Genomic DNA, 72089 nt, shown 5'->3' on the forward strand with positions numbered 1-72089 from the left:
TCCAGACTTCAGTTATATTACAAAGCTGTAGTCATCAAAACAGTACTGACCTAAAAATAGACACAGAGATGAATGGAACAGAATTAAAGACACAGAAATAAACCAACAGTTATATGGTCAATTACTCTTTGACAAAGAAGGAAAGAATGTCCAGTGGGAAAAAGGCTGCCTCTTCAACAAATTGTATTGGGAAAACTGGCCAGCTACATGCAAAAGAATGGTGGACCACTTTCTTCCACCATACCCAGAAAGAAACTCAACATGAATAAAGACCTAAATGTGAGACCTGAAACCATAAAAATCCTTGAAAAGAGCATTGGCAGTAATGTCTCTGAAATTGGCCATAAGAAAATTTTACTACATATGTCTCCTGAGGCAAGGGAAATAAAAGCAAAAATAAACTTTTGGGACTATATCAAAATATAGAGATTCTGCACATTGAAGGCAAGAATCGTCAAAATTAAAAGGCAACCTATGGTATGAGAGAAGGTATTTGCAGATGACACATCCAACAAAGGGTTACTATCCAAACTATGTAAAGAATGTATACAACTCAACACCCCCCCCCCAAAAAAAATGCAATAAAAAAAAATGGACAGAAGACATCAACAGAAATTTCTCCAAAGAAGATATACAGATGGCTAACAGACACATGAAAAAAAATGCATTGTCATTTCCTAGCAGGGAAATGCAAATCAATAATACAATGAGATATCACCTCAGACCTATCAGAATGGCTAAAATAAAAAACCTATCAGAATGGCTAAAATAAAAAACAAAAGACACAGCAAGTGTTGGTGTGGCTGTAGTAAAAAAGGATCTCTTGTGCACTGTTTGTAGGAATTCTTTAAATGTTCGGTAGAATTTCGCTGGGAGGCCATCTGATTCTCAACTCTTGTTTGTTGGGAAATTTTTGATTACTGCTTCGATTTCTTTGTTGGTTGTGAGCTGTTCAGGTTTTCTCTTTCTTCCTGTTTTAGTTTCAGTAGTTTATACCTTTCTAGGAATGCATCCATTTCTTCCAGATTGCCTAATCTGTTGACATATATTTGCTCATAATATGTTCTTATAATTGTTTGTATTTCTGCGGTGTTGATTTTGATCTTTCCTCTTTCATTCATTCTTTTGTTTATCTTGGTCCTTTCTCTTTTCTATTAGTCTGGCTAGGGGGTTATCAATCTTATTAATTCTTTCAAAGAAGACAGTTCTTAGTTTTGCTGTGGCTCTGTTCTACTGTTCTTTTGGTTTCTATTTCATTGATTTCTGTTCTAATCTTTATTAATTCTCTTCTGCTCAGTTTTGGTTTTATTTGCTTCTTTCACAGCTCCTTTAGGTGTAAAGTTAGGGTGTGTATTTGAGACCTTTCTTGTTCCTTGAGAAAGGCTTGTATTGCTATATATACTTCCCTCTTAGGACTGCCTTCACTGCATCCCAATGATTTTGAACAGTTGTGTTTTTATTTTCATTTGTTTCCATGAATTTTTAAAACTCTTCTTTAATTTTCTGGTTGATCCATTCATTTGTTGGTAGGATGCTCTTTAACCTCCATGTATTTGAGTTCTTTCCAAATTTGGTCTTTTGATTGAATTCAAGTTTGAAACAATTGTGCTCTGAAAATATGCAGGGGATAATCCCAATCTTTTGGTATTGGTTGAAACGTGATTTGTGACCCAGTATGTGATCTATTCTGGAGAAAGTTCCATGAGTACTTGAGAAGATGTTCACTGTGGGTTCATTTTGTTCAATTGTTGCTTTAGGATGGAATGCTCTGAATATATCTGTGAAGTCCATTCTGGTCTAGTGTGTCATTCAAAGCGTTTGTTTCCTTTTTGATCTGCTTAGATGATTTGTCCATTGCAGTGAGTGGGGTGTTAAAGTCCCCTACTAGTATTATATTATTATCAATGTGTTTCTTTAATTTTGTTATTAATTGGTTTCTATAATTGGCTGCCCCATTTTGTGGGCATAAATATTTACATTTGTTAGATCTTCTTGTTGGATAGATCCTTTAAAGAAGATATAGTGTCCTTCCTCATCTCTTATTACAGTTTTTGGTTTAAAATCTAATTTGTCTGATATAAGGATTGCTACCCAGATTTCTTTTGGTGTCCATTAGCATGATAAATGAATTAGAAAGTTTTCCTTCCTCTTTTTTTTTTTAAGATTTATTTATTTATTTATTTATTTATTTATTTATTTTAGAGTGAGAGAGCATGAGCAAGGTGGGGGAGGGGCAGAGGGAGAGAGAATCCTGAAGCAGATACCCTGCTCTTTGCAGAGCCTGATGCAGGACTTGATCCCAGGACCCTGATTTTGGCCTGAGCCAAAATCAAAAGTCAGCCACTTAACTGACTGAACCACCCTGGTGCCCCCTTCCTCTTCTATTTTTGGAATAATTGGAATAGAATAGGCATTAACTCTTCTTTAAATGTTTGGTAGAAAACATCAGTGAAGCCATCAGTTCCTGGACTTCTTGCTCATTGGGACTTCTTTGAATATTGATGCAATCCACTTCCTGGTAATCTGTCCATTCAAATTTTCTATTTCTTTCTGGTTCAGTTTTAGTAGGTTATATATTTCTGGGAATGTATTGATTTCTTCTAGGTTGTACAATTTGTTGGCATATATCTTTTTTTTCATAATATTCTCTTACAATTGTTTGATTTCAGTGGTGTTGGTTGTTATTTTTTTTCTTTCATTTGTAATTTTATTTATTTGAGTCCTTTTTCTTTTTTCCTTTTGATGAGATTGGCTAGAGGTTTATGAATTTTGTTTATCATTTCAATGAACCAGCTCCTGGTTTTATGTATATGTTCCACTGTTTTTTGTTTGTTTGTTTGTTTTGTTTGTTTGTTGTTTTGTTCTAGTTTCTATCATTTATTTCTGCTCTAATCGTCATTATTTCCTTCCTTTCACTGGTATTGGGTTTTGCTGTTCTTTCTATAGCTCTTTCTTTGAGATTCATCTTGCTTCTTGAGGTAGGACCACATTGCTCTAAACTTCCCACTTAGAACCACTTTTGCTTCATACCAAAGACTTTTGACCATTGTGTTTTCATTTTCATTTGTTTCCATGTACTTTGGGTTTCTTCTCTGATTTCTTGCTTAATCCATTCATTCTTTAGTAGCATGTTAATTAACATTCATATATTTGTGTTCTTTCCAGATATTATCTTGTGGTTGTTTTCTAGTTTCATAGTGTTGTGGTCAGAAAAGATGCATGGTATGACATTGATTTTTTTTTTTTAATTTGTTGAGACTTGTTTTGTGGCTTAATGTGTGATCTATTCTTGAGAATGTTCCATGTGCATCTGATAATGACATGCATTCTGCTGTTCTAGAATTAAATTTCCTAAATATATGTGTTAAATCTATGTGATCCAATGTGTCATTCAAAGCTATTGTCTGTGTTTGCAGAGATAAACTCTAAATGGATGAAAGACCTCAATGAGAGATAGGAATCCATCAAAATCCTAGAAGAGAACATAGGCAGTAACCTCTTCAACATTGGCCACAGAAACTTCTTTCAAGACACGTCTCCAAAGGTAAATCAAACAAAAGCAAAAACGAACTTTTGGGACTTCATCAAGATAAAAAGCTTTTGCACTGCAAAGGAAACAGTCAACCAAACAAAAAGGCAACCCACAGATTGGGAGAAGGTATTTGCAAATGACATTACAGATAAAGGGCTGGTATCCAAGATCTGTAAAGAACTTCTCAAACTCAACATCCAAAAAAACCAAATAATCCAGTCAAAAAATGGGCAGAAGACATGAACAGATACTTATCCAAAGAAGACATACAAATGGCTAACAAACACATGAAAAAAATGTTCAACATCATTAGCCATCAGGGAAATTAAAATCAAAACCACATTCAGATACCACCTTACACCAGTTAGAATGGCAAAAATTGACAAGGCAAGAAACAACAAATGTTGGAGAGGTTGTGGAGAAAGGGGAACCCTCTTCCACTGTTGGTAGGAATGCAAGTTGGTACAGCCACTTTGGAAAACAGTGTGGAGATTCCTTGAAAAGTTAAAAATAGAGCTACCCTATAACCCAGCAATTGCACTACTGGGTATTTGCCCCAAAGGTACAGAAGTAGTTTAAAGAAGGGACACATGCATGCCAAGTTCATGGCAGCAAGGTCCGCAATAGCCAAACTGTGGAAAGAGCCCAGATGCCCTTCAACAGATGAATGGATAAAGAAAATGTGGTCCATATATACAATGGAATATTACTTAGCCATCAGACAGGATGAATACCCAACATTTGCATCAACATGGATGGGACTGGAGGAGATAATGCTAAGTGAAATAAGTCAAGCAGAGAAAGCCAATTATCATATGGTTTCACTTATTTGCGGAACATAAGGAATAACACGAAAGACGTTAGGAGAAGGAAGGGAAAAATGAAGGGGAGAATCAGAGGGGAACCATGAGAGACTGTGGACTCTGGGAAACAAACTGAGGGTTTTAGAGGGGAGGGGGTCAGGGGATGGGTTAGCCTGGTGATGGGTATTAAGCAGGGCACATATTGCATGGAGTACTGGGTGTTATATGCAAACAATGAATCATGGAACACTAATAAAAAACTAACGATGTACTGTATGGTGACTATCCATAATATTTTCCTACAATTCTTTGTATTTTTGTGGGATTGTTTTTTTCCTCTTTGCTTTCTGATTTTGCTCATGTAAGTCCTCTCTCTCTCTCTTTTTTTTTTTTTTGAGTCTGGCTAAATGTTTAGCAATTTTGTTGACCTTTTCAGAGAACTAGATCCTGTTTGAATATCTCTTCCATTTTTCTGTTATTTTTTTAAGGTTTCTATTTCATTTATTTCTCTTATAACTTTACTTATTTCCTTCCACTCTTTTTGTGTTTAGTTTTCTTTTAATTTTAAATCTTCTTTGGGTGAAAGTTTAGCTTATTTGTTTGGGATTTTTCTTGGCACTTGAGGCAGGACTGTATTGCTTTAACTTTTCCCTTAGAACAGATTTTGCTGCATCCCAAGGATTTTGGACAGTTTTGTTTTTAGTTTCATTTGTCTCCATGTAATTTTTGATTTTCTGGTTTTTTTGATTGACCCATCTGTAGTTTATCAGCATGTCATTTAACCTCCATTTATTTATGTTCTCTCCAGATTTTTTTCTGTGGTTGGTTTCTTTTTTTTTTAATTTATTTTATTATGTTATGTTAATCGCCATACATTACATCATTAGTTTTTGATGTAGTGTTCCATGAGTCATTGTTTTCATATAACACCTAGTTCTCCATTCAATACGTGCCCTCTTTAATACCTATCACAAGGCTAACCCATCACCCCAACCTCCTCCACTCAAGAACCCTAGTTTGTTTCTCAGAGTCCATAGTCTCTCATGGTTCATCTCCTCCTCCGATTTCCCCCCTTAATTTCTCCATTGCTACTATCTTCCTTTTTTTTTTTTTAACATATACTGTATTATTTGATTCAGAGGTACAGTTCTATGATTCAACAGTCTTACACAAATCACAGTGCTCACCATGGCACATACACTCTCCAATGTCTATCACCCAGACACCCCATCCCTCCCAACCACACCACTCACACAACCCTCAGTTTGTTTCCTGAGATTAAGAATTCCTCATACCAGTGAGATCATATGATACATATCTTTCTCTGATTGACTTATTTTGCTTAGCATAATACCCTCTAGTTCCATCCAAGTCATTGCAAAAGGCAAGATTTCATTCCTTTCAATGGCTGCATAATATTCCATTTATATACATACCACATCTTCTTTATCCATTCATCTGTTGATGGACAGCTGGGCTATTTCAATAGTTTGGCTATTGTGGACATTGCTGCTATAAATATTGGGGAGCAGGTGCCTCTTCAGATCACTACATTTGTATCTTTGGGGTAAATACCCAGTATGCAACTGCTGAGTTACAGAGTAGCTCTATTTTCACATTTTGAGGAACCTCCATAGTGTTTTCCAGAGTGGCTGCACCAGCTTGCATTCCCACCAACAGTGTACGAGGGTTCCCCTTTCTCTGCATCCTCACCAACATCTATCGTTTCCTGATTTCTTAATTTTAGCCATTCTGACTGGTTTGAGGTGGTATCTCATTGAGGTTTTGATTTGGAATTCCCTGATGCTGATCGAAGTTGAGCACTTTTTCATGTGTCTGTTGGCATTTGGATGTCTTCCTTGCAGAAATGTCTGTTCATGTTTTCTGCCCATTTCTTGATGGGATTATTTGTTATTTGGGTGTTGAGTTTGATGAGTTCTTTATAGATTTTGGATACTAGCCCATTGTCTGCTATGTCACTAGCAAAAATCTTCTCCCATTCTTTTTTTTTTTTAAGATTTTATTTATTTGACAGAGAGAGACAATGAGAGAGAAAACACAAGAAGGGGGAGTGGGAGAGGGACAAGCAGGCTTCTTGCTGAGCAGAGAGCACGATGCGGGGCTTGATCCCAGGACCCACGGATCATGACCTGAGCCAAAGGCAGATGATTAATGACTGAGTCACCGAGGTGTCCCAACTTCTCCTATTCTGTCAGTTGTCTTTTGGCTACGTTGACTGTTTCCTTTGCTATGTAAAAGTTTTTGATCTTGAAGAACTCCCAAGGGTTCATTTTTGCCCTTGCTTCCCTTGCCTTTGGCGATGTTTCTTGGAAGAAGTTGCTGTGGCTGAGGTCGAAGAGGTTGCTGCCTGTGTTCTCCTTTAGGATTTTGATGGACTTCTGTCTCATATTAAGTCTTTTATCCATTTTGAGTCTATTTTTGTGTGTAGTGTAAGGAAATGGTCCAGTTTCATTCTTCTGTATGTGGCTGTCCAATTTTCCCAATACCATTTGTTGAAAAGATTGTGTTTGTTCCATTGGACATTCCTTCCTGTTTTGTCAAAGGTGAGTTGACCATAGAGTTGAAGGTCCATTACTGGGCTCTCTATTCCGTTCCATTGATCTATGTGTCTGCTTTTGTGCCAGTACCATACTGTTTTGATGACTCCAGCTTTGTAATAGAGCTTGAAGTCCAGAGTTGGGATGCCACCAGCTTTGCTTTTCTTTTTCAACATTCCTCTGGCGATTCAGGGTCTTTTCGGTCCACACAAATTTTAGGATTATTTGTTCCATTTCTTTGAATAAAGTGGATGGTATTTTGATAGGGATTGCATTGAATATGTAGATTGCTCTAGGTAGCATTGACATCATCACAATATTTGTTCTTCCAATCCATGAGCATGGAACGTTTTTCCATTTCTTTGTGTCTTCTTCAATTTCTTTCATGAGTATTTTATAGTTTTCTGAGTACAGATTCTTTGCCTCTTTGGAGAGATTTATTCCTAAGTATCTTATGGTTTGGGGTGCAATTGTAAATGGGATCGACACCTTCATTTCTCTTTTTTCAGGCTTGTTGTTGGTTAATGGGAATGCCACTGACTTCTGTGCATTGATTTTATATCCTGCCACTTGACTGAATTCCTGTATGAGTTCTAGCAGTTTTGGGGTGGAGTCTTTTGGGTTTTCCACATAAAGTATCATATCATCTGCAAAGAGTGAGAGTTTGACTTCTTCTTTGCCAATTCGGATGCCTTTTATTTCTTTTTGTTGTCTGATTTTTGTGGCTAGGACTTCTAGTACTATGTTGAATAGCAGTGGTGATAGTGGACATCCGTGCCACATTCCTGACCTTAGGGGGGGAGCTCTCAGTTTTTCAACATTGAGAAGGATATTCACTGGGGTTTTTCCATAGATGTCATTTATGATACTGAGGTATGTACCCTCTATCCTTATACTCTGAAGAGTTTTGATCAAGAAAGGATGCTGTACTTTGTCAAATGCTTTTTCTGCATCTATTGAGAGGATCATATGGTTCTTGTTCTTTCTTTTATTAAAGTATTGTATCACATTGATTGATTTGCAGATATTGAACCAACCTTGCAGCCCAGGGATAAATCCCACTTGGTCATGGTGAATAATCCTTTTAATGTACTGTTGGATCCTATTGGCTAGTATTTTAGTGAGAATTTTTGCATCCGTATTCATCAAGGATATTGGTCTGTAATTCTTTTTGATGGGGTTTTTGTGTGGTTTGTGGACTAGGGTAATGGTGGCCTCATAAAACAAGTTTGGAAGTTTTCCTTCCATTTCTATTTTTTGGAACAGTTTCAGAAGAATAGGTATTAATTCTTCTTGAAATGTTTGGTAGAATTCCCCTGGGAAGCCATCTGGCCCTGGGCTTTTGTTTTTTGGGAGATTTTTGATGACTTCTTCAATTTCCTTAGTGGTTATAGGTCTGTTCAGGTTTTCTATTTCTTCCTGGTTCAGTTTTGGTAGTTGATATATCTCTAGGAATGCATCCATTTCTTCCAGATTATCTAATTTGTTGGCATAGAGTTGCTCATAATATGTTCTTATAATTGTTTGTATTTCTTTGGTGTTGGTTGTGATCTCTCCTCTTTCATTCATGATTTTATTTATTTGGGTCCTTTCTCTTTTCTTTTTGATATGTCTGGCCAGGGGCTTATCAATCTTATTAATTCTTTCATGGAATCATCTCCTAGTTTCGTTGATCTGTTCTACTGTTCTTTTGGTTCCTATTTCATTGATTTTTGTTCTGATCTTTATTATTTCGCTTCTCCTGCTAGCTTTAGGCTTTGTTTGCTGTTCTTTCTCCAGCTCCCTTTGGTGTAAGGTTAAGTTGTGTATTTGAGACCTTTCTTGTTTCTTGTATTGCTATTTACTTTCCCCTTATGACTGCCTTTGCTGCATCCCAAAGATTTTGAACAGTTGTGTTTTCATTTTCATTGTTTTCCATGAATTTTTTCTAATTCTTTTTTAATTTCCTGGTTGACCCATTCATTCTTTAGTAGGATGCTCTTCAACCTCCATGTATTTGAGTTCTTTCTGATTTTCCTCTTGTGATTGAGTTCTAGTTTCAAAGCATTTGGTCCAAAAATATGCAGGGAATGATCCCAATCTTTTGGAACCAGTTGAGACCTGATTTGTGACCTAGGATGTAACCTATTCTGGAGAATGTTCCATGGGCACTAGATAAGAATGTGTATTCCGTTGCTTTGGAATGGAATGTTCTGAATATATCTGCAAAGTCCATTTGGTCCACTGTGTCATTTAATGCCCTTATTTCCTTGTTGAAATTTTGCTTAGATGATCTGTCCATTTAAGTGAGGGGGGTGTTAAAGTCCCCTACTATTATTGTATTGTTGTTGATGTGTTTCTTTGCTTTTGTTATTAATTGCCTTATATAATTGGCTGCTCCCATGTTAGGGGCATAGATATTTATAATTGTTAGATCTTTTTGGATAGAGCCATTAAGAAGGATATAGTGTCCTTCCTCATCTCTTATTATAGTCTTTGGTTTAAAATCTAATTTGTCTGATATAAGGATTGCCACCCCAGCTTTCTTTTGGTGTCCATTAGCATGGTAAATGGTTTTCCACCCCCTCGCTTTCAATCTGGAGGTGTCTTTGGGTCTAAAATGAGTCTCTTGCAGACAGCATATCAATGGTTCTTGTTTTTTATCCAATCTGATACCTTATCTTTTGATTGGAGCATTTAGCCCATTTACATTCTGGGTAACTATTGAAAGATATGAATTTAGTGCCATTGTATTGCCTGTAAGGGGACTGTTACTGTATATTGTCTGTGTTCCTTTCTAGTCTATGTTACTTTTAGGCTCTCCCTTTGCTTAGAGAACCCCTTTCAATATTTATTGTAAGGCTGGTTTTGTGTTTGCAAATTCATTTAGTTTTTGTTTGTCCTAGAATATTGTTATCACTCCTTCTATTTTCAAAGATTGCCTAGCTGGATATAGTATTCTTGGCTGCATATTTTTCTCATTTAGTGCTCTGTATATATCATGCCAGTCCTTTCTGGTCTGCCGAGTCTCTGTGGATAGGTGTGTTGCCAATCTAATGTTTCTACCATTGTAGGTTACAGATCTCTTGTCCTGAGCTGCTTTCAGGATTTTCTCTTTGTCTCTGAGACTCTTAAGTTTTATTATTAGATGCCCTGCTGTTGACCTATTTTTATTTAATTTGAGGGGGGTCCTCTGTGCCTCCTGGATTTTGATGCCTCTTTCCTTCCCCAATTTAGGGACGTTCTCTGCTAATATTTGCTCAAATATACCTTCTTCACCATTCTCTCTTTCTTCTTCTTCTGGGATCCCAATTATTCTAATGTTGTTTCATCTTATGGTATCACTTATCTCTCGAATTCTGCCGTCATGATCCAGTTGTTGTTTATCTCTCTTTTTCTCAGCTTCTTTATTTTCCATCATTTGGTCTTCTAGATCACTAATTCTCTCTTCTGCCTCATTTTTCGTAGCACTTAGAGCCTCCATTTTTATTGTATCTCAGTAATAGACTTTTTGATTTCAACTTGATTAGATTTAAGTTCTTTTATTTCTCCAGAAAAGGTTTCTCTAATATCTTCCATGCTTTTTGGAGCCCAGCTAGTATCTTTATAATCATCATTTTGGGGCGCCTGGGTGGCTCAGTTGGTTAAGCGACTGCCTTCGCCTCAGGTCATGATCCTGGAGTCCTGGGATCGAGTCCCACATCAGGCTCCCTGCTCAGCAAGGAGTCTGCTTCTCCCTCTGACCCTCTTCCCTCTCATGCTCTCTGTCTCTCATTGTCTCTCTCGCAAATAAATAAATCTTAAAAAATAATAATAATAATTGTCATTTTGAACTCTAGTTTGGACATTCTACAAATGTCCGTATTGATAAGGTCCCTGGCAGTTGGTACTGCCTCTTCTTCTTTTTTTTTGAGGTGATTTTTTCCGTCTTGTCATTTTGTCCAGGGGAGAATAGATGAATGAGAGAACAAAATGCTAACAGGGTTAAAACGACCCTAGAAAAATATTCACTAAACAAATCAGAAGAAACCTGAAACCACAGAAAAGAAAGGGAAAGAAAGAAAAAAAAAGAAAAAGAAAAAAAAAAAGAATATGATCAAATATGATCAAGCTGGGGAATAGGTCAGTACCACACACTAGATTTTGGGCATATTTTGGTCTATTAGAAGAAACTGCCTCCTAAAACTAAAGAAAGGAAAACTTGTATATGTACAAAAATAAGGGTAACTACAATGAAGGGATGGAATATGATTGTAAGGATTTAAATTTTGAAAGATTTTATAAAATGAATTGATGAGATAAGAAGTTGGTTGAAATAAGAAAGAAGAGAAATTAAAAAAAATGAAGTGAGAGAATGTGATTACGCAGGAGACTAGAACAAATCCATACACTAGAGATTTAGCATATATTTTGGTCTGTTAGAAGAAACTGTAACCCAAAATTTTAAAGAGAGAACAACTTATATATATTCCAAAAATAAGGTTAGCTACAATGAAGGGATAGAATATGACTCTAAAAATGAAAAATAAAGATTTTTGAAAAAGGATTGATATGATTTTGGTTGAAAAAGGGAAAAAGTAGAATAAAAAATGGAAAAAGAAAAAAAAGAAAATTTAAAAAATTAACTTTGAAAGACTGAATATCATGGGGAAAATAGCCATAATTCTATGTGCTGTATTCTCCTAGTGCTGGAGTTCTGCCGTTCTCATTGATTGGTAAACTTGGTCTCGGTTGGCTGTTTTTGCTGATCTGGGGGAGGGGCCTGTTGCAGTAGTTCTTAAAAGTCTTTGCCAGAGGCGGAATTTCCCCACCATTGCCAGGGCCCAGGCTAAGTAATCTGCTTGCGTTTGCTGTCAGTAGCTTTTTTCCCCTGCAAACTTTCTGTACAGCTTTGGAGGATGAGAATGAAAATGTTGGCCTCAGAATCTCCACCCCAGAGGAGCCGAGAACTCGTGGCCCCACTCCTCAGTGAGTGCCCAGAGAAAAGCAGTCAATCACTCCCGTCTCTCTTTCTCTGGCCACACTCCGTGCTCACCTGGCCTGTGACCGAGGGTTTCTCTCTCTGGCACACGACCCCAATTTTAGTCTCTAAACCCAGCAGATTTCCTGCAGTGCACTCCCATGCCACTTCTTCTGGTGGAGGAAGGGCAGTCTCCCCAGATCTGCTGCTTGTTGGGTCTCTGCTGGAAGAGCAGTGGCCCGACTGTTGCACAGATCATAGATTATGGCATCCCCAATTGAGAGTCCACACCTTGGCTCCGTCTTTGCAGCCAGCTTCCCTGCTCCAATACTTGGGAGCTCTGCCACACTCAAGCACCCCCGGTCTTTCTGGGACCCCGAGGGTCCTGAGACCACACAGTCCCAGTGAGGGTTCCACCCCCTGCTTAGCCACTGGAGTGATGTCCCTCATCACAGCAGACTTCTAAAAGTTCTGATTTTGTGCTCCAGTGCTCTATCACTTCCTGGTAGCTGGCTGATGGAAGCACTGTCCCCCCATGGCCTATCTTCCCAAATATCACTCAGTTTCATTTCTCCACACATCCTACCTTCCAGAAAGTGGTCCCTTTTCTGTTCAGAGAGTTGCTGCTATTCTTTCCTTGATCTCTTGTTGAGTTCGTAGGTGTTCAGAATGGTTTGATAGATACCTTGCTGAATTCCTGGGACCAGACGAAATTTAGGTCTCCTACTCCTCTGCCATCTTGCACCTTCCCTTTCTGTGGTTCATTTCTACTTTCATAACTTTGTGGTTAGAAAAAATGTGTGGTATTCATTTAATCTTTTTTAATTTGTTGAGACCTGTTTTGTGGCCTAGCATATAATCTATTCTGTATAATGTCCATGTGAACTTAAAAAGAATGTGTATTCTACTTTTTGAGGATGGGATGTTCTTAATATATCTCTTAGATGCATCTGGTCCAATGTATTATTAAAAGCTACCATATCTTCATTGATTTTCTGATTGGATGATATTTCCATTGATATAATTGGGATGTTTTTGTTACCTACTATTTTTCTATTACTCTTGATTACTTCATTTATGTCTGTTAATACCTGCTGTATGTATTTTATTGCCTATATGTTGAGTACATAATATTTACAGTTGTTATATCTTCTTGTTGGATTGACTCCTTTATTATTACAGGGTGTCCTTTGTGTCTTGTTAGTCTGTGTTTCAAAGTCCATTTTGTCGGATATATGTATTGGTACCGCAGCATTCATTTAATATTTTTTCAAGTTTTTATTTAAATTCTAGTTGATTAACATACAGGGTAATATATTTTCAGGTGTATAATTTAGTGATTCATCATGTATACAACACCCAGTGCTCATTACTGCTAGAGCCCTCCTTATCCCATCACCCATTTAATCCATCCCCCTTCTCACTTCCCCTCCAGTAATCCTCAGTGTGTTCTTTATAGTTAAGAGTATGTATGAAGAACTTATCAAATTCAACACACAAAAAACAAATAATCCAGTCAAGAAACGGGCAGAAGACATGAACAGACATTTCTCCAAAGAAGACATACAAATGGACAACAGACACAAGAAGAAATGCTCAACATCACTTGGCATTAGGGAAATACAAATCAAAACCACAGTGAGATACCACCTCACATCAGTCAGAATGGATAAAATTCAAAAGTCAGGAAATGACAGATGTTGGGGGTGATGAGAGACAGGGGAACCCTCTTACACTGTTGGTAGAAATGCAAACTGGTACAGCCACTCTGGAAAACAGTATGGAGGTTCCTCAAAGTTACAAATGGATTTACCCTATAACCCAGCAATTGCACTACTAGGTATTTATCCAAAGGATACAAACATAGTAATTTTAAGGGGTATGTGCACTCAGATGTTTATAGCAGCAATGTCCACAATAGCTCAGATATGGAAAGAGACCAGACATTCATTGACAGATGAATGGATAAAGAAGAAGTGGCATATATGTATATGTCTGTGTGTGTGTGTGTGTATAATGGAATATTACTCAGCCATCAAAAAGAATGAACTCTTACCATTTGCAATGACATGGATTGAACTAGAGGGTATTATGCTAAGTGAAATAAGTCAGTCAGAGAAAGACAAATACAATATGATTTCACTCATGTGGAATTTAAGAAAGAAAGTAGATGCACATAGGGGAAGGGAGAAAAAATAAAGGAAAACATAAGATGAAATAAAAGAGAGAATCAGGGCGCCTGGGTGGCTCAGTCGGTTGGGCGACTGCCTTCGGCTCGGGTCGTGATCCTGGAGTCCCGGGATCGAGTCCCGCATCGGGCTCCCTGCTCGGCCGGGAGCCTGCTTCTCCCTCTGACCCTCCCCCCTCTCATGTGCTCTCTCTCTCTCATTCTCTCTGTCTCAAATAAATAAATAAAATTAAAAAATATATATATATATAAAAAAAAAGAGAGAATCAAACTGTAAGAGACTCTTAACTATAGGAAACAAACTGAGGGTTGCTGAAGGGAGGTGGGGGTGGGTAGGTAACTGGGTGATGGGTATTAAGGAGGGCACTTGATGTAACAAACCCTGGGTGTTATATGCAACTGATGAATCACTAAACTCTACCTCTGAAACTAATAACACACTATATGTTAATTGATTTTAAATAAAAAAGATAAACAAAAAAATTCTTATATTAATAAGAAAAATCTGTTTCCTGGTTTGTCTGTCTCTTTCTTTTTTCATGCGTTCATATGATTCTTTTCTTAAATTCCACATATGAGTAAAATCATATGGTATTTCTCTTTCTCTTACATGATTTTATTCTTTCTGATGTCTGAGTAATATTCCATTACATATCCATTCATCTGTCAGAGGACATCTTGGCTCTTTCCATAATTTGGCTATTGTGGACATTGTTGCTATGAACATTGGGGTGCAGGTGCCCCTTCTTTTCACTACATCTGTATCTTTGGGGTAAATACCCAGTAGTGCAATTGCTACATCATAGGGTAGCTCTATATTTAACGTTCTGAGTAACCTCCATACTGTTTTCCAGAGTGGCTGTGCTAGCTTGCATTCCCACCAACAGTGTTGGAGGGTTCCCCTTTCTCCACATCCTCACTGACATTTGTTCCCTGTTTTGTTAATTTTAGCCATTCTTCCTGGTGTAAGATGGTATCTCATTTTGTTTTTTATTTGTATTTCCCTGATGGCAAGTGATGTGGAACATTTTTTCACGTGTCTGTTAGTCATTTGTATGTCTTCTTTGGAGAAATGTCTGTTCATGTCTTCTACCCATTTCTTGACTGGATTATTTGTTTTTTGGGGTGTTGAGTTTGAGAAGTTCCTTATAGATCTTGGATACAAGCCTTTATCTGAAATTTCACTTGCAAATATTTTCCCTCATTCTGTAGGTTGCCTCTTAGTCTTGTTGATTGTTTCCTTTGCTGTGCAGAAGCTTTTTATCTTGAGGAAGTCCCAAAAGTGCATTTTTTCTTTCGTTTCCCTTGCCTTTAGAGACGTATCTTGCAAAAAGTTGGTTTGTCCAAGGTCTAATAGGTCATTGCCTGTGTTATCCTCTAGGATTTTAATGGTTTCCTTCCTCACATTTAGATCTTCCATACATTTTGAGTTTGCCTTTGTGTGTAGGATAAGAGAATGGTCCAGTTTCATTGTTTTGCATGTGGCTGTCCAATTTTCCCAGCACCATTTACTGAAGAGACTTTTTTCCATTGGATATTTTTTCCTGCTTTGTTGAACGAATGGCTAAATATGTGGTTCATATATACGATGGAATATTACTCAGCCATCAGAAAGGATGAATAGCTACCAAGTACACTTACATGGATGGAACTGGTGGACATTATGTTAAGTGAAATAAGTCAATCAGAGAAACACAACTATCATATGGTTTCACTCATATGTGGAACATAAGTAGTGCAGAAGACAACATGGGTATTGAGAAAACTGAATGGGAAGAAATTAGATGGGACACAAACCATATGAGACTCTTGATTCTGAGAAACAAACTGAAGGATGAGGAAAGGGAGGTGGGTGGGGGGATGGGGTAACTGGGTGATAGGCATTAAAGAAGGCATGTGGTATGATGAGCTCTAGGTGTTATACTCAACTAATGAATCATTGAACATTATGTCAAAAACCAATGATGTACTATACCTTGGCTATTTGAATTAAAAAAAAAATAATGGAAATAAAGTCTTCAGCATTCTTTAATTTAACAAGATTAGAAAGCCAATTCCAGGAACCCAGAAACATACAAACTACCAAAACTGAAACAGGAAGAAATAGAAAATTTGAATAGACCCATTACTAGCAAAGAGATTGAATCACTAATCAAAATCTCCCAACAAACAAAAATCCTGGGCCAGATGACTGCCCAGGGGACTTTTATCAGACATTTAAAGAAGAGTTAATACCTATTCTTTTGAAACTCTTCCAAGAAATAGAAATGGAAGGAAAACTCCGAATTCCTTTTTGAGTCCAGCATTACCTTGATTCCAAAATAAGACAAAGACCACACTACAAAGGAGAAGTACAGGTCAGTATTCCTGATGAACAAGCATGGAAGAGTTCTCAACAAGATACTAGCAAATAGAATCTAACAGTACAGCAAAAGTATTATTCACCACAACCAAGTTGGATTTATTCCTGGGTTTCAGGGTTGGTTCAGTACTTGCAAATCAATGTGATACACCACATTAATAAGAAAAAGGATAAGAACTATATGATCCTCTCCGGTAATGCGAGGGGGGGGGTAATTTGACAAAATACAGTATCCATTCTTGATAAAAACCCTTAACAAAGTAGGGATAAACATACTTCAACATCATAAAGGACATATATGAAAGATCCACAGCTAATATCATCCTCACTGGGGAAAAACTGAGAGCTTTTCATCTATGGTCAGGACAAAACAGTAATATCCATTCTCATCATTGCTATTTAACATAATACTGGAAGTCTTATGGGCGCCTGGATGGCTCAGTTCGTTAAGCATCTGCCTTTAGGTCAGGTTGTAATCCCAGGGTCCTGGGATCGAGCCCCACATCAGGCTCCCTGCTCAGCAGGGAGTCTGCTTCTCCCTCTCCCTCTGCCTCTCCCCTGCTTGTGATCTCGCTCTCTCTCTCAAATAAATAAATAAATAAATAAAATATTTTAAAAATACTGGAAGTCTTAGCCTCAGCATTCAATAAAAAAATGAAATAAAAGTCATCCAAATTGGCAAGGAAGTCAAACCTTCACTATTTGCGGACATGATACTCTATGTAGAACACCTGAAAGATCCAACCAAAAAGTTGCTAGAACTAATACATTCATCCAGCAAAGTCACAGGATATAAAATCAATGTACAGAAATATGTTGCATTTGTCCACAAATAATGAAGCAGCAGAAAAAGAAATAAAGGAATTGATCCCATTTACAATTGCACCAAAACCAATAAGATATCTAGGAATAAACCTAACCAAAGATGTAAGCAATCTGTACTCTGAAAACTATAGAACATCTAAGTAAGAAATTGAAGAAGACACAAAGAAATGGAAAAATGGCCCATGCTCATGGATTGGAAGAACACACATTGTTTAAATGTCTATACTCCCCAAAACAATGTAAACATTCAACACACTCCTTATCAAAACATCACCATCATTTTTTCACAGAGTTAGAACAAACAGTCCTAAAATTTGAATGGAACTACTAAAGACCCTGAAGAGCCAAAGCATCCTCTAAAAGAAAAACAGAACTGGAGCCATCACAATTCTGGACTTCAATCTCTATTATAAAGCTATAGTCATCAAGAAAGCATGGTTACTGGCACAAAAACAGACACAGATCAATGGAACAGGATAGAAAACCACCACTATATGGTAAACTACTCTTTGACAAAACAGGAAAGAGTATCTAATGAAAAAAAAAAAAAAGACAGCATGTTCAATAAATGGTGTTTGGAAAACTGGACAGAAACATGCAAAAGAATGAAACTGGACCACTTTCCTACACCATATGCAAAAATAATTTGAAAATGGATGGAGGACAATTTGAGGTAGGAAACCATCAAAATCCAGAGGAGAACACAGGAAGTAACATCTTTCACTTTGGTTATAGCAACTTCTTACTAGACACATCACTCTAGGAAAGGGAAACAAAAGCAAAAATGAATATTGGGACTTCAACAAGATGAAAAACTTCTGCATAGTGAAGGAAACAATTAACAAAACTAAAAGGCAGCCTATGGGATGGGAGAAGATATTTGCAAATGACATATCTGATAAAGTGCTGGTATCCAAAATATATAAAGAACCTATCAAACTCAACACCCCCAAAAAACCAAATATTTCAGTGAAGAAATGCCAGAACACATAAATAGACATTTTTCCAAGGAAGACACATAATTGGGTAACAGACACATGAAAAGATGTTCAACATCACTTACCATCAGGGAAATACAAGTCAAAACCACAATGAGATACCACTGTACACCTGTCAGAATGACTAAAATTAACAACACAGGAAACAACAGATGTTGGCAAGGCTGCAGAGAAAGAGGATTCATACCAACTTACAGTGTTGGTATGAATGCAAAGTGGTGCAGCCACTCTGAAAAACAGTATTGAGGTTCCTCAGATAGGTAAAAATAAGCTACACTGTGACCTAGCAGTTGCAGTACTAGATATTTACCCAAAGATACAAAAATACAGATTCAAAGGGGCACATGCACCACAATATTTATAGTAGCATTATCAATGATAGCCAAAATATGGAAACAGCCCAAATGTCCATTGAGTGATGAATGGATAAAGAAGATGTGGTATATATATACAATGGAATATTACTCAGCTATCAAAAAGAAGGAAATGTTCCCATTTGCAGTGAAGTGGATGGAACTAGAGGGTATTATGTTAAGCAAAGTAAGTTAGAGAAAGACAAATATTCTTTGATTTCACTCATATGTGGAATTTAAGAAACAAAACAGATGAACATACGGCGAGGAAAAAAAACAGGAAAACAAACCCTGAGACTCTTAATGATAGAGAACAAAGTGAGGATTGATGGAGGGAGGTTGGTGGGTGATGGGCTAAATGGGTGATGGCTATTAAGAAGGACGCTTGTTATGATGAGCTCTGGAGGTTATATTTAAGTAATGATTCACTAAGTTCTACTCCTGAATCTAATATTACACTATATGCTAATTAAGTAGAATTTAGGTAAAAAATTAATAAAAAGTAAAATTAAAATATAAAAATAACAGACATAAAAATATTTATGCACTCAACATTAATGTAGCTAAATATATAAAGCAAAAACAGAGCTAAAAGAAGAAATAAACAGTAATACAATAATTGTTGGAGACTTTAAAATCCCACTCTCAACAATGAATAGATTACCCAGACAAACAATGAGACAGCAGATTTGAAAGCAGTGTAGAACAAATGGAGTGAACATACATGTACAGAACATTCTATCCAAGAACTGCAGCACATACATTTTTCTCAAGTGTACATGAAACATTTCCTAGAATAGAACTTGTTAAGTAACAAAACAATTCTTAGACAATTCATGAAGATTCAAATCATGTGAAGTATTTTCTCTGATCACAATGGCATAAAACTAGAAATAAAGAAGGGAGAAAATGGAAAATAAAAAATAAAACACATGGAAATTAAACAATAGTCTTTTGAACAACCAATAGATCAGAGAAGAAATAAAGGGGAAATAAAAAAGTTTCAGACAAACAAACAAAAAAAAACATATCATAGCAGAACTTAAGGGATATAACAAAACTAGTTCTAACAGAGAAGTTCATAACAATAAATTTTCATAGTAAGAAGCTAGAAAAATCCCAAATAAACATCCTAAGTCTATGATTTAAGGAATTATTAAAAAAAAATACAAAACAAAACCTGAGCCCAAAGTTAGCAAAAGAAAGAAAATAATAAAGATTAGAGGATAAATAAATAAAAGAACAGAAAAACAATAGAAAAGATTAACTAAATCAATGGTTGTTTCTTTAAAATGATAAAATTGACAAACCAGTAACTAAGTTAACCAAGTAAGAAAGAAAAAGGAACCAAAGCAATGAAATTATAAATGAAAAGGGAGACATTACAAATGATACCACAAAAATTCAGAGGATAAAGACTACTTTGAACAAGTATACTAACAAACTGGACAACCTAGAATATTTTTTAAAGATCATAGAAACATACCACTTATCAAAATTGAATAAAAATAGACAATCTGAAGAGATCAATTGCCAGTAAAGACATTAAATCAGTAATTAAAAGTATCTCAATAAAAATAAAATGCAGGATCAAATGGCTTTACTGGTAAATTTTACCAAATACTTAAGGAAGAATTGACACCAACCTTTCTCAAACTCTTCCAAAAATTAGAAGAGGAGGGAAACCTTCCTAAATTCATTTTACAAGGCCAGCATTATCCTGATATCGAACCAGAAAATAATCTTACTAGAAAAGGAAAGAGGCCAATATCCCTGATGATTATAGATGCAAAACTTCTTTAAAAATATTAGCAAACCCACTTGGAAAACAGTGTGGAGGTTCCTCAAAAAATTAAAAATAGAGCTACCCCATGACCCAACAATTGCATTCCTGGGTATTTACCCCAAAGATACAAATGTAGTAAAAAGAAGGGCCATATGCACCCCAATGTTCATAGCAGCAATGTCCGCAATAGCCAAACTGTGGAAAGAGCTGAGATGCCCTTCAACAGATGAATGGATAAAGAAGATGTGGTCCATATATACAATGGAATATTACTCAGCCATTAGAAAGGATGAATACCCAAATTTACATCCACATTGGTGGGACTGGAGGAGATTATGCTAAGTGAAATAAGTCAAGCAGAGAAAGTCATTTATCATATAGTTTCACTTATTGTGGAACATATGGAATAGCATGGAGGACCTTAGGAGAAGGAAGGGAAAAATGAAGGGGGTGGGAATCAGAGGGAGAAAGGAACCATGAGAGACTATGGACTCTGAGAAACAAACTGAGGGTTTTATAGGGGAGGGGGTGGGGGAATGGGTTAGCCTGGTGATGGGTATTAAAGAGGGCACATACTGCATGGAGCACTAGGTGTTATATGAAAACAATGGATCGTGGATCACCACATCAAAAACTAATGATGTATTGTATGGTGACTAACATAATATAATAAAATTAAAAAATAAAAACATTAGCATACCTAATTATTTTTTAAAAATATTTTATTTATTTATTTGTGAGATACAGAGAGAGAGATAGGCAGAGGCAGAGGGAGAAGCAGCAGGGAGCCCGATGTGGGACTCCATCCCAGGACCCCAGGATAAAGACCTGAGCTGAAGGCAGATGCTTAACTGACTGAGTCACCCAGGCATCCCTAGCAAACCTAATTCAGCAGCATATTTAAAAAATCATTTACTATGATCAAGTAGAATTTATCCCTGGGATGCAAGCCTGGTTCAACACATCCATATAAAATAATGCGATACATCACATTAACAGAATGGAAGGAAAAATAAGTATATTACTGCCTCAATAGACACAGAAAAAGAATTTGACAAAATTTAATATTCATTCATGATAAAAACTCTTAAGAAATTAGGCATAGAAAGAACACAGCTCCATGTAATAAAGTCATATATGACAAGGCCTCAGCTAATATAATACTCAATGGTGAAAGGGTGAAACTTTTCCTCTGAGATCAGGAACAAGAAACTGTCACAACATCTATTCTACTATAGTACTAGAAATTTTAACCGCAGAAGAAAGATAAGAAAAAAGAAATCCTACTCAATGTAGTATTGTAAGTTCTAGCCCCAGAAGCCACAAAAGAAAAAAAATATATATCAGAATTGGAGAGGAAGAAGTAAAATTGTCTTTATTTGCAGTGACATTATTTTATATATAGAAAATCCTAAAGATGCAACTTAAATTGTTAGACATAATTAATGAATTCAGTAATGTTACAGGATACAATATTAAAATAAATCAGTAGGATTTTTAGACATTCACAACAAATTTTCTGGTAAAAAGAAATTAATACCATTTACAAAAGAATCAAAAAGAGTAAAATACTTAGAAATAAAGTCAACTAAGAAGTTGCAACATCTCTACAGTGAAAACTACGACACTGATAAAAGAAATTGAAGAAGAGAGGAATAAATGGAAAGGGATCCCATGTTCAAGAAACAAACCCAAGCATACACAGCCAACTAATATTTCAACAGAGAGCCAGGTATATTCAATGGAGAAAATACCTCATCTTTAATAAATGGTGCTGAGATAATTGGATAGTCACACATAAAAGAATAAAATTGGATCCGTCTTATACCACTCAAAATATTAACTTGAAATAGATGAAAACCTTAATCATAAGACCCAAAACCATGCAAATCCTATAAGAAAACATAGAAATAAAAACTCCTTAAGTTGGGTCTGAGTAATAATTTTTTGGATGACACCTAAAGCAGAAGCAAAAACAAAACAAAACACTAAACAAGTGGGACTAAATAAAGCTACAAAGCTTCTGCACAGCAAAAGAAACCATCAACAATGTGAAAAAAAACAAAACAAAACTACAGAGTGGGGAAAAAAAATTGCACACCAAACACCTGACAAGAGGTTCACGCCTAAAATATATAAATGACTCATAGAATTCAGTAGTAAGAACAACAACAAATAACCCAATTTAAAAATGGGCAAAGATCTAAACAAATGTTTCTCCAAAGAAGATATATGAAAGCCCAAAAAAGTACATGAAAATACACTCAACATCACTAGTCATTAAGGAAATGCAAATTAAAATCACACTGAGATAGGGGCACCTGGGTGGCTCAGTCGTTAAGCGTCTGCCTTTGGCTCCGGTCATGATCTCAGGGTCCTTGGATCGAACCCCACATCGGGCTCCCTGCTCGGCAGAAAGCCTGCTTCTCCCTCTCCCACTCCCCCTGCTTGTGTTCTGTCTCTCGCTGTGTCTCTCTCTGTCAAATAAATAAAATATTTTTAAAAATCACACTGAGATATAAGCTAATACTTTTTAGAATGGCCATTATCCAAAAGACAAAAGATGACAAATGCTCACATTGATGTGGAGGTAAGAGAACCATTATGCAATGTTGGTTGGATTGTAAATTGGTACAGCCACTGTGGAAAACTGTACTGAAGATCCTCAAAAAAACTGCGTATGCCCCAGCAATTTCACACTGGGAATATATGCAAAGGAAACAAAAACACTAATATGAAAAGATATCTGCACCACCATGTTTATTAGCAGCATTATTTACAATAAACAAGATGTGTAAACGACCTAAGTGTTCATTGATGGATGAATTGATAAATGTGATATATATATAATGGAATATTTTTCAGCCATAAAAATAACAAGGATATCCTGTCATTTGCAGCAACATGGATGAAACTTGAAGGCATTATGCTGAGTGAAACAAGTTAAGAGAGAGAAAAACAAATACTATATGGTCTCACTTATATGTGGAATTTAAAAAAAACAAATAAACCAAAACAGCAAATGAATTGTAAAAGAGATCAGACTTATGGTTATCAGAAGTGAGGAGCTGAGGGAGGGCAAAGGAGGTGGATTAAGAGGTACAAACTGCCAGTTATAAGATTGTTAAAACACACACACACACACACAAGTCCAAAATGTTGTCACTTAGATCAAGTTGCAAATCTGAACCTTAATACATAATCGAATTGCAATTTCAACCTCCCCTAGAAATGTCATCTTAAACTGGTCAGCTGGGAATTTTTCAATCAGTGCTGATGAGTCTGCCACATAGGGCATCTCCATTCCTCCTCTCCAAAAATGAAGTAATCTGCATGACAAGACATCCTGTTTTTCCACTAAGGGAAAGCCATCATTCCTGAAACAATCCATTTTTTAAAATTTAAATTCAATTAGTACATCATTAGTTTTTTGTGTAGTGTTCAATGATTCATTATTTGTGTATAACACCCAGTGCAAATTACATCACATGCCATCTTTAATGCCCATAACCCACTTACCCCATCACCCCACCCATTGCCCTTTCCAGAACCCTCAGTTTGTTTCCTGGAGTCAAGAGTCTCATGGTTTGGTTCCCTCTATGACTTCTTTCCATTCAGTTTTCCCTCCCTTCCCCTATGATCCTCTGTGCTATTTCTTATGTTCCACAGGTAAGTGAAACCATATGACAATTGTCTTTCTCTGATTGACTTCACTTAGCATAATACCCTCTAGTTCCATCCATGTCAATGTAAATTGTAGGTATTCATCCTTTCTGATGGCTGAGTAATATTCCATTGTATATGTGAACCACATCTTCTTTGTCCATTTATCTGTTGAAGGACATTTTGGCTCCTTCCACAGTTTGGCTATTGTGGACATTGCTGCTATTTACATTGGGGTGCAAGTGGCCCTTCTTTTCACTACCTCTGTACCTTTGGGGTAAATACCCAGTAGTGCAACTGTTATGTCATAGGGTAGCTGTATTTTTAACTTCCTTAGGAACCTCCATACTGTTTTCCAGAGTGGCTGTACCAGCTTGCATTCCACACAACAGTGTCAGAGTGTTCTCCTTTCTTCACATCATCGCCTCCATTTGTTGTTCCCTGTCTTGTTAATTTTAGCCATTCCAACTGGTGAAGGTGGTGTCTCATTGTGGTTTTGATTTGTATTTCCCTGATGACACCATGTGATCCTCTCAATTGATGCAGAAAAAGCATTTGACAAAATACAGCATCTTTTTTTTTAAATTATTTATTTATTTGACAGAGAGAGACACAGTGAGAGAGGGATCACAAGCAGGGGGAGTGGGAGAGGGAGAAGCAAGCTTCCTGCCAAGCAGGGAGCCCAATGTGGGGCTCAATCCCAGGACCCTGGGATCATGACCTGAGCTGAAGGCAGACGCTTAACGACTGAGCCACCCAGGCGCCCCTACAGCATCCTTTCTTGATTAAAACTCTTCACAGTATAGGGATAGAGGGAACATACCTCAATATCATAAAGCCATCTATGAAAAGCCCACAGCAAATATCATTCTCAATGGGGAAAAAGTGAGATCTTTTCCCTTAAGGTCAGGAACATGACAGGGATTCCCACTCTCACCACTATTGTTCAGTATAGTACTAGAATGTAGTGAAAAGAAGGTGTCATCAGTTTGTTTCCTATAGTTAAGAGTCTCTTATGGTTTGCCTCCTTTCTGTTTTCATCTTATTTTATTTTTCCTTCCCTTCCCTTGTGTTCATGTTTTGTTTCTTAAATTCCATATATGAGTGAAATCACATGGTATTTCTCTTTCTCTGACTGACTAATTTCACTTAGCATAATACCCTCTAGTTCCATCCATGTCACTGGAAATGGCAAGATTTCATTCTTTGTGATGGCTGAGTAATATTCCATTGTATATATACACCACATCTTCTTTATCCATTCAACTCTTGATGGACATCTGGACTCTTTCCATAGTTAGGCTATTCTGGACATTGCTGCTATAAACATTGGGGTGCATGTGGCCCTTTGATAAATATTTATCCAATTGGATAAATACCTAATAGTGCAGTTGCTGGCTCATAAGGTAGCTATATTTTTAACTTTTTGAGGAACCTCCATACTGTTTTCCAGAGTGCCTGCATCACTTTGCATTCTCACCAACACTGTAAAAGGTTTCCCCTTTCTCTGTAGTAGTGCAACTGTTATGCCATAGGGTAGCTGTAGTGCCAACATCTGTTGTTTCCTGAGTTGTGACTGGTGTGAGGTGGTATCTCATTGTGGTTTTGATTTGAATTTCCCTGATGCCAAGTGATGTTGAACATTTTTTCATGTGTTTGTTAGCCTATTACATGTCTTCTTTGGAGAAATGTCTGTTCATGTCTTCTGCCCATTTCTTGACTGGATTTGTTTTTGGGTGTTGAGTTCGATAAGTTCTTTATAGGTTTTCAACACTAGCCCTTTACCTGATAAGATATTTGTAAATATTTTCTCCCATTCTATAGGTTGTCTTTTAGTTTTGTTGACTGTTTCCTTTGCTGTGTAAGCATGTTTCTAGAAATTTTAAAATGTATTAATAAATTTGCAAATACAAATGCAGATACAACAGTTCACAATTGATTACTAAGTTTTTACTGGAAATTAGGGTTTCACAAGTTAAAAAAATTAACATATGCAATAATTGAAACTCCTATTACTAATAAGTGAAACATCTCTATATGCCAGGTAAGTATGAATGGTGGAGACTCCATTTTATTGTTGATAAAAAAAAAGGAATTTTATTTTAAAATGAAGTTGCTTTAAAGAGAAAATAAAACATAGGACCATATTAGAATGTAAAAAAGAAAGTTGTAGAAGTTTTATAGAAAATAAAACTTTGAAAATAAATTTTAATGTGTAGTCAAGCTGTCTAAAATTAAAATACATTTATCTAAAATATGAGTTTTAATATAAAAATGAGCTGAAGCAAAATGAGAATTTGGTTGTTTCTCTGTTAAAAGGAATTTTTTTTTTTTAACTTTTGGTCTAATTTTGATAACAGATAGTGAAAGATTTTTTTTTTACCTTTTTTTTTTTTTTACATTTCATGATTATCTGTGATCCTATTTAGGAAAATACTTTAAAACAATTTTATTTAATTTTTTTTAGTTTTGCTTAAATAATAATTATATGTATTTTTTTAATTAAAGATTTTATTTATTTAATTGACAGAGAGAGACACAGCAAAAGAGGGAACACAAGCAGGGGGAGTGGGAGAGGAAGAAGCAGGCTTCCCATGGAGCAGGGAGCCTGATGCGGGGCTCAATCCCAGGACCTTGGGATCATGACCTGAGCCGAAGGCAGACGCTTAACAACTGAGCTACCCAGGCGCCCCTGTTTTCTTTCGTTTTGTTATTTTATTTCATTATGTTATGTTAGTCACCATACAATACATCATTAATTTTTGATGTAGTGATCCATGATTCATTATTTTTGTATAACACCTAGTGCTCCATGCAGTACGTGCCCTCCTTAATACCCATCACTGGGATAACGCATCCCCTCACCCTCCCCCTAAAACTTCAGTTTGTTTCTCAGAGTCCAATCTCTCATGGTTCATCTTTCCCTCTGATTTCCCCCACTTCATTTTTCCCTTCCTTCTCCTAATGTCCTCCATGCTATCCCTTATGTTCCACAAATAAGTGAAATCATATGATTATTGACTTTCTTTGCCTGACTTATTTCACTTAGCATAATCTCCTCAAGTCCCATCCATGTTGATGTAAATGTTGGGTATTTCTGATGGCTGCGTAATATTCCATTGTATATATGGACCACATCTTCTTTATCCATTCACCTGTTGAAGGGCATCTTGGCTTTTTCCACAGTTTGGCTATTGTGGACATTGTCCTTATGAACATTGGGGTGCACATGGCCCTTCTTTTCCCTACATCTGTGTCTTTGGGGTAAATACACAGTAGTGCAATTGCTGGGTCAAAGAGTAACTCTATTTTTAATTCTTTGAGGCACCTCCACACTGTTTTCCAAAGTGGCTGTACCAACTTGCATTCCCACCAACAGTGTAAGAGGGTTCCCCTTACTCCACAACCTCTTCAAAATTTGTTGTTTCTTGCCTTGTCAATTTTTGCCATTCTAACTGGTGTAAGCTGGTATCTCATTGTGGTTTTGATTTGAATTTCCCTGATGGTAATGATGATGAACATTTTTTCATGTGTCTGTTAGCAATTTGTATGTCTTCTTTGGGGAAGTGTCTGTTTATGTCTTCTGCCCATTTTTTGACTTGATTATTTGTTTTTTGGGTGTTGTGTTTGAGAAGTTCTTTATAGGTCTTGGATTCCAGCCCTTTATCTGTAGTGTCATTTGCAAACATCTTCTCCCATTCTGTGGGTTGCCTCTTTGTTTTGTTGACTGTTTCCTTTGCTGTGCAGAAGATTTTTTTATCCTGATGAAGTCCCAAAAGTTTATTTTTGCTTTTGTTTCACTTGCCTTTGGAGATGTATCTTGGAAGAAGTTGCTGTGGCTGATGTCAAAGAGATTACTGCCTATGTTCTCCTCTAAGATTTTGATGGATTCCTGTCTCACATTGAGGTCTTTCATCCATTTTGAGTTTATCTTTGTGTATGGTGTTAGAGAATGGTCGAGTTTCATTCTTCTGCGTGTGGCTGTCCAATTTTCCCAGCACCATTTATTGAAGAGAGTGTCTTTTTTCCATTGCATAGATTTTCCTGCTTTGTCGAAGATTATTTGACCATAGAGGTGAGGGTCCATATCTGGGTTCTCTATTCTGTTCCATTGGTCTATATGTCTGTTTTTGTGCCAGTACCATGGCTGTCTTGGTGATCACTGCTTTGTAATATAGCTTGAAATCAGGCAACGTGATGCCCCTAGCTTTGGTTTTCTTTCTCAACATTTCCTTGGTGATTCGGGGTCTTTTCTGATTCCATACAAATATCAGGATTGTTTGTTACAGCACTTTGAAAAAAATGCCATTATAATTTTGATCAGGATGGCATATGTAGTTTTTATTTGAATTCCAGGTAGTTGACATACCGTGAAATATCAGTTTCAGGTGTACAATTTAGTGATTCAACACTTATATACAATACATGGTGCTCATCACAATAAGTGTATGCCTTAAAAATATACAAAAAAAAACCCTCATCTTTTTAATTTGTTTTTAGACAGGGAGGGAGGGTGGAGGGCAGAGGGAGAGAGAGAGAGAATCCCAAGAAGGCTCCATGCCAGAAAGGGGAACCCTCCTACATTGTTGGTGGGAATGCAAGCTGGTGCAACCACTCTGGAAAACAGTTTGGAAGTTCCTTAAAAAGTTGAAAATAGAGCTACCATATGGTCCAGCAATTGCACTACTGGGTATTTACCCCAAAGTTACAAAAGTAGGGATCCAAAAGGGTACGTGCACCCTGATGTTTATAGCAGCAATGTCCACAATAGCCAAACGGTGGAAAGAGCCAAGATGTCCATCAACAGATGAATAGATAAAGAGGATGTGGTATATATATACAATGGAATATTATGCAGCCATCAATCAGAATGAGATCTTGCCATTTGCAATGATGTGGATGGAACTGGAGGGTGTTATGCTAAGCCAAATAAGTCAATCAGAGAAAGACATGTATCATATGACCTCACTGATATGAGGAATTCTTAATCTCAGGAAACAAACTGAGGGTTGCTGGATTAGGGGGTGGGGTGGGAGGGTTGGGGGGGCTGGGTGATAGACACTGGGGAGGGTATGTGCTATGGTGAGTGCTGTGAATTGTGCAAGACTGTTGAATCAAAGATCTGTACCTCTGAAACAAATAATGCAATATATGTTAAGGAAAAAAATAATGATAAGAAGATAGCAGGAGGGGAAGAATGAAGGGGGGAAATTGGAGGGGGAGATGAACCATGAGAGATGATGGACTCTGAAAAACAAACTGAGGTTTCTAGAGGGGAGGGAGGTGGGAGGATGGGTTAGCCTGGTGATGGGTATTAAAGAGGGCACGTTCTTCATGGAGCACTGGATGTTACGCACAAACAATGAATCATGGAACACTACATCTAAAACTAATGATGTATGGTGATTAACATAACAATAAAAAAATTAAAAAAAAAGAAGGCTCCATGCCAAGCACCCAGCCCAATGTGGGGTTTGATCACACATACCTGAGATCATGACATGTCCCCAAATCAAGAAGTAGTACACTCCAACCCACTGAGCCCCTCAGGCTCTCCAATCTTTTCGATATTTTTGACAAACTTCCCAAACTCAAATTCTAAATTTTTGTTTATTTTTTTTACCTTCAATATTCCAAATAATTTGTTGAACTAATTAACCTTATTTGACATGTAAAATACATGGAAAACATTGTTAAATAAATTATACTGTTTTCTCTATATTGTATTTGTAAGACTGTGACACACATGGATAAAGTCCATTGTCCTTATGCAAGAAATTCCTCATCATTGTCAGACTTTTGCCATCTTGATGTCCTTTTAACATGACAACAGTCTGCTTTTGAATCAGAAATAAAGGTGGGCAAACAATGACTGTAAACTAAGAAACACTTGGGACAATGGGAATCAAGACGGCCACAAGTTCTTCCTAGATCCCTGGAAAACCCCATATTTTTATGTTGTTGTTGTTACTGTTGTTGTTTTACATTCCTTGACCTACAATAGTGCATTTAAGATGACTCAGATTATGAATAGACATTGCTGTAGAGACTTCTACGAAATTGCAGAAACCGTCAACCAGCCATGTCTGACCTGTTTGGTTCATAATCCTGGAAAAAAATGTTTGATTGTTCCTAGAGACTTCACACTTCCTTCTTGGCCCTTTAATTACCTGTAGCTGGACTTCATTTTACTGCCACTTTGTATGGGTTTTCAATATGTTCTTGTTGTTATATATTTTCCAGATGGGATAGACTTTCCTTCCTGGAAAGCAGATGGCCTCACAGTTAAAAAAAAAAAAAAGTTTAAAATTGTGTTTCCCACTTGAATTGAACTTTCCCCTATATCCAATGATTGAGCCACCCACTTGACTGGACAAATCACAGGAGCATTAACAAAAACCGAAGAAATTCTTGAAATTCTGCCAGTATTCAACATTCTGATTTCTTGCTGCCTTATGCAAGTATAATCTGCTTCTGTAAGTCTCTAATACGTTATGATCAAGCCTGTCACCAACAGGTTAAAGAAGCCTTTCTTAATTCTATTCAAAGGAATCTGACAGTCATAGTCAAGAGCTTGGTGACTGGTATTCTCAAACATCATCAGAGGAAGATAGTCTTGTGACCCATTGAAAAGCACCTTACCAAATAATCCAGTCCACAGACATTGCTGCAAATCTAAAAGATCCTTGAGATCTCTAAATTAAGTTAATGAGGATGAGAAGTAACTTATATCAGCATTGACTGCTGCCACCAAAGATGATGAATCAAGACTTCAAATTCAAATGAACATTAAACTCCTTTTCCTTTTTTCCTTTCCTTTACTCTGGCATTGACTTGGAAAGATAATACCTTCATCTCTATCTCCAGGTCTTTGTTAAGGGGGAAGAGTAAATCCTTTTATTTTAGTCTAGGAGTAAATCTAACTCTGTCCCTAACTTTTAAAAAGGAAAATAAGACATTTCATTGGTTGGTTCAAGATTGGACGTAATGGAACAAACGTATGGGGAATATAGTTAATAATATTGTAATGGTGTTTTATGGTGACAGATGATAGCTACACTACTGGTGAGCACAGCATAATTTATAAAATTGTTGAATCACTATGTTGTACACCTGAAAATAATGTAACACCATGTGTAAACTATACTCAAACAAAAAGTTTACTCAGTTAAATTTTGTTATTTTACAAGATAAATATGCCATGGGTGTGCAATGTACAACATAATGACTGGAGCTAATACTGCTGTGGGATATATAGGAAATTTGTTAGAGTAAATCTTAAGAAATCTTATTACAAGGACAATTTTTCTTTTTTCTTCAGTTTTTCCTTTTATTGTATCTATATGAGAAGATGGAATGTTAGCCGAACCTATTGTGGTTATCATTTCATGATATATGTAAATCAAACCATCATGCTCTACGCATTAAAATTATACAGTGATAGGGGCAACTGGCTGGCTCAGTCAGTAGACCATTCAACTATTGATCTCATGATTGTGAGTTTGAGCCCCATGCTGGGTGTAGAGATTACTTAAAAATAAAATCTTTAGAGAACATGCAGTGATATATATCCATTCATTCTCAATAAAACTAAAACAAATGGGTCTTTGTTAAATTTCTAATAAGAACTTATTTGTTAAGGGAGGAGCAAGATGGCAGAGGAGTAGGAGACCTAAATTTCGTTTGATCCCGGGAATTCACTAGATAAGGATCAAACCATTCTGAACACTTATGAACTCAACAGGAGATAGAAGAAAAGAATAGCAATAACTCTCTGAACAGAAAAGTGACCGCTTTCTGGAAGGTAGGATGTGCAGAGAAGTGAATCAGAGCTGATATTTGGGAAGATAGACGGCGGGGGGAGGGAGCCTCCATCAGCCGCTACTGGCAAGTGATAGAGCGGTGGAGCACAAAACTGGAACTTTTAGAAGTCTGGTTCGCTGAGGGATGTCTCTCCAGCGGCTAAGCAGGGGATGGAACCCTCACTGGGACAGTGTGGTCTCAGGACCCTTGTGGTCACAGAAAGATTGGGGGTGCCAAAGTGCATCAGAGCTCCCAGGTATTAGAGCAGGGAAGCCAGCTGCAAAGATGGAGCCACGGAGTGGGCTCTCAGCTTGGGGTTGCCATAAACCATGATCTGTGGCACAGTCAGCCACTGCTCTTCAAGCAGGGTCCGAACAAGTGGCAGATCTGGGGAGACTCCCCTTCCTCCCCCAGGAGGAGTGGCGTGTGAGCACTCTGCAGGAATCTGCTGGGTTTGGAGACTCCAAGCGGGGTCGTGTGCCAGAGATAGAAATGCTCAGTCACAGGCTGGGTGAGCACGGAGTGCGGCCTAAGACCGGGAAGAAAGGAGTGATTGACTGCTTTACTCTGGGGGCTCACTGAGGAGTGGGGCCCAAGTTCCTGGCTCCTCCAGGGCAGAGATTGGGAGGCTGCCATTTTCACTCTTGTCCTCCACATCTGTATGGAAAGCTTGCAGGGAACAAAACCTACCGAAAGCAAACCCGAGCAGATTACTTAGCCTGGCCCCTGGCAAGGGCAGGGCAATTCCGCCTTAGGCAAAGACATTTGAGAACCACTGCAACAGACCCCTTGCCCAGAAAATCAGCAAGAACAGCCAGCCAAGACCAAGTTTACTGATCAATGAGAACGGCAGAACGCCAGCACTAGGGAAATACAGCACATAGAATTCATGGCTTTTTCCCCCCTGATTCTTTAGTCTTTCAAGGTTATTTTTTTTTTAATTTTCTTTTTTTCTTTTCTTTTTCCCCTTTTCAACCAACACCTTATCAATCCCTTTTTTAAAATCTTATTTATTTTTCATTTTTAGAGTCATATTCTGTCCCTTCATAGTAGTTAACCTTATTTTTGGTATATATATATCTTAATTGTTCTCTCTTTGAAATTTTGGGATACAGTTTCTTCTAATAGACAAAATATACCCTAAATCTCTAGTGTATAGCTTTGTTCTAGTCTCCTGCCTGATCACAATCACGCCCCTTTTCTTTAAATTTCTCCTTTCTTTTTTCAACCACCTTCTTATCTTACCAATTCCTTTTATAAAATCTTCTATAATTTTCATCTTTACAGTCATTTTTGTACATATAAAAGCTTTTCTTTCTTTAAAATTTTGGGAGGCAGTTTCTTCTAACAGACCAAAATACGTGCAAAATCTTGTGTGTAGCACTGGTCTATGCACCAGCCTGACAATATTTGATCATATTCTTTTTTTAATCTTCTTGTTCTTTTTTTTTTTCTGTCTTTCTTTCCTTCCCTTTCTTTTTCTCTGGTCTCAGGTCTCTTCTGATTTGTTTAGTGTATATTTTTCTGGGGTTGTTGTTACCCTGTTAGCATTTTGTTCTCTCATTCATCTATTCTCCTCTGGACAAAATGACAAGATGGAAAAAATCACCTCAAAAAAAAGAACGAGACAGTACCAACTGCCAGGGACCTAATCAATAAGGACATTAGTAAGATGTTGGAACTAGAGTTCAGAATGACGATTATGAAGATATTAGCTGGATTTGAAAAAAGCATGGAAGATATTAGAGAAACACTTTCTGGAGAAATAAAGGAACTAAAATCTAACCAAGTCGAAATCAAAAAGTGAGATGCAATAAAAAATGGAGGCTCTAACTGCTAGGATAAATGAGGCAGAAGAGAGAATCAGTGATATAGAAGACCGAATGATGGAAAATAAAGAAGCTGAGAAAAAGAGAGATAAACAGCTACTGAATCACGAGGGCAGAATTTGAGAGATAAGTGATACCATAAGACTAAACTATATTAGAATATTTGGGATCCCAGAAGAAGAAGAAAGAGAGAGGGGGCAGAAGGTATATTGGAACAAATTATATCAGAGAACTTCCATAATTTGGGGAAGGAAATAGGCATCAAAATCCAGAAGGCATAGAAAACTCCCCTCATAATCAATAAAAAAATGTCAACACCCCAACATCTACTAGTAAAACTTACGAGTCTCAGAGACAAAGAGAAAATCCTGAAAGCAGCTCAGGACAAGAGATCTGTAACCTACAATGATAGAAACATTAGATTGGCAACAGACCTATACACAGAGACTTGGCAGACCAGAAAGGACTGGGATGATATATTCAGAGCGCTAAACAGGAAAAATATGCAGCCAAGAATACTATATCCAGCTAGGCTGTCATTGAAAATAGAAGGAGAGATAAAAAGCTTCCAGGACAAACAAAAACTAAAGGAATTTGCAAGCACAAAACGAGCCCTACAAGAAATCTTGAAAGGGGTCCTCTAAGCAAAGAGAGAGCCTAAAAGCAACATAGGCCAGAAAGGAACACAGATAATATACAGTAACAGTCACCTTACAGGCAATACAATGACACTAAATTCCCATCGTTCAATAGTTACCCTGAATGTAAATGGGCTAAATGCCCCAATCAAAAGACACAGGCTATCAGATTGGATAAAAAAAAACAAGACCCATTGATATACTGCCTGAAAGAGACTCATTTGAGACCCAAAGACACCTCCAGATTGAAAGTGAGGGGATGGAAATGATTTACCATGCTAATGGACAACAAAAGAAAGCTGGGGTGGCAATCCTTATATCAGACAAAGTAGATTTTAAACCAAAGACTATAATAAATTTTTTTTAAGATTTTAAATGAGAGACAGAGAGCATGAGAGGGAGGAGGGTCAGAGGGAGAAGCAGACTCCCTGCTAAGCAGGGAGCCTGATGTGGGACTCAATCCTGGGACTACAGGATCATGATCCAAGCCGAAGGCAGTCGCTTAACCAACTAAGCCACCCAGGCGCCCCACCAAAGACTATAACAAGAGATGAGGAAGAATATCCTACTTAAAGGGTCTATCCAACAAGAAGATCTAACAATTGTAAATATCTATGCCTCTAACATGGGAGCAGCCAATTATATATGCCAATTAATAACAAAAGTAAAGAAACACATCAACAGCAATACGATAATAGTAGGGGCCTTTAAGTTATTAAACTCAACACCCAAAGAATAAGTGATCCAATCAATAAATGGGCAGAAGACATGAACAGACATTTTTCCAAAGAAGACATACAAATGGCCAACAGACTCATGAAGAAGTGCTCAACATCACTCAGCATCAGGGAAATCCAAATCAAAACCTCAATGACATACCACCTCACACCAGTCAGAATGGCTAAAATTAACAGGTCAGGAAATGACAAATGTTGGCGGGGATGAGGAGAAAGGGGAACACTCCTACACTGTTGGTGGAAATGCAAACTGGTGCAGCCACTCTGGAAAACAATCTGGAGGTTCCTCAAAAAGTTGAAAATAGAGCTACCATACGACCCAGCAAGTACACTACTGTGTATTTACCCCAAAGATACAAATGTAGTGATCCCAAGGGGTACGTGCACTCTGACGTTTATAGCAGCAATGTCCACAATAGCCGAACTCTGGAAAGAGCCACGATGTCCATCAACAGATGAATGGATAAAGAAGAAGTGGTATATATATACAATGGAATATTATGCAGCCACCAAAAGTAATGAAATCTTGCCATTTGCAACAACGTAGATGGAACTGGAGGGTTTATGCTGAGCTAAATAAGTCAACCAGAGAAAGACATGTATCATATGATCTCACTGATATGAGGAATTCTTAATCTCAGGAAACAACCTGAGGGTTGCTGGATTGATGGGGGGTGGAGGGATGGGATGTCTGGGTGATAGACAATGGGGAGGGTATGTGCTATGGTGAGTGTTGTGAATTGTGTAAGACTGTTGAATCACAGACCTGTGCCTCTGAAACAAATAATACATTATATGTTAAAAAAAAAAAAGAAGAAGATAGTAGGAAGGGAAAAATGAAGGGGGGGAATTGGAGGGGGAGACGAACCAGGAGAGATTATGGACTCTGAGGAAAGAAACAGGGTTTCTAGAGGGGATGGGGGTGTGGAGATGAGGTAGCCTGGTGATGGGTATTAAAGAGGGCATGTATTGAATGGAGCACTGGGTGTTATACACAAACAATGAATCATGGAACACTACATCAAAAACTAATGATGTAATATATGGTGATTAACATAATATAATAAAATAAAAAATTTTAAAAAAGATATGCAACGAAAAAAAGAACTTATTTGTTACATGTATTTTTCCCTGGCTGGGGATTTGGCAAGGAAGGCTGGGCAGGCAGCAGCTGTGAGACTTAGAGTGCAGTGGTACAGATTCTGAGAGAGGACTGGTTCCACGCTGCGTGTCCAGCCATGCTGGCATAGTGGCCTGCAAGCAGCAGTGGGTCTAGCCCCACATATGGTTGAATAACTGCAGATTGCAGTGATTACCCAAGCCATGCTGGAGGAGGAAAAGCTTGAGGCTGCTAGGTTTGAGAGAGAACGAAGGATGATAGAAAAGACTCCCATGTCATGGGATAGAGAGCCTGTGGACATTCAGTACGGTAGACTTCAACATAAAAAGCAAGATCTACTCCAACTTTTTATTGACTAAATGGAGCAGCAACAACTAGAGGAACAGAAGAAGAAAGATGAATTGGAGAGATGAAAATAATCTTTAAGTTACTAAGGTAAAAATTCCATTGATGTAGGTGGATACAATCCAGTTATGAGAAAGTAGAGAGGAAGAGAAGATGAATCATACAATATTTCAGAGGTAATGGCAAAAGAGGAAATTTTGTCCATGGCTAAATAAATAAATAAATAAATGAGAACGAGAATGAAAGGTCCTTTTTTAATCTGTATAAAAGGTCCTTTTCTGTATAAAAGACCTTCAGAAAAACGAAGATTCAAATAGTATAATTAAATATAGATTGTTTCAAATGGTTAGGCAGAATACTAAATTGTTTTTCATCCCAGTTCAGAATTGTCATGAACAGCGAGTACCATTTCAACAAACAGAACACCTCCCAGAAAGAGTGATGCAATGGTACCAAGTGGAAGGCATGGAATGGCTTAGGATACTTTGGGAAAACGGAATTAATGGAATTTTAGCAGATGAAATGGGATTGGGAAAGACAGTTCAGTGTATTGCTACAATTGCATTAATGATTCAGAGAGGACTACAAGGATCTTTTCTTGTCTGTGGTCCTTTGTCTACACTTCCTAAATAGATGGCTGAATTCTAAAGATTTACACCAGACATTCCTACTAAATTATTTCATGGGACCCAGCAGGAATGTTGAAAATTGTGTAAAGACTATTCAAAAGTAAAAAGGGGCACTGAATATTCATCCTGTGGTAATTAGTTCATTTGAAATAGCCATGAGACACCAAAAGACTTTACAACACAGTTATTGGAAATACTTAATAGTAGATGAAGGACACTGGATTAAGAATATGAAGTGCCATCTGATCAGGTAGTTAAAATGAATCAGTGCAGATAACAAACTTCTTTTGCCTGGGACTCCCTTGTAAAACAATTTTTCAGAACTTTGGCCATCACTAAACTTTTTGTTGCCAGATGTATTTGGTGACTTGAAAAGCTTTGAATCTTGGTATGATATCACTAGTCTTTCTGAAACTGCAGAAGATATTATTGGTAAATAAAGAGAACAGAGTGTTTGCACATGCTGCACCAGATTCTAACATCTTTTTTACCTAGGTGACTAAAATCTGATGTTGCTTTTAAAATTCCTCCTAAATGAGAAGTAGTCATTTATGCACCACTTTCAAAGAAACAACTCTTTTATACAGCCATTGTGAATGGTGCAGTTGCAAACACACCTGAATCCAGTGAAAAAGGAACAGTTAACTAAGTACCACGGTATGACCAAGATGACAAACTAGAAAGTCAATAAATTATAGCAAAATAGATGATTTCCCTAGTGAGCTGGAAAAATTGACCAGTCAAATGTGGCCAGAAGTAGACTGAGAAAGGGCTGTTGTGGAAATGAACACCCCTGTACAATCTGAAGTTAATCTGAAGGTGCAGAATATAATGATGCTCCTTCATAAATGCTGTAATCATCCATATTTGACCGAGTATCCTATAGACCAGATCACACAAGAGTTTAAGATTGATGAAGATTTTGTAACAAATTCTGGGAAATTTTTAATTTTGTGTCCAGTGCTGCCAGAACTAAAAGCCAGAGGTTAAGTTTCTGCGTTTTTTGTTTTTTTTTTTGTTGTTATTATTATTATTTTTTTAATGACAAGAATGTTGGACATTTTAGTGGATTACTGTCATTTTAGAAATTTCAAGTTCGGGGCATCTGGGTGACTCAGTGGTTAAGCCTCCAACTCTTGATTTTCACTCAAGTAATGATGTCAGGATTGTGAGATTGAGCCCTGCCTTGGGTTCTGTGCTAGGTCTAGATCCTACTTAAGATTCTCTCCCTACCTCTTTCTCTGCTCTGCCCCCTGCTCATGCTCTCTTTCTCTCTCTCTCTCTCTCAAAAAAAAAAAAAAAACCTTTAGCAGGCTTGATTGATCCATGGATTATTCAGAGAGAAAAAAATATGCATAATCACAAAAGTAAAATGGATAATCTGGATTTTAAAACCTAAATGTTGGAGAGGTTGTGGAGAAGGGGGAACCCCCTTACACTGCTGGTGGGATTACAAGTTGGTATAGCCCCTTTGGAAAACGGTGTGGAGGTGCCTCAAAAATTAAAAATAGAGCTACCCCATGACCCAGCAATTGAACTACTGGATATTTACCCCAAAGACACAGATGTAGTGAAAAGAAGGGCCAATGCACCCCAATGTTCATAGCAGCAATGTCCACAATAGCCAAACTGTGGAAAGAGCTGAGATGCCCTTCAACAGATGAATGGATAAAGAAGATGTGGTCCATATATACAATGGAATATTACTCAGCCATCAGAAAGGATGAATACCCAACTTTTACATCCACATGGATGGGACTGGAGGAGATTATGCTAAGTGAAATAAGTTAAGCAGAGAAAGTCAATTATCATATGGTTTCACTTATTTGTGGAACATAAGGAATAGCATGGAGGACATTAGGAGAAGGAAGGGAAAAAGGAAGGGGGTGAAATCGGAGGGGGAGATGAACTGTGAGAGACTATGGACTCAGAAACAAACACGATTTTGTGTTTGTGGGGGGGGGTTGGGTTAGCCTAGTGATGGTTATTAAGGAGGGCACGTACAGCATGGAACACTGGGTGCTATACGAAAACAATGAATTGTGGGTCACCACATCAAAAATTAATGATGTATTGTATGGTTACTAACATAACATTATAAAATAAAATAATATTTTAAAAAATAAATAAAACCTATACAGGTAAATTACTGGATGCAAACAAGTACTTTAAAAGACGTTTTTTAGCTCAAATTTAAAACAAACATTCAGGACTGGAATCATCAGAATTTTCTAGTTATCTTGAAAATCTCCATTTTCTCTTTATCTTTTTTGATTGTACATGAGCTGGTGATTTGGGCATTAATTTGACTGCAGCAAATACAGTTATCATTGATGATAGTGATTGGAACCCCCACTTTGAACTTCAAGCTCAGGATAGATCTCATAGAATTGGACAGTCAAAGCCAGTTGTTGTGTATCATCTCATCACAGCAAATACTATGGATCAGAAAAATGAGGAAAGAGCAGATGCTAAAAGAGCACTGGAAAAGTTGATCATCCACGAAAATCATTTCCAAGGTGGTCAGTCTCAATTAAATTAATCTAAGAAAATTTTAGACCTTAAGGAATTAATGGAATTATTAAAATCTAGGTTTATGAAAGGGAAGTAAAAGTATCAAGAGAGGTCATTAGTGATAAAGATCTTTTAGATCAAAGTGATCTTGTTGATCAAATGAATGCCTCAGGACAGATAAAGAGAAAATAGAGATTTTCAAGACAGTAGAAAATTCTGAGGATTCCAGTCCTGTATTTTTTATTGTATTTAAGATTTTATTGTTTATTTATTTGAGAGAGATAGAGAGCATGAGCAGAGAGTGGGAGAAGCAGACTCCCTGGCTGAGTAGGGAGCCTGATGTGGGGCTCAATACCAGGAACCTGAGATCATGACCTGAGCAGAAGACAGACACTTGCCAACTGAGCCATCCAGGCGCTCCATGAATGTTTGTTTTAAATTTGAGCTAAAGACTCCTTTTAAAGTTCTTGTATATATCTAGTAATTTACCTGTATTTGCTTTAAAATCCAGTCCACTTTACATTTTTTTTTATGTTCCGTTAGCCACTGTATAGTACCTGATTAGTTTTTTTATGTAGTGTTCAGTGATTCATTAGTTAAGTGTAACACCCAGTGCTCATCACAGTAAGTGCCCTCTCAATACCCACCACCCTGTTACCCCCTCTGCCCACACCCCTCCCCTCTGAAACTCCCAGATTGTTTCTTGGGGTCCATAGTCTCTCATGGTTCATGTCCCTCTCTGATTTCTCCCCCTTTGGATTTCCCTCCCTTCCCCTATTGTCCTCCATGCTATTGCTTATGTTCCACATATGAGTGAAACCATATGATAATTGTCTTTCTCTGCTTGACTTACTTCACTTAACATAATCCACTCCAGTTCCATCTACGATGCAGCAGGCCCCTCCCCCAGAAGACAAGCTGGAAGAACAAGAGGACAAAAACCCGAGGGTTCCCATAAAACTGTAAAACCCCAACACTAGGGGAAAATAGTATATTGAGCTACTGGTGTTGCCTCATGACCTGTGTATTACTTAAATACAGCTTTCTTTTTTTATTCTTTCTCATGTTTCTTCTCTGTTTTTTTCTTTTTACCTACTTATTATTCCAACTAGATGTTTAATGCAACATATTCCATAGGAACTTTTTAACTTGTACTTTTTCACACCTATACTTTTTATTCTTTATAATCTTCAGAGTAGTCCTTTTCCCCCTATTCAATACTACCTATTTATATATATATTAGTTTTAATCTCCCCACACCTCTGGGAAGTAGTGCTCTCTAACAAAGAGAACAAAGTACACCCAGGAAGAACTGAAACACTTTACCTTGCCCACATTGAGAGATTATAGCTCCCCTTCCCCTCATCCCCCCCTTTTTTTTCTTTATAAATCTTATTCTTGGGTTTCATTTTGGTTGTTTTTTTGGTGGTAGCTTCCAATTACTCCAAACTTTCCCAGGATGCACCTTGCCTGGATTGTGGTTGGTATTTTCAACTCTGTACATCCCCTCAACCACCTCTCAACAGAATGACTAGAAGAAGGAACTCCCAACAAAGAAAAGAACCAGAGGCAATGGCCTCTCCCACAGACCTAATGGATATGGATATAAGAAAGATGTCTGAAATAGACTTCAGGGTAACACTTATGATGAAATTAACTAGGCTTGAGAAAACCATTAATGGCAACATAGAATCTCTAAGGCAGAAATGAGAGCTAATCAGGCTAAACTTAAAAAATGCTATGAATGAGATGCAGTCTAAACTAGATACTCTAACTGCTAGGGTAAATGAGGCAGAAGAACGAATTAGTGATCTAGAAGATAAACTGATAGAAAGGAAGGAACAGGAGGAGGCCTGGAACAAACAGCTTAAAATCCATGAGAACAGACTTAGAGAAAGCAATGATGCCATGAAACATTCCAGTGTCAGAATTACTGGGATCCTTGAGGGGATGGAGAGCAAGAGAGAGGACTAGAAGATATATTTGAGCAAATCATAGCTGAGAAATTCCTAATGTGGGGAATGAAACAAGCATTCATATCCTAGAGGCAGAGAGGACCCCTCCCAAGATCAAGAACAGACCACTGCCCTAGCATATAATAGTAAAACTTACAAATCTTAGAACTAAGGAAGCCATCCTAAGGGCAGTTAGGGGGAAGAGATTCCTTATGTACAGAGGGACGAACATCAGAATAAGGTCAGACCTGTCCACAGAGACCTGGCAAGCCAGAAAGGGCTGGCAAGACATATTCAACGTACTAAATGAGAAGAACATGCAGCTAAGAATACTTTATCTGGCAAGACTATCATTCAGAATGGACCAAGAGATAAAGAGCTTCCAGGACCGGCAGAAACTGAAAGAATATGTGACCTCAAAGCCAGCCCTGCAAGAAATACTGAGGGGGATCCTATAAAAGATGAAAGACCCCAAGAGTAATATGGACCAGAAAATTACAGAGACAATCCATGGAAGCAGGGACTGTACAGACAATAGCATGGCAATAAACACATATCTTTCAGTACTAACCCTCAATGTGAAGGGCCTAAATGCTCCTATGAAACTTCACAGGATTGCAGATTGGATACAAAGACAGGAACCATCCATATGCTGTCTATAAGTGACTCATTTTGGACCTAAAGATACCTCCAGACTGAAAGTGAGGGGATGGAGAACAATTTTTCATGCCAATGGAACTCAAAAGAAAGTGGGGTAGCAATTCTCATATCAGACAAATTAAATTTTAAGCTAAAGACTGTAGTTAGAGACACAGAAGGACACTCTATCATTCTTAAAGGGTCTATCCAACAAGAAGATCTAACAATTGTAAATATCTTTGCCCCCAACATGGGAGCAGCCAACTACATAAGCCAGCTGTTAACCAAAATAAAGAATCAGATTGACAATAATACAGTCCACTTTACTTTTTTTATTTTATCAGTTTACATTACATAACGTGTACCAACACAATTAAGAGATAGTAATTTCTGAAATTTATTAAGAACAAAGAATTGTTCATAGCAAGTTTAGATTTTCCATTAATCTTTCAGGCTCAGTAATATTTTTGGGTACTGGCTGATGTGTGCTTAACCACTGTCAGATTTACACAGTTTTCCTGTGGAAATTTCGTGTCTTTCCCCCCTCTTTTAGCAGTACAGTTCATGGGTTTAAGATACTTCAGTTATGGAGTAGCCTTTTGATTGGGGACAGATTGGATTATGCTTTCTGTTGTTTAAATAAGAAATTGTTTCACTTTAGGATATAGTTCTATAAAATAGTTTACCAAATAAATGTTTCTTACAAGAAATAAATCATTTGTTAAGAAAAAGTAGTTACTTTGTGTAATACAATATTTAAACATAATAACTAGACACCAATAATTGATAAATTTCTATAAACTTTATAAACTTTCTGCAATACCTTTATTAGTAACATATCTCCACAGAGATATATCCTAATAAGTTTTATCATCACTTCTTGATAATGATTCCCAAATAATTTAATATATTGATTAAACCTAATTTAGCTTCTCCTTTTCACAAAGTGAGATAATTTTTTTCTTTATACATAATCCTTATTAAATGTTTCTTCCAAAGACAACATAAAAATTTGGTGATACAGTATAATTTAAAATAAAATTTTCATAAAATATTCTGTAAGGATGAGTAAATACTAGAATGTTTTTATTTTGAGTATATGATAACACAATTTTATACAGCAAAGTTTGCCTAGTTTACATTTTTTATTCCCAAAGATTCATTTTTTATTGTTTAATCTTTTTACTTTGTTTATTTTCTTTCTCCAAACTTTCATTTTATCTTCCAGTATAGCAAACATAGAGTGTTATAATAGTGTTAGATGTTCACCTTATAGTGATTCAACAATTCCATACATCACCCAGTAGTCATAATGACCAGTGCACTCCTTAATCCCCATCACTTATTTCACCCATCCCCATGCTCCCCTCCACTCTGGTTACCATGAGCTTGTTCTCAATATGTATGAGTCTGTTCCTGGGGTTGTCTTTCTCTCTCTCCCTTTTTTTTCCTTAGCTCATTTGTATTTTTTCTTAAATTATACATATGAGTGAAATCATATGGTATTTGTCTTTCCCTGACTGACTTATTTCACATATTCTCTAGCTTCATTCATGCCATTGCAAATGTCAAGATTTCATTATTCATTACGGCTTAGTAATATTACATTATATCTATATAGATATATTCCCATTAGACAGTTTCACAACATTGCACAAATTTCCTTTTTCTCCACATCCTTGCCAACAACTTGTTTCTTGTGTGTTTCATTTTAGACATTCTGACAGGTGTGAGCTGATATGTCATTGTAATTTTGATAACTATTTCCTTGATTATTAGTGATATTGAGCATCTTTACATGTGTCTCTTGGCCACCTGGATGTGGATGTCTTCTTTGAAAAAAAAAATATGTCTGTTTATTTCTTCTGCCCATTTTTAAAATGAATTATTTGGTTTTTGGATGTTGAATTGTATCAGTTCTTCATATATTTTGGATATTAAGCCTTTATTGGATATGTCATTTGCAAATATCTCCCATTCTGTAGGTTACTTTTTAGCTTGTTGATTGTTTCCTTTGCTATGCAGAAGCTTTTTATTTTGATTTAGTCCTAATAGTTTATTTTTGCTTTATTTTTTCCTTACTTCTGGAGACATCTCTAGAAATATATTGCTATGGCTGATACCAGAAACCTTACTGCCTGTGTTCTTTTCTAGGATTTTTATGGTTTCAGGTCTCACATTCAGGTCTTTAATCCATTTTGAATTTGAATATATGGTGAAAAAAGTGGTCCAGTTCCATTTCTTTGCATGTAGCTGACCAGTTTTCCCAATCTCATATGTTGAAGAGATTCTCCATACCCCATTGGACATTCTTTCCTGCTTTGTCAACAATTAATTGACCATATAATTGGGTTTTCTATTCTGTTCCATTGATATGTGTCTACTTCTGTGCCAGTACCATACTGTCTTATTATACCTTTGTAATATAACTTAAAGTCTGGAATTGTGAAACCTCCAACTTTTTCTTTTTCAAAATTGCTTTGGCTATCTGGGGTCTTTTGTCGTTCCCTGTTTGTTCTAGTTCTGTGGAAAATGTTGTTTGTATTTTGATAGGGATTGCATTAAATATATAGAATGTAGACATTTTAACAGTATTTGTTCTTCTAATCCATAAGGAAGGAAAGTCTTTCCATTTCTTTGTGATGTCTTCAACCTCTTTTGTCAATGTTTTATAGTTTTCAGAGTACAGGCCTTTCACTTCTTTGATTAGGTTTTTACCTAGGTATCTTATTAATTTGTGTGCCATTATAAATGGAATGGCTCTTTAATTTCTAATTCTACTACTTCATTGTTAGTGTATGGAAATGCAAGAGATTTCTGCTCATTCTTTTTGTGCACTGCAACTTTCATGAACTCATTTATAAGTTCTAAGAATTTTTGCTTGAGTCTTTTTTTATTTTTATTTTTTTAATTTTTTAAATTTTATTATGTTATGTTAGTCACCACACAATACATCATTAGTTTTTGATGTGGTGATCCACGATCCATGTTTTCGTGTAACACCCAGTGTTTCATGCAGTACATGCCCTCCTTAATACCCATCACCAGGCTAACCAATCCCCCCTTCCCCCTCCCCTCTAAAACCATGTTTGTTTCTCAGAGTCCATAGTCTCTCATGGTTCATCTCTCCCTCCAATCCCCCCCCCCATTTTTCCCTTCCTTCTCCTAGTGTCCTCCATGCTATTCCTTATGTTCCACAAATAAGTGAAACCATATGATAATTGACTTTCTCTGCTTGACTTATTTCACTTAGTATAATCATCTCCAGTCCCATCCATGTGGAGGTAAAAGTTGGGTATTCATCCTTTCTGATGGCTGAGTAATATTCCATTGTATATATGGACCACATCTTCTTTATCCATTCATCTGTTGAAGGGCATCTCAGCTCTTTCCACAGTTTGGTTAAGTCTTTAAAGTTTTTGATGTATACTATCATGTCATCTGCAAATAATGAAAGTTTTAGTTCTTTCTTACCAATTTGGATGACTTTTATTTCTTTTGTTGTCTAATTGTCATGGCTAGGACTTCCAGTACTATGTTGAATAAAAGTGGTGAGAGTGGACATCCTTGTCTTGTTCCTGAGCTTAGAGGGAAAGCTCTTGGTTTTCTCCCATTGTGTATGATGATCTCTATGGGTGTTTCATATATGGCATTTATTATGTTGAGGTATGTTCCCTCTAAGCCTACTTTGGTTGGGGTTTTCTATCATAAATGGATGTTGTACTTTGTCAAATGCTTTTTCTGCATATATTGAAATGATAATATGGTTCTTAACCTCTCTCTTGTTGATGTGATGTATCACATTGATTGATTTGTGTATATTGAACCATACTTACATCCCAGGCATAAATCCCACTTGATAGTGGTGAATGATTTTTTGAATGTATTGTTGGATTCTGTTTATTTGTGTTTTGCTGAGGATATTTGCATCCATGTTCATCAGAGACATTGACCTGTAATCTCTTTTTTAGTGGTGTCTTTCTTTGGTTTTGGTGTCAGAGTAATGCTGGCCTCATAGAATTAATTTGGAAGTTTTCCTTCCTCCTTTATTTTTTGGAATAGTTTGAGAAGAATAGGTATTAACACTACATTAAATATTTGGTAGAATTAGTCTGTGAAGCCATCTAGTTCTGGACTTTCCTTTGTTGGGAGTTTTTTGATTAATGATTCAATATCATTGCTTATAATTAGTCTATTTAAATTTTGTATTTCTTCCATCTTCAGTTTTGGTAGTTTATATGTTTCTAGGAATTTATCCATTTTTCCAGCTTGTCCAATTTGTTGGCATATCATTTTAATAATATTCTCTTATAAGGTTTTCCATTTCTGTAATGTTGGTTGTTATTTCTCCTCTTTCATCTGTAATTTTATTTGAGTCCTTACTCTTCATTTTTTGATGAATTTGGCTAGAGGTTTATGAATTGTTTTTATCTTTTCAAAGAATCAGCTCTGGTTTCATTTATCTTTTCTTGTGTTTTTAAATTTATTTAACTTCAGTTAATTAACATATAGTGTGTTAGTTTCGGAGATAGAGTTTAGCGATTCATCAGTTGCATATAATACCCAGTGCTCATTACATCAAATGCCCTCCTTAATGCCCATCACCCAGTTACCCCATCCCTTTTCCCAGTTACCCCAACTGTCTATCTGCAACCCTCAGTTTGTTTCCTATAGTTAAGAGCTTATTATGGTTGGTCTCCCTCTCATCATATTTTCATCATATTTTATTTTTCATCATATCTTATTTTTCCCTCCCTTCCCCTATGACCATCGGCTTCATTTCTTAAATTCTGCATGTGAGTGAAATCAAATGATAATTTTCTTTCTCTGATTGACTTTTTCGGTTTGCAAAATACCCTCTAGTTCCATTCACATTGTTGTAAATGGTAAGATTTCTTTTTTTTTTTTTGATGGGTGAGTAATATTCCATTGTATGTATATACCACTACTTTTTTGTCCATTCATCTGTTGATAGACATCTAGGCTCTTTCCATATTTGGCAATTGTGGATATTGCTGCTATGAATATTGGGGTGCTGGTGCCCCTTCGGATTACTATGTTTGTATCCTTTGGGTAAATACCTAGTAGTGCAATTGCTGGGTTGTAGGGTAGCTCTATTTTTAACTTTTTGAGGGAACTCCATACTGTTTTCAAGAGTGGCTGCACCAGTTTGCATTCCCACCAACAGTGTAAGAGGGTTCCCTTTCTCCACATCCTTGCCAACATCTGTTGTAACATGAATTGTTAATTTTAGCCAATCTGACTAATGTGAGGTGGGATCTCATTGTTGTTTTGATTTGTATTTCCCTGATGTCAAGGGATGTTGAGCTTTTTTCACGTGTTTGATGGCCATTTGTATTCCTTCTTTGGAGAAATGTCTGTTCATGTCTTATGCCCATTTCTTAACTGGATTATTTGTTTGTGTGCTGTTATGTTTGATAAATTCTTTATAGAACTTAAAGAGCTTATTTTGGATACCAGCCCTTTAGTTGATATATCCTTTGCAAATATATTTTCCCATTCTGTTGGTTGTCTTTTGGTTTTGTTGACTGTTTCCTTTGTTGTGCAAAAGCTTTTTACATTAATGAAGTCCCAAGAGTTCATTTTTTTTTTTTTTGCATTTGTTTTCCTTGCATTTGAAGACGTGTCTAGGAAGAACTTGCTTTGGCCAAGGCCAAAGAGGTTGCTGCAGGGGTTCTCCTCTAAGATTTGGATGGATTCCTGTCTCACATTGTGCTCTTTCATTCATTTTGAGTTTATTTTTGTGTGTGGTGTAAGAAAGTGGTCCAGTTTAGCCCACTATCACCACTGCTATTCAACATAGTACTAGAAGTCCTAGCCTCAGCAACCAGACAACAACAACAACAAAAATAAAAGGCATCCAAATAGGCAAAGAAGAAGTCAAACTCTCACTCTTTGCAGATGATATGATACTTTATGTGGAAAACCCAAAAGACTCTACCCCAAGACTGCTAGAACTCATACAGGAATTCAGTAAAGTGGCAGGATATAAAATCAATGCACAAAAATCAGTGGCATTTCTATACACGAACAATAAGGCCGAAGAGAAATTAAGGAGCCGATCCTATTTACAATTGCACCCAAAACCATAAGATACCTAGGAATAAATCTAACCAAAGAGGCAAAGAATCACTACTCAGAAAACTGTAGAAGATTCATGAAAGAAATTGAGGAAGACAAAAGAAATGGAAAAATGTTCCATACTCATGGATTGGAAGAACAAATATTGTGAAAATATCTATGCTATCTAGAAAAATCTACACATTTAATGCAATCCCCATCAAAATACCATTCACTTTCTTCAAAGAAATTGAACAAATAATCCTAAAATTTGTATGGAACCATTAAAGACCATGAATAGCCAGAGGAATGTTGAAAAAGAAAAACAAAGTAGTGGCATCACAATTCCGGACTTCAAGCTCTATTACAAAGCTATAATCATCAAGATAGTATGGTACTGGCACAAAAACAGACACATAGATCAATGGAACAGAATAGAGAGCCCAGAAATGGACCCTCATCTCTATGGTCAAGTAATCTTTGACAAAGCAGGAAAGAATGTCCAATGGAAAAAAGACAGTCTCTTCAACAAATGGTGTTGGGAAAATTGGACAGTCACATGCAGAAGAATGAAACTGGACCATTTCCTTACACCACACACAAAAATAGACTCAAAGTGGATAAAAGACCTAAATGTGAGAGAGGAATCCATCAAAATCCTGAAGGAAAACACAGGCAGCAACCTCTCCGACCTCAGTTACAGCAACTTCTCTTCCTGGAAACTTCGTAAAAGGCAAGGGAAGCAAGGGCAACATCTTGGGATTCATCAAGATAAAAAGCTGTTGCCCAACAAAAGAAACAGTCAACAAAACCAAAAGTCAACCAACAGAATGGGAGAAGATATTTGCAAATGACATATCAGATGAAGGGCTAGTATCCAAAATCTAGAAAGAACTTAACAAACTCAACACCCAAAGAACAAAGAATCCAATCAAGAAATAGGCAGAAGACATGAACAGACATTTTTCCAAAGAAGACATCCAAATGGTCAACAGACACATGAAAAAGTGTACAACATCGCTCGGCATCAGGGAAATCCAAATCAAAACCTCAATGAGATACCACCTCACACCAGTCAGAATGGCTAAAATTAACAAGTCAGGAAATGACAGATGTTGGTGGGGATGCGGAGAGAGGGGAACCCTCCTACACTGTTGGTGGGAATGCAAGCTGGTGCAACCACTCTGGAAAACAGTATGGAGGTTCCTCAAAAAGTTGAAAATAAAGCTACCATACGACCCAGCAATTGCTGGGTATTTACCCCAAGGTACAAATGTAGGGATCCGAAGGTGTATATGCACTCTGATGTTTATAGCAGGAATGTCCATAATAGCCAAACTGTGGAAAAAGCCAAGATGTCCATCGACAGATGAATTAAAAAAAGAAGAAGTGGTATATATATACAATGGAATATTATGCAGTCATCAAAAGGAAAGAGATTTTGCCATCTGCAATGACGAGGATGGAACTGGAGGGTATTAAGCTAAACTAAATAAGTCAATCTGAGAAAGACAACTATCATATGATCTCACTGATATGAGGAATTTAAAAAACAAGACAGAGGTTCATAGGGGAAGGGGGGGCGGAAATGAAACAAGATGAAACCAGAGAGGGAGACAAACCATATGAGATTCTTAATCTCAGGAAACAAACTGAAGTTTGCTGGAGGAGAGGAAGATGGAAGGGAAAGGGTGGCTGGGTGATGGACTTTGCGGAGGGTATGTGCTATGGTGAGCATTGTGAATTGTGTAAGACTGATGAATCATTGACCTGCACCCCTGAAACAAATAATACATTATATGTTAATTAAAAAGTTGTCCAGTTTCATTCTTCTACATTCTGCTGTACAGTTTTCCCAACACCAATTGTTGAATAAACATTTTTTCCATTGGATATTCTTTCCTGTTTCTTGAAGATTAATCGACCATAAAGTTGAGGGTCCATTTTTGGGTTCTTTATTCTACTGCATTGATATATGTGTCTGTCTTTGTGACAGTACCATATTGTCTTGATGATTACAGTTTTGTAATATATCTTGAAATTTGGAATTGTGATGCTTCCAGCTTTGGTTTTCTTTTTCAACATTCCTTTGGATATTTGGGGACTTTTATGGTACCATGCAAATTTGAGGAATGTTTGTTCCAGGTCTGTGAAAAATGTTGAGAGTATTTTCAAAGGGATTGCATTGAATGTGTAGATTGCTATGGGTAGCACAGACATTTTTTTTTTTCATTTACTTATTTTACTTATTTTTTAAAATTTTATTGTTATGTTAGTCACCATACAATAGCATAGACATTTTAATAATCTTTCTTCCAATCCTTGAATGTGCAATGTTTTCCCATTTCTTTGTGTCTTCCTCAATTTCTTCCATAAGTGTTCTATAGTTTTCAGAGTAAAGATCCTTTCCCTCTTTGGTTAGGTTCAATTCTAGGTATCTTATGCTTTTTGTTGCAATTGTAAATGGGATCGATTCCTTGATTTCTCTTTCTTCTGCCTCATTGTTAGTGTATAGAAATGCAACTGACTTTTGTGCATTGATTTTATATCCTGCCACTTTGCTGAATTCCTATATGACTCCTTGCATTTCCAGGGTGGAGTCTTTTGGGTTTTCCACATAAAATATCATGTTATCTGTGGAAGAGTGAGAGTTAGACTTCTTTGCTAATTTGGATGCCTTTTATTTCTTTGTGTTGTCTGATTGCTGACGGTATGACTTCTAGTACTATGTTGAACAGCCGTGTGAGAATGGGCATCCCTGTTGTGTTCTTGACTTTAGAGAAAAAACTGTCAGTTCTTCCACATTGAGGTTGATATTCACTGTCAGATTTTCCTAGAGGGCTTTTATAATATTGAGGTATGTTCCCTCTATTCATACACAGAGGAGAGGTTTTATCAAGAAAGCATGTGTATTTTGTCAAATGTGTTTTCTGCATCTATTGAGAGGATCATATGGTTCTTGTCCTTTCTTATATTAATGTGGTGTATCATATTGATTGACTTGTGGATGTTGAACCACTCTTGCACTCCAGGAATAAATCCCACTTGATGGTGGTGAATAGTCCTTTTAATGTACTGTTGGATCCTATTAACTAGTATTTTGGTGAGAATTTTGGCATCCGTGTTCATCAGGGATTGTCTGTTTTATTTTATTTATTTATTTATTTATTTGTTTGTTTGTTTGTTTGTTTATTTATTTATTTATTTATTGGTGGTGTCTTTGGTTTTGGGATCAAGGTAATGCTGGCTTCATAAAATAAGTTTGGAAATTTTCTTTCTGTTTCAATTTTTTGAAACAGCCTCAGAAGGCTAGGTATTAATTCTTTAAATGTTTGGTAGAATTCTGCTGGGAGGCTATCTGGCCCTGGACTCTTGTTTGTTGGGAGATTTGTGATTGCTGTCAAGTTCTTTCCTTTTTATTGGTCTGTTCAGGTTTTCTATTTCTTTCTGTTTCAGTTTTGGTAGTGTATATGTCTCTAGGGATGCATCAATTTCCTCCAGATTGCCTAATTTATTGGCATATAGTTGATCATAATTGTTTTTTTTTCCCAGTTTTTATATCATTTATTTCTGCTGTACTTATTATTTCCTTCCTATTGCTGTCTTTAGGTTTTGTTTGTTCTTTTTATAGCTCCTTTATGTATAATATTAAGTTGTTTATTTGAGATTTTTCTTGTTTCTTTAGGTAGGCTTATATTGGTATAAACTTCCTTCTCAGAACCACATTTGCTGGACCCCAAAGATTTGGACCATTGAGTTTTCAGTTTATTTCCATATACTTTTGGATTTTTTTGATTTCTTGATTAACCTATTCATTGTTTTCTAGCATGCTATTTAACCTCTATGTATTTGTGGTCTTCCTGGATTTTTTTTCTTGTGGTTTATTTCTAGCATCATAGCATTTGGGTCAGAAAAGATGCATGGTATTCCTTTGACCTATTTAAATTTGTTGAGACTTGCTTTGAGGCTTAATATATAATCTATTTTGGAGGATGTACCATGAGCACCTGAAAAGAATGTGTATTCTACCGTTTTATGATGGAATTTTCTAAATATATCTGTTAAATCCACCTGATTCAATGTGTCATTCAAAGCATTTGTTTCCTTCTTGATTTTTTGGTTAGATGATCTATTGATGTAAGTGGGGTGTTAACATCCCCTACTATTATTGTATTACAATCAATTAGTTTCTTTCTGTTTGTTATTGTTTTATGTATTTGGATGCTCCCATTGTTGGGTGCACAAGTATTTATAATTGTTATATATCTTCTTGTTTTATTGTCCCCTTCATAATCATGTAGCATCCTTCTTTGTCTCTTATACAGTTTTTGTTTCAAAATCTATTTTGTTTGATATAAGTGTTGCTATTCTGGCTTTTTTTTTTTTCAATTCCATTTGCATGATAAATGTTTCCCCATCCCCTCACGTTCAATCTGCAGCTGTGTCTTTATGTCCCAAAGGAGTCTCCTGTAAGAAGTATATAGATTTGCCGTTTTTTAAATCCATTATGTCACCCAAATCTATTTTTTTATTATGTTATATTAGTCACCATACATCATTAGTTTTTGATGTAGTGATCCATGATTCATTGTTTTCGTATAACACCCAGTGCTCCATCCAGCACGTGCCCTCCTTAATACTAATCACCAGGCTAACACATCCCCCCACACCCCTCCCTCTCAAACCCTCAGTTTCTTTCTCAGAGTCCATAGTCTCTCATGGTTAGTCTCTCCCTCTGATGCCTCCCCTTCATTTCTCCCTTCCTTCTCCTAATGTCTTCCATGCTATCCCGTATGTTCCACAAATAAGTGAAATCATATGATAATTGGCTTTCTCTGCCTTACTTATTTCACCTAGCATAATCTCCTCCAGTCCCATCCCTGTGGATGTAAAAGTTGGGTATTCATCCTATCTGATGGCTGAGTAATATTCCATTGTATAAATGGACAACATCTTCTTTATCCATTCATCTGTTGAAGGGCATTTCAATTCTTTCCACAGTTTGGCTATTGCGGACATTGCTACTATGAACATTGGGGTGCATATAGCCCTTCTTTTCACTAATTCTGTGTCTTTGGGGTAAATGCCCAGTAGTGCAATTGCTGGGTTATAGGGTAGCTCTATTTTTAATTCTTTGAGGTACCTCCACACTCTTTTCCAAAGTGGCTGTACCAACCTGCATTCCCACCAACAGTGTAAGAGGGTTCCCCTTTCTCCACAACCTCTCCAACATTTGTCGTTTCTTGCCTTGTCAATATTTGCCATTCTAACTGTGTAAGGTAGTATCTCATTGTGGTTTTGATTTGAATTTCCCTGATGGCTAATGATGAACATTTTTTCATGTGTCTGTTAGCCATTTGTATGTCTTCTTTGGATAAGTGTTTGTTCATGTCTTTTGCCCATTTTTTGACTTGATCATTTGTTTTTTGGGTGTTGAGTTTGAGAAGTTCTTTATAGATCTTGGATACCAGCCCTTTATCTGTAGTGTCATTTGCAAATATCTTCTCCCAATCTGTGGGTTGCCTCTTAGTTTTGTTGACTGTTTCCTTTGCAGTGCAGAAGTTTTTTTATCTTGATGAAGTCCCAAAAGTTCATTTTTGCTTTTGTTTCACTTGACTTTGGAGATGTAACTTGAAAGAAATTGCTGTGGCTAATGTCAAAGAGATTAATGCCTATGTTCTCCTCTAGGATTTTGATGGATTCCTGTCTCACATTTAGATCTTTCATCCATTTGAGTTTATCATTGTGTATGGTGTTAGAGAATGGTCGAGTTTCATTCTTCTGCATGTGGCTGTCCAATTTTCCAATGCACCATTTATTGAAGAGACTGTCTTTTTCCATTGCATGTTTTTTCCTGCTTTGTCAAAGATTATTTGGCCATAGTGTTGGGGGTCCATTTCTGGGCTCTCTATTCTGTTCCATTGGTCTATATGTCTGTTTTTGTGCCAGTACCATGCTGTCTTGGTGATCACAGCTTTGTAATATAGCTTGAAATTGGGCAACGTGATGCCCTAGTTTTGTTTTTCTTTTTCAACATTTCCTTGGCAATTCGGGGTCTTTTCCGATTCCATACAAATTTTAGGATTGTTTGTTCTAGCACATTTTGATTGGGATGACATTGAAGGTATAGATTGCTCTGGGTAGCATAGACTTTTAACAATGTTTATTCCCCTGATCCATGAGCACGGAATGTTTTTCTTTTTGTGTGTGTGTCTTCTTCAATTTCTTTCATGAGTGTTCTGTAGTTCCTAGAGTATAGAGCCTTTACCTCTTTGGTTAGGTTTATTCTGAGGTATCTTATGCTTTTTGGTGTTATTGTAAATGGAATCATTTCTCTCATTTCTCTTTCTACAGTTGCATTGTTAGTGTATAAGAAAGCAACTGATTTCTGTGCATTGATTTTGTATCCTGCCACATTACTGAATTGCTGGATGAGTTCTAGTAATTTGGGGATGGAGTCTTTCGGGTTTTCCACATAAAGTATCATGTCATCTGTGAAAAGAGAGAGTTTAACTTCTTCTTTGCCAATTTGAGTACCTTTTATTTCTTTTTGTTGTCTGATTGTTGTTGCTAGGACTTCCAGGACTATGTTGAACAATAGTGGTGAGAGTGTGCATCCTTGATGTGTTCCTGATCTTAAGGGAAGGGCTCTTAGCTTTTCCTCATTGAGGATGATATTTGCTGTGGGTTTTTCACAGATGGATTTTATGAAATTGAGGAATATTCCCTCTATCCCTATACTCTGAAGACTGCAAGTGAAGGGATGGAGATCCATCTCCATGCCAATGGGCCTCAAAAGAAAGCTGGGGTAGCAATTCTTATATCAGACAAATTAGATTTTAAACTAAAGACTGTAGTTAGAGACACAGACTCTATATCATCTTAAAGTGTCTATCCAACAAGAAGATCTAATAATTATAAATATCTATGCCCCCAACATGGGAGCAGCTATCTACATAAGCCAACTGTTACCCAAAATAGTCATATTGATAGCAATACATTAAATGTAGGAGACCTCAATACTCTGTTCTCAGCAATAGACAGATCATCTAAGCAGAAAATGAACAAAGAAACAAGAGCTTTGAATGACACACTGGACCAGATGGGCCTCGTAGATATATACAGAACATCCCATCCTAAAACAAGTGAATACTCATTCTTCTTGAGCACACATAGAACTCTCTCCAGAATAGACCACATACTAGGTCATAAATCTGGTCTCAACTGGTACCAAATGATTGAGATTATTTCCTGCATATTCTCAGGCCAGAATGCTTTAAAACTGGAACTTAGTTACAAGAAATATTTGGCAGAAATTCAAACACTTGGAAGCTAAAGACCACTCTGCTCAAGAATGTTTGGGTCAACCAGAAAATCAAAGAAGAACTTAAACAATTCATGGAAATCAATGAGAATGAAAACACATCGGTCCAAAACCTATGGGATACTGCAAAGTTGGTCCTAAGGGGGAAATACATAGCCATCCAAGCCTCACTCCAAAAAATAGAAAAAAATCCCAAATTCACCAACTAACTCTACACCTTAAACAACTAGAGAAAAAGCAACAAACGATGCCTAAGCCATGTATTAGAAGAGAAATAATTAAGATCAGAGCAGAAATCAATGAATTAGAAACCAGAAACACAATAGACCAGAGCAGCGAAACTAGAAGCTGGTTCTTTGAAAGAATTAATAGGATCAATAAACCACTGGCCAGACTAGTCCAAAGGAAAAGAGAAAGGACCCAAATTAATAAAGTTATGGATGAAAAGGGAGAGATTGCAACACCAAGGAAATAGAAACAATTATTAGAAATTATTATCAACAACTGTATGCAATATACTGAGCAACCTGGATGAAATGGATGCCTTCCTGGAAGCCTATATACTCCCAAGACTGAAACAGGAAGAAATTGACAACCTGAATAGGCCAATAACCAGTAACAAGATTGAAGCGGTGATCAAAAACCTCCCAAAAAACAAGAGTCCAGGGCCTGATGGATTCCCTGGGGAATTCTACCAAACATTCAAAGAAGAAATAATACTTATTTTCCTGAAGCTGTTTCAAAAATAGAAACAGAAAGAAAGCTTCCAGACTCATTCTATGAGGCCAGCATTACCTTAATCCCCAAACCAGGCAAAGACTCCATCAAAAGGGAGAATTTCAGTCCGTTATCCCTGATGAATATGGATTCCAAAATCCTCAACAAGATCCTAGCTAAAAGGATCCAACAATACATTAAAGGATCATCCACCACGACTAAGTGGGATTTATCCCCGGGATGCAAGAGTGGTTCAACATTCGCAAATCAATCAATGTGATAGAACACATTAATGAGGAGAGAGAAGAACCATATGGTCCTCTCAATTGATGCAGAAAAAGCATTGACAAAAGACAGCATCCTTTCCTGATTAAAACACCTTATATCTTTTGATTGGACTATTTAGTGTATTTACGTTCAAAATAATTATTTGTAATTATGTATTTATCGCCATTTTATTACTTTTTGGTGTTTTTGCCCCTTGTTTTCCTCTGATTCTTTCTCCTCTTTCTCTCTTTCATAATTTGTTGGTTTCCCTAGTGATATATTTAGATTTCCTTCTATTTTATTTTGTATATCAGTTAGTGGGATTAGTTTGTGGCTACCATTAGGTTTGTATATAACCTTTCTGCATATATCAGTCTGTATTAAGTTGGACATTTAAGACTGAATTCATTCTTTACTCTCTCCTCCCCAAGTTTTAGGGATATACCGTATTTTACATTTTTTGAATTCTGTGAGCTCATTGTCTGATTTTTTACAGAAATATTCATTTTACTGCTTTTTTATTTTTCCTACTTACATGTTGTCATGTTTGATCTTTACTTTCCATTCAAGGAATTCCCTTTATTTTTTATTTTACTTTATTTTATTTTTTATTATGTTCAGTTAGCCAACATAGAGTGCATCATTAGATTTTTTTTTCCTTTAATGTTTTTTAAGGGCTGGCTTAGTGGTCATGAACTCTTTCACTTTTTTGTTTGCCTGGGAAACTCTATCTCTCCTATTCTGAATGATAGCCTTGCTGGATAGAGTAATCTTGGAGGAGATTTTTCCCATTCTGCATTTTGTCTATATCATGCTACTTTCTTCTGAGTTGCAAAGTTTCTGCTGAAGAGTCCACTGATGACCTTATGGGGTTTCCCTTGTATGTAGCTGTCTTCTTTTGTTTTGCTGCATTTAAAATGTTTTCTTGGGACGTGTCTGTGGCACAATTGGTTAAGCATCTGATCGTTGGTTTTAGCTCAGGTTGTGATCTCAGGGTCTTGAAATTGAGCCCTGCATCAGGCTCTGTTCTCAGTTTGGAGTTTGATATTCTCTCTCCCTCTCCATTTGCCCCTCCGACTTGTGCTCTCTCTAGGGTAAATAAATATTTTAAAATGTTTTCTTTTCTTTCTTGCTTTATTTATTATGTTATGTTAGTCACCATACAGTACATCATTAGTTTTTGATATAGTGTTCAGTGATTCATTATTTGCATATAACACCCAGTGCTCATTACAACATGTGCCCTCCTTAATACCCCATCCCCCATCCCCCTTCTGAAAGCCTCAGATTGTTTCCTGGAGTCCACAGTCGCTCATGGTTCATCTTCCCCTTCTGATATCTTCCCCTTCAGTTTTCCGTTTCTTCCACTAATGTCCTCCATGCTATTCCTTATTTTCTATATATGAGTGAAACCATATGATGATTGTCTTTCTCTGCTTAACTTATTTTATTTAGCATAATCCCCTCAAGTTCCATCCATGTCAATGCAAATGGGGGTTATTCATCCTTTCTGATGCCTGAGTAATATTCCATTGTATATATGAACCACATATTCTTTATCCATTCATCTGTTGAAGGTCATTTGGGCTCCATCTAGAGTCTGGCTATTGTGGACATTGCTGATATGAACATTGGGGTGCAGGTGTCCCTTCTTTTCACTAATCTGTATTTTTAGGGTAAATACCCAGGAGTGCAATTCCTGTGTTATAGGGTAGCTCTATTTTTAATTTTTTGAGGAACTTCCATGCTGTTTTCCAAAGTTGCTGTACCAACTTGCATTCCCACCAACAGTGTAAGAAGGTTCCCCTTTCTTCACATCCTAGCCAACATTTGCTGTTTCCTGCCCAGTCAAATTTTGCCATTCTAACTGGCGTAAGGTGGTATCTCATTGTGTTTTTGATTTGAATTGCCCTGATGGCTAATGATGATGAACATTTTTTCATGTGTCTGTTAGCCATTTGTAGGTCTTCTTTGGAGAAGTGTCTGCTCATGTCTTCTGCCCATTTTTTGACTGGATTATTTGTTTTTTCGATGTTAAGTTTTAGAAGTTCTTTATAGGTCTTAGATACCAGCCCTTTATCTGAAGTGTCTTTTGCAAACATCTTCTCCCATTCCATGGGTTGCCTCTTAGTTTCGTTGACTGTTTCCTTTGCAGTGCAGAAGCTTTTTATCTTGATGAAGTCCCAAAAGTTCATTTTTGCTTTTGTTTCCCTTGCCTTTGGAGACCTATCATGAAAGAAGTTGCTGTGGCTGAGGTTGAAGAGGTAACTGCCTCTGATCTCCTCTAGGATTTTGATGGATTCCTGTCTCACATTGAGCTCTTTCATCCATTTTGAGTTTATCGTTGTGTATGGTGTAAGGGAATGGTCCAGTTTCATTCTTCTGCTTGTGGCTGTCCAGTTTTCACAGCACAATTAATTGAAGAGACTATCTCTTTTCCATTGGATGTTTTTTCCTGCTTTGTCGAAGATTAGTTGACCATAGAGTTGAGGGTCCATTTCTGGGGTCTGTATTTTGTTTCACTTAGCTATGTGTCTGTTTTTGTGCCAATACCATGCTGTCTTGGTGATCACAGCATTGTAATATAGCTTGGTGTTGGGCATTGTGATGCCCCCAGGTTTTTTTTTTTTTTTTTCTTTCAACATTCTCTTGGCGTTTCACTGTCTTTTCTGGTTCCGTACAAATTTTAGGATTGTTTCTTCCAGCTCTGTGAAAAAGATCAATGGTATTTTAATAGGGTTGGGGTTGAAATTGTAGATTGCTCTGGGCAGCATAGACATTTTCACAATGTTTATTCTTCCAATCCATAAGCATGGAATATTTTTCCATCTTTTTGTGTCTTCTTCAATTTCATTCATAAGTGTTCTGTCGTTTCTAGAATACCGATCCTTTACATCTTTGGTTAGTTTTATTCCTAGATATCTTATGGGTTTGGGGTTCTTGTAAATAGAACTGATTCTCTAATTTCTTTATAGTTACATCATTAGTGTATAGAAAAGCAACTGAATTCTGTGAATTGATTTTGTATCCTGCCGCATTACTGAATTGCTGTATGAGTTCTAGTAATTTCTGGTGGAGTCTTTTGCATTTTCCACATAAAGTATCATGTCATCTGTGAAGAGAGAGAGTTTGACTTCTTTTTTGCCAATTTGAATGCCTTTTATTTCTTTTTATTGTCAGACTGATGATGCTAGGACTTGGAGTACCATGTTGAACAATAGTGGTGAGAATGAGCATCCTTGTCATGTTCCTGATCTGAAAGGGAAAAGCTCTCAGCTTTTCCCCATTGACAGTGATACTCGATGTGGGCTTTTCATAGATGGTTTTTATGAAATTGAGGAATGTTCCCTCTATCCCCACACTCGGAGGAGTTTTAATCTGGAAAGGATGCTGTATTTTGTCAAATGGTTTTTCTGCATCAATTGAGAAGATCATATTGTTCTTGTCTTTTCTTTTATTAATGTGTTCTATCACATTGATTGACTTGCAAATATTGAAGCATCCTTGCATCCCAGGTATAAATCGCACCTGGCTGTGATGGATAACACTTTTAATATACTCTTGGATCCTATTGGCTAGTATCTTGGTGAGTATTTTTGCATCCATGTTCATCAGGGATATTGGTCTGTAATTCTCCTTTTTGATGGGGTCTCTGTCTGGTTTTGGGATCAAGGTAATGTTGGCCTCATAGAACGAGTTTGGAAGTTTTCCTTCTGTTTCTATTTTTTGAAACAGTTTCAGAAGAATTTCAGGCATTTGGCTCTGAACTCTTGTTTTTGGGAGGTTTTTGATTACTGCTTCAATTTCGTTACAGGTTATTGGTCTATTCAGGTTGTCAATTTCTTCCTCTTTCAGTTTTGGTAGTTTATAAGTTTCCAAGAAGGTATCCATTTCTTCCAGGTTCCTTAATTTGTTGGCATTTAGTTGCTGGTAATAATTTCTAGTAATTGTTTCTATTGCCTTGGTGTTAGTGTTGATCTCTCTTCTTTCATTCATGATTTTATTAATTTGGATTCTTTTTCTTTTCTTTTGGATAAATCTGGCCAGTGGTTTATTGATCTTATTAATTCTTTCAAAGAACCATCTTCTAGTTTCACTGATCTCTTCTACTGTTTTTTTTTTTTTTTTTTGGTTTCTATTTCATTGACCTCTGATCTAATCTTTATTATTTCTCTTCTCCTGCTTGGTTTAGGTTTTATTTGCTGTTGTTGTTCCAGCTCCTTCAGGTGGATGGTTAGCTTGTGCATTCAGGATTTTCTACTTTTTTCAGTGAGGCTTGGATGGCTATGTATTTCCCCCTTAGGACTGCCTTTGCAGTATACCATAGGTTTTGGACTGATGTGTTTTTGTTCTCATTGGTTTCTGTGGTTTGTTTAAGTTCTTCAATTTCCTGGTTGACCCATTCAATCTTTAGCAGGATATTTGAATTTCTTCCAAATTTGCTCCAGTGATTGAGTTCAAGTTTCAAAGCATTGTGGTCTGAAAATATGCAGGGAATAATCTCAATCTTTTGGTATCAATGAGGCCTGATTTGTAGCCCAGTATATTGTCTGTTCTGTAGGAAGTTCCTTGTGCACTTGATAAGAATAAGTATTTTGTTGTTTTAGGATGGAATGTTAAGTCTGTCTGGTCCAATGTGTCATCCAAGCTCTTGGTTTGTTGTTGTTGTTGTTGATCTTCTGCTATATGATCTGTCCATTTCTGAGAGAGGAGTCTTGAGATCTCCTATTATTAAAGTATTATTATCAATATGATTCTTTATTTTGGTTAACAGTTGGCTTATGTAGTTGGCTGCTCCCATGTTGGGGGCATAGATATTTACAACTGTTGGATCTTTTTGTTGGATACATCTTTAAATATGATATAGTGTCCCTCTGCATCTCTCACTACAGTCTTTAGCTTAAAATCTAGCTTGTATGATATGAGAATTTCTATCCCAGCTTTCTTTTGTGGTCTATTGGCATGATAAATTGTTCTCCATGCCCTTACTTTCAATCTGGAGGTATCTTTAGGTCTAAAATGAATCTCTTGTAGACAGCATATGGATGGGTCATGTCTTTTTATCCAATCTGCAGCCCTGCGCCATTTCATGGGAGCATTTACACTGTTCACATTGAGAGTGACTATTGAAAGATATGATTTTAGTGCCACCATATTGCCTGGGAAGTCCCTGTTTGTATAGATTGTCTCTGTAAATGTCTGGTCTATATTTCTCTTGGGGTCTTTCTTCTTTTATAGAATCCCCTTTAATATTTCTTGCAGGGATGGCTTGGTGGTCACATATTCTTTCAGTTTCTGCCAGTCCTGGAAGCTCCTTGTCTCTCCATCCATTCTGAATGGCACCTTACTGGATAAAGTATCTTTGGCTGCATGTTCTTCTCATTTAGTATCTTGAATATGTCTTGCCAGCCCTTTCTGGCTTGCCAGGTCTCTGTGGACAGGTCTGACCTTATTCTGATGTTTCTCCCTCCATACGTAAGAAATCTCTTTCCCCTAGCTGTTCTCAGGATAGTTTCCTTGGCTCTAAGATTTGCAACTTTTACTATTATATTCCAGGGTGTTGGTCTGTTCTCCTTGATCTTGGGAGGGGGTCCTCTCTGTCTCTTGGACATGAATGTTTGTTTCCTTTCCCATATTAGTTATGTTCTCAGCTACGATTTGCTCAAATATACCTTCCAGTCCTCTCTCTCTCTCTCCACGCTCTCAGGGATCCCAATAATTCTGACATTGGTACATTTCATGGCATCACTGTTCTTTCTAAGTTTGTTCTCATGGGCTTTTAGCAGTTTATCCCAGGCCTCCTCCTGTTCCTTCCTATCAGTTTATCTTCTAGATCATTAATTCATTCTTCTGCCTCATTTAACCTGGTTGTCAGTGTATCCAGCTTAGACTGTATCTCATTTAAAACATTTTTAAGTTCGGCCTGATTAGATCTTATTTCTGCCCTTAGAGATTCTATATTTTTGCTAATATTTTTCTCAAGCCTAGATATCGACTTCATAATTGTTACTCTGAAGTCTATTTCTGACATCTTGTTTATATCCATATCCATTAGGTCTGTGCCAGAGGCCATAGTCTCTGGGTTTTTTCTTTGTTGGGTTTCCGCCTCTTCATTCTGTTGAGGGGTTGTTGAAAGAATATACAGAGTCCAAAGTATTAACCATGACCCAAGCAAGATGCACCCATTTTATGGGGACCTTAGGGTTGTCATCCTCTTGTTCTTCCAGCCTGTCTTCTGGGGGAGGGGACTGCCACGCTGTTACTCAGGCAACCCTGTTTGGGCACAGTTGCCTTGCCCCCTGTTGGGGGGGTGGGGTGCTCAGCGGAAACCAGTTTTTTGAGCTTTTTTTTTTTTGGTGGCTTTCCTAATATCTTCCAAGAGTCAGAAATCACCACACCCAAACCTCTGTCCCAGAGTAGAGAAATCGTAGTCTGCTCTTTACTGAGCCATCCAGGATACACAGTCTCCATTTCTGTATGTGCTGCTAAAAACTGCAGGCTCCCACGGTGGTGCTTGCCCACAGCAACTCTCCCAGAGGTCGACTCCAGGGCCAGGATGTGTCTCTGCCCTTTGTGCTTCTAAAACCGTGAGCCACCCCAGGTTCATGTGCAGGGACCTGCAGCTCCTGGATCCTGTCTGGGGGCTGCTCTAAAGCCCTTTCCCATCTGCTACCTCTCTGTGAATTTATGCCTGGTCCCCAATGCTGACACTTGCACTCTGGTGTTATATCACTTTGCAGGTGCCAGCTTATGGTGGCTCCCTCCCCCCTTCTGTTTATCTTCCAATATCTACCTGAAGAACCACGACCCCACCCTTCATACATCATGACTGACAGAGTTTTTCTACTTGTGGAGATCCAGTTATAAATTCTTACATCTCAGGCTGATTTCGTGGGTGTTCAGAACGGTTTGGTAGATATCCAGCTAAATTCAAGGGACCAGTTGAAATAGGATCCCCTACTCCTCTGCCATCTTGCCTCCCTCTAAAAATGTTTTCTTTATCACTACATTTACCATTTTAATGACAACATGTCTTGGTGCGGATCTGCTTTTGTTGATTTTGTTAGGAGTTCTCTGTGCCTCCTGAATCTGTATATCCATTTCCTTCCTAAGATTAGTGATTTTTCTCAGCTGTTATTTTTTAATATAGATTTTCTGCCCCCTTTTCTCTCTCTTCTCCTTGTGAGATCCTCATAATGTGAATCTTATTACATTTGATAGAGTGATTGAGTTCTCTAAATCTATTATCATTATGCAGTATTTGTCTTTCATTTGTTCAGCTTGATTTCTTTCTATTTCTCCATCTTACAGGTCACTGATACTTTCCTCTATTTCCTGTAGCCTAGTGTTTATTCCATCTATTGTATTTTTAATTTAATGTATTGAGTTTTTCATCTGTGATATGTTATTTTTTATCTTTGTTAAGGGTCTCACTGATGTCCTCTACTCTTTTTCTCATGTCCTGTGAATATTATTACTACTTCAAATTCTCTATCAGACATACTACTTATTTATGTTTTGTTTGATCTCCTCCTGTGATTTTGTGTTCTTTCATTTGGGACAAATTTATCTCTCTACTCCTTTTGCCTACCTCTCTGTATCTGTTTCTCTGTGTTAGGAAAGTCAGATACATTCTCTGCCTTTTTTTCTTTTGAGGGAGGGAGAGGGGGAGACAATCTTAAGCAGACTCCATGCCCAGTGTGGAGCCTGAAATGGGGCTCAATCTCACAACCCTAATATCATGACCTGAGCTGAAGTCAAGAGTCGGACACTTAACTGACTGAGCCACCCAGGCACCCCCCCTCTGCTGTTGAAAGTAGTGGTTTTATGAAGAAGAGTTCCTGTAGTGCACTGCCATGTGGTGTCCCCTGTTCACCAGAACCTGGCACTTCAGAGGAGTCTCCTATGTGTGTTGCTTGTGTCCTGCTATTATGTTTGGGTAGGTTTCCCTTTCAATAAAGACTTCTGCACTGTCTCTCTGTCTGTTGTGGGCTATTCTTGTTCTCTGTGGTGTTAGTTGTGACCCAGGAGACAGGCTTTGAAGAACATTAGCCTTGGAGGCCTGAGGGGTGGAACATTAGTATTAGCAAAATTTTCACTGAATCACTAGTCCTGTGTCAGATCCCCAGAAGTGTGGTGGTGGCCATAAATGAGATACGAGTTAGTGGCCACAGCCAAGAGCAAGGTGCATAGCTGAGGTGACAGCAAGGGACTCACAGTGACTGCGCATGAGCAGTGATAGCAAAATATACACTGATTTGCTAATCTTAGGCCAGTCCCCCAAACTGGAGGCAGTCAGGTGTGTGGCACTCTGTGGTGGTGGTGGCCATGGCACTGGGTGTCTGTGCACGTAGCAGTTGGGTGCAGTGTGTAGTGTCTGTGTGTCCACTAACTGGACACTGAGCAAAGTGACTGGGCACATGACATATGTGTGTACAGCTGTTGAGGGGGTGCATGCAACATCAGCAAAATTCGCACTAAGCCTAGGGCTAAGGCCAGCAGGCTTGGAGTGGGCAAGTTGTCAGGAGATCTTGTGGGTAGGATGCACAGTTAGCAGGTTAGGTAGCAAATGTTTGTGCAGCACTGTCTCCCACAGGTGGCTCTGTGTGTATGTTGGGAGAGTGGAGGAGGAAATGGTGCCTGCAAGCTCCTTTGTTCCCAGACAAGTCATCCAACTCACTCTGAAATCAGTATAAACATATTTCCTCCAGTGGTGCAAGTTGTCACTTGTATATTCCTTCTCTTCCAGTTATTGTCTCTTTAAGGATGGGGCCCAGTTATCACTAGCTCTCCAGGGCTGCCCAATGATGAATCAGCTAACATTTAAGGCTCAAGGCTGCAAGTTTTGCTGGTTATACAAACTCATGGAATTCAGGTTCTCTGGTTTTCAAGACCAGATGTTATGGGGATTTGTTTTCCCTGTGTGGGCTCCCTGGTGCTTTTCTCTCTCTGTGATTGAAGCTCCCCTTCCATGGGCAGCTCCTGACCACCATTTCTGCCCTTCCTAACCTCTCAGATGTGGCTTTTTACATTTAGTTGTGGAGTTTGTGGAGGCCTGACAGAATAAACTTCACAACTAGAAGGAGAGAAGAGGCCACATTGAAGAAGGTAGGACGTGCAGAGACGTGCTTTGGTGAAGGCACTGTGGTGCTGTGGAGGAGAGACTTGGTCATGGAGAAATGTGAGAAAGAGTGGAACACACAAGGATACATGCACAAGGAAACCACTTCCCCAAAGCCAGTGGATGGGAAGACAAGAGGGGTTGATTTTCATGATTTTTTTTGCCACTAATGGGACTCAAATACTGGAGTTTTACAGGTTTGCAGGTTTGGTTGAAATAGAGCACTGAGGGTGCTACTCTACTCCTGGAGTGAAGGCAGGCCAGCAACTCAGGGGCAGATTAAGTGATCTGAGGATTACCTAAAGTGCACAGTGAGAGACAGTTTGCTCTTTTTGGTTCACATCTGTGAGAGGTGGAGTTCTCCAGAGTCACCTTTCAGGGGACAAAAAAACTGGCAGGTGTCATTCCTTACCCCACCCTTCAGCATAGGTGTAGAGAAAACTTCTGAGGGTGACTAAATCTGACAATGGCTCTTTAGCCTGTTTTGTTCCAAATCCCATGCCTCTGCACTCTGGCATGACTACCTTTCTTGGTCAAACCTGTATCATTTCCAGCATGGTGAAACCCTCCCCCAGAAGACCAGCACAGATCCCCACCACACCGGGTTCCTAGAGTTTGGAGTTTTAAAAGGCAGTAGTCTTGGCTGGGATAGAACTAAAGGTTCACTGTCCTGCTCCAGGCAGGCAAGCAACCTGGAGAGAGACAGCATGGAAACAGTGATCTGAAAAATGCCTGGGATGCATAAGGGGGAAATTATTACCTCTTCAGGGAATGCTTCCCTGAAAGCAGCAAGCACAGAGTCCCCTCTCTGGGGACAAAAGAACTGGCTGGCACCATTTCCCTCCCCCACCCCTCAGCATAAACCAATTTCAGTAAACAACACAGCATCAACATTGGCTTCCTAAACTGCTTACACCAAGTTCTGGTCCCTGTGCTCTACAGGTATGGCTTTTCTCGGGCAAGTGTGTCTAAGGATGAGAGCAGCAGGCCCCTTCCCCAGAAGTCCAGCAGAAACCACCTCACACACCACATCTACCAGCCATACAGTTCTGGAAGGCTTCAGTTCTAGTGGAAGTAGCATTAGGTTTCCTTTAACAGCAGACCAGAGCACACATATTTAGAACTCAACACACTCTGGCCAAGGTCCAAACACTGCCTACTGCAGGCAAAGAGAGCCTCTGCAGATGACTGACCTGAGAGATAGAGCAGCCAAAACACAGCAGTAGTGTGCATGCAGAAAACACCAGAGACACTCCCTGAAGTGCAATGCCCTGAACACAATATGACATCTTCTTCATAAAGCCGTTATTCTCAAGAGCAGGAAAAGTAACAGGCTTTTGTAACACACAGAAGAAAACAGAGACCTAGACAACATGCCAAGATGGAGTAACTCATCCCAAAAGAAAGAACAAGAAAAAGTCACAGCCAGAGATCAAATTGAAACAGATATAAGTAATATGCCTAATGGAGAATTTAAGGCAACAACCAGAAGGATACTAGCTGGGCTTGAGAAAAGCTTAAAGGACATCAGGGAGACCCTTACTTCAGAGAAAAAAGAGCTAAAAAACAGGCAGAAATGAAAAATGCAATAATTAAAATTTGAAATTGACTGGTTGTAATGACCACAATGATGGAAGAAACAGAGGAACAAATAAATTATATAGAAGATAGAATTATGGAAAATAATGAAGCTGAACAAAAGAGAGAAAGAAAAAGTATGGATCTTGAAACTAGACATAGGGAACTCAGTGACTTGATCAAATGTAATAACATTTGAATCATCGGAGTCCCAGAAGAAGAGAGAGAAAAAAGCACCAAAGGCTTATATGAGGAAATATTAGCTCAAAAGTTCCCTAATCTGGGGAAGGAAAAAAGACAGCCAAATCCAGGAGGCACAGAGAACTCCCACCAAAATCAACAAAAACAAGCCAACACCAAGACATACTGTAGTTAAATTTGCACAAGAGAGTGAAAAAGAAAAAGCAACAAGATAAAAAGGAGTCCCTAACATACAAGGAAAGACCCATAAGGCTAGCTGCAGATGTCTCCACAGGAACTTAGCAAGCCAGAAGACAATGGCATGATATATTCAAGGTGCTAAAACTGGGGAAAATCTGCAGCAAAGAATATTCTATCCAGGAAGGCTATTATTCAGAATCGAAGGAGAGATGAAATTTCCTAGACAAACAAAAATCAATGGAGTTTGTGACCACTAAACCAGCCCTGAAAGAAATATTAAAGAGGACTCTTTGAAGAGCAGAAATGACAAAAGCTAGAAAGAAACAGAGAATATCTCCAGAAACAATGACAAAGCAAGTAATAAAACAGCACTCAATACATATCTATCAATAATTACTCTGAATGTAAATGGACTAAATGTTCCAATCAAAAGACATAGGGTATCAGAATAGACTAAAAAAAAAACAAAAGCCAAAAAATACCCCCCAAAACACAAGACCCATCTCTACGCTGTCTGTAAGAGACTCATTTTAGACCTAATGACACCTGTAGATTGAAAGTAATGGGATGGAGAAATATTTGTCATGCAATTAGATGTCACAAGAAAGACAAAGTAGTAATACTTATGTCAGAGAAACCAGATTTTAAACCAAAGACTGTAACAAGAGTTGAAGAAGAGAACTATACTATAATAAAGGGGACTATCCAACAAGAACATCTAACAATTGAAAATATTTATGCCCCCAACTTGGGAACACTCAATACATAAAACAATTAATAACAAATACGAAGGAACTAATCAATGATAATACAATAATAGTAGGGGACTTTCACACCCCACTTACATCAATGGACAGATAAAGTGAGCAGATAATCAACAAGGCAACAATGGCTTTGGATTACATACTGGACCATAGGGACTTAACAGATATATTCAGAACAATTCATCATAAGGCAGCAGAATGCACATTTTTTTCAAGGGCACATGGGACATTCTCCAGAATAGGTCACACATGATGTCACAGATCAGTCCCCAAAAGGCACAAAATGACTGATATCATATCATGCGTATTTTCGACCACCCTGTTGTGAAACATGAAGTCAACCACAAGAAAGATATTGGAAAGACCAAATATATGCAGATTAAACAAGTGCTACTGAGGAATGAATGTGTGAACCAGGAAACCAAAGAATACATTTAAAAGTACAAGTAAACTAGTGAAAATGAAAACACAATTGTCCAAAACCTAGGGATGAAGCAAAAGCTGTCCTAAGAGGGAAGTATATAGGGATACAGCCTTACCCCCCCCCAAAAAAAGCCAACCTCAAATAAACAACCTAACTTTACACCTAAAGGAGCTAGAAAAAGAATGGCAAACAAAGCCTAAAATCAGCAGAACAGAAATAATAATGATTAGAGCCAAAATAATTCATATAGAAACAAAAACAAAACAGTAGAGCAGATCAATTAAACCAGGAGTTGTTTCTTAGGAAAAAAAATAATAAAATTGATAAATCCCCAGCCAACATACAAAAAGAAAAGAGAAAGGAACCAAATAGAGTAAAACAAAAATGAAAGAGGAGAAATATCAACCAACACCACAGAAATATAAACAGTTATAAGAGAATATTATGGAAGATTATATGCCAACAAATTGGACAACCTGGAAGAAATGGATAAATTCCTAGAAACATATAAACTACCAAAACTGAAACAGGAAAAAAAATAGAAAACTTGAACAGACTGATAATCAGCAAATAAATTGAATCATTAATCCAAAATCTCCCAACAAACAAAAGTCCAGGGCCAGGGGGATTCCCAGCAGTATTCTACCAAACATTTAAAGAAGAGTTAATTCCTATTCTTCTCAAACTATTCCATAAAATAGAAGAGGAAGGAAAACCTCCACATTCATTCTATGAGGCCTTCATTACCCAGATACCAAAGTCAGGTAAATACTCCATTAAAAAACAGAACTATGGACTAATATCCCTGATGAACATGGATTGAAAAATTCTCATCAAAATACTAGCAAATATAGAGCTACCCTATGACCCAGCAGATGGAATCCAACAGTACATTACAAACCATGAGAGACTCTGGACTCTGGGAAAAAACCTGAAGGTTACACAAGGGAGGGGTATGGAGGGATGGGGTAACTGGCTGATGGATATTAAGGAGGGCATGTGTTGGGATGAGCACTGGGCATTATATGCAACTAATGAATCATTGAACACTACAACAAAAACTTATGATGTAGTATATGCTGGCTAACTGAATATAATAAAAATATTATGAAATTAAAAAAAGAAAATAAATAAAGGAAACATTCAACACAATCAAGTAAGATTTATTCTTGGGCTGCAAGTGTGATTCAGTATACACAAATCAATCAACCTGACACACCACATTAATAAAAGAAAGGCTAAGAACCATATGTTCCTGTCAATAGGTGCAGAAAAAGCATGGGCGCCTGAGTGGCTCAGTTGGTTAAGCGACTGCCTTCAGCTCAGGTCACGATCCTGGAGTCCCAGGATCGAGTCCCGCATCGGGGTCCCTGCTCAGCAGGAAGTCTGCGTCTCCCTCTGATGCTCCCCCATCTCATGCTCTCTCTGTCTCTATCTCATTCTCTCTCTCAAATAAATAAATAAAATCTTAAAAAAAAAAGAAAAAGAAAAAGCATTTGACAAAGTACAATATTCATTCATGATACAAACCCTCAATAAAGTAGGTTAAGAGGGAACATAACTCAACATAATAAAGGCCAAATATGAAAAACCCATAGCTAATATCAACAATAGGGAAAAACTGAGAGCTTTTCCCCTATTGTCAGAAACAAGACAGAGACATCCACTCTCACCACTGGTATTTAACACAGTATTGGAAGTAGTAGACACAGCAAGAAATAAAAGGCATCCAAATTATCAAGGAAGTCAAACTTTCACTATTTGCAGTTGACATGATACCTGAAAACCTGAAAGACTCTACCAGAAAATTGCTAGAAATGATATACAAATTCAGTAATGTCACAAGATACAAAAATCACTGTACAGAAACCTGTTGAATTTCTATACACCAATAATGAAGCAGCAGAAAGAGAAATCAAGAAATCAATCCCAATTACAATTGCACCAAAAAATAATAAGTTACCTAGGAAGAAACCTAACCAAAGATGTGAAAGACCTGTACTCTGAAAACCACAAAGCAGTGATAAAAGAAATTGAAGATGACACAAAAGAATGGAAAGACATTCCATCCTCATAGATTGGGAGAACAAATATTTAAATATCTATACTACCCAAAGTAATCTACATATTTAATGTAATCCCTGTCAAGATACCACCAGCATTTTTCACAGAGCTAAAACAATCTTTTAATTTGTATGGAACCATAAAAGACCCCAAATAGACAAAGCAAAACTGAAAATGAAAAGCAAGGCTGGAGGCCTCACATTGTCAAACTTCAAGTTATATTACAAAGGTCTAGTGATCAAGAAAGTGTGGTACTGGCACAAAAACAGATACATAGATTAAAATAATAAAACAGAAAACCCAGAAATGAACCCCAGATATATGGTTAATTAATCTTTGGCTAAGTAGGAAAGGATATCCAAAAGAGAGTCTCTTCAAAAATGGTGTTGGGAAAACTGGACAGCAACATGCAAAAGAATGAAACTGGACAACTTTTTTACACTGTAAACAAAAATAAATTCAAAATGGATTAAATACATAAATGTGAGATAGGAAACCATAAAAATCCTAGAAGAGAACATGAGCAGTAACCTCTTTGACATTGGTTGGAATAATTTCTTCCTAGATATGTCTGCTGAGGCAAGGGGAAAAGCAAAAAATAAACTATTGGGACTGCATCAAGATAAAAAGCTTCTCCACAGTGAAGGAAACAATCAACAAAACTAAAAAGCAATCTATGGAATGGGAGACATTCTGGGATGATATATCTGATAAAGGGTTGGTATGCAAAATCTATAAAGAATTTCTCAAACTCAACACCCAAAAAACAAATAATCCAATTAAGAAACAAAAAGTCCAGTCAGGAAATGGGCAGAAGACATGAACAGACATTTCTCCAAAGGAATACAAATGACCAACAGACTCATGAAAAAAATGCTCAACATCCCTTGGCATCAGGGAAATACAAATCAAACCACAATGAGATACCACCTCACACCTGTCAGAATGGCTAAAATGAACAATTCAGGAAACAACAGATGTTGGCAAGGATGTGGAGAAAAGGCAACCCTCTTACACTGTTGGTGGGAATGTAAAGTGGTGCTGCCACTCTGGAGAACAATATGAATATTGCTTAAAAATAGAACTACCCTAAAACCCAGCAATTGCACTACTAGGTATTTACACAAAGGATACAAACATAGTGATTAAAAG

General features: G+C 37.4%; 1 pseudogene; it reads left to right on the forward strand.

The window, feature by feature from the left end:
- Nucleotides 1–22907: 22907 nt before the first annotated feature.
- On the forward strand, nt 22908–42790 carry LOC110572176 (annotated as a pseudogene).
- The last annotated feature ends 29299 nt before the right edge of the window (nt 42791–72089 follow it).

This window comes from Neomonachus schauinslandi, chromosome 9 (genome assembly GCF_002201575.2).
Source record: "Neomonachus schauinslandi chromosome 9, ASM220157v2, whole genome shotgun sequence".
Taxonomy (NCBI): Eukaryota; Metazoa; Chordata; class Mammalia; order Carnivora; family Phocidae; genus Neomonachus; species Neomonachus schauinslandi.